Source organism: Lagenorhynchus albirostris, chromosome 8 (genome assembly GCF_949774975.1).
Source record: "Lagenorhynchus albirostris chromosome 8, mLagAlb1.1, whole genome shotgun sequence".
Taxonomy (NCBI): Eukaryota; Metazoa; Chordata; class Mammalia; order Artiodactyla; family Delphinidae; genus Lagenorhynchus; species Lagenorhynchus albirostris.
In genome coordinates, this window is record NC_083102.1 from 60531558 (window position 1) to 60603646 (window position 72089).

At 38.1% G+C, this 72089-nt stretch overlaps 1 protein-coding gene across 4 annotated transcripts; it reads left to right on the forward strand.

Annotated features, from left to right (window-relative positions):
* The first annotated feature begins 19527 nt into the window (after positions 1–19527).
* Positions 19528–55510, forward strand: C1GALT1 (core 1 synthase, glycoprotein-N-acetylgalactosamine 3-beta-galactosyltransferase 1). 4 transcript variants are annotated; one of them, XM_060156115.1, is made up of 5 exons: positions 19528–19790; positions 20011–20267; positions 44581–44817; positions 48257–48924; positions 54679–55510. In XM_060156115.1, the coding sequence occupies exons 3-5, from the start codon at positions 44598–44600 to the stop codon at positions 54895–54897; spliced, it is 1107 nt and encodes a 368-aa protein (XP_060012098.1). In that variant the 5' UTR covers positions 19528–19790; positions 20011–20267; positions 44581–44597; the 3' UTR covers positions 54898–55510. The 4 variants fall into 4 exon arrangements, with proteins under 4 accessions (XP_060012098.1, XP_060012097.1, XP_060012096.1 ...); XM_060156114.1 differs by having other exon boundaries at positions 19528–19710; XM_060156116.1 differs by having other exon boundaries at positions 19765–19782.
* Positions 55511–72089: the final 16579 nt, after the last annotated feature.

Here is a 72089-nt window from a genome sequence, read left to right on the forward strand (position 1 = left end):
AACAGATGGTGGGCTGGAGTCTGCTAACTCCTGGTTTGGAGAAAATATCATGATTATTATCACAAGTAATTTACACCATACTCAGTGAGTGTGTGGGGGTGTGTATGGGTATGCCTTCCTCTCTAGTGTAAAAACACTCGTTTTGGTGCGGCTATATTAAAAACTAGTCAGATGTTCTATGATGGTATTCACCACTTTTTTAGACCCCTAGAAGTGACACTAACAGTAATACAGCTAACACTTACAAAAGGATTAATAGATGCCAATGTCTGTACTACAGTGATGTTTATGCATTATTTCATGATGTTCTCACAACAACCCTATGAGTTAGGTACTATTATCTTTTCACATTTTATGAGAAAACTGAGGCTTAGAGAGGTGAAATAACTTTCTTAAATAACTCGGTGGCTAGTGACAGAGCTAGGAATTGAATCCAAGCAGTCTATCAGAAACTTACTGCTATTAGTAAAATTTTAAGTTAATTTTATGAACTATCTGAGACTAATCCATTTGTATTAGTTCAATAACTAGATACACAATACACATTAATATTCAAACTAAATATCTTTGGCCCCTATTTCTCTATCACAAAATCAAGAAAGTTTTTATTTCCTCCCCAAGGGGTTTACTTAGGATTGGGGATATATTTGACATAACAAAATCTGAAAATCCGCTCTGTCAGCAGAAGCTTTCCTAGATGTGATCTTACTTGCTTTTGCATCATATATGCAACACCTGGGTCTGCCCTCTGCTACGTAGTGCCTCCGGTTACCATGTCTCTTAGGCATTGCTATGAATGCGGCCCCCTAGCTCTGTTGGACCATGGCAATACCATATGGAGATACCAAAACTGGATGTGGCTCTGGGGAAGAGAGAGGCCTGATCTATAAGGCCAAACATATTTACCTCCAGTTTACTTACTCATGGCTACTTTCTCCTCAGCACACAGCAGTTCTCTCCCACTCTCATTTCCTCTTTTTCCCCACCCAATGAAAACCTCATCTGATGACACTGCCTTCAGGTTTCAAGAGGTACCAAGGAGCTGTAACTAATCAGCTTGGCAAGTTTAAGATTTATATCAACCAAATATAAAGGGAGAATAAATTAGGGACAGACAAAAGTTACACTATGATGTTAAATGATGTGAAATCATGCAACGCTCAAGAAAATAAAAGGTAAAGATGATGAGATTGTAAGTGAATTTTTCCCTAATTTTTCTATGATAAATAAATTGTTGTTGTAAATTTTTGAAGTTGATGAAAAAATGTTGTGGCCCAGTTTTCAGTAAACATTTTACTATGGGATACAGAAAACAGGACTAGTTTATTTTGGGGAAAAAAATGAATAATGCTATTTAAAGGTTACACTTTGTCAATGAATGAGTTTTTACTTTATTTATTTATTTGGCTGTACCCGGTCTTAGTTGCATCACAAGGGATCTTTTAGTTGTAGCATGTGGGATTTTTTAGTTGCAGCGTGTGAACTCTTAGTGCGGCATGTGGGATCTAGATCCCTGACCAGGGATAGAACCCAGGCCCCCTACATTGGGAGCGCAGTCTTAGCCACTGGACCACCAGGGAAGTCCTCGTGCATGAGTTTTTAAAGAGAACTTCACTAAGCATCAGAAAACTCTAGATCTATTTCCTGGCTCATCCATGGTCCATTTGTGCGTCTTGGGCAAATCTTTGACACAGTTTATTCATCTTGATCTAAAAAAATTTTCTCAGAACTAAGATTCTTTGACTTCATATTCCTAGCTCTCTGGTAACTAGTAATACGGATGACCCTTTCCTTTTCCCTACCAGGTATATCCTGAAATACGTAAGTTTATTCTTTAACCCATGTATCCATATATCTATCCATTTGTTAAAGTAACATTTATTGGCAAGTTATTATGTGCCTGACACTTAGCTGAAGCATCTCCTATGATCTGTTGGTTGTCTGAAGATTGTTTTCTAGGTAGATTTCTCAAGGAGCAACATTCCATGAGTTCGTGCATGTTCACAACTGCTTTGTTTTTCTGTAACTTTTATACTTAAAAGCAAGTTTGGGTATGTATAAAAATCAGTTTGATATTTTCTTTCCTTGGTTATCTTAAATATGTTTCCCTACTATCCTATGCTGTGGATCAATCTGATGAATATATGATTTTATTTTTCCTTTATAAGTGACTTGCTCTTTGTGCCTGAACATCCAGAGTTTTTTCTTTGTTGTCCAGTCTTACCAGAGTATGTATTGGTGTTGACAATTCTGGGTTCATTTTCCAATGGACCATGGATGGTGTGCTCTTTCAATATAGATGTTTGATTTTTGTTAATTTTAAGAAAATCTTGCATTATGTATTTTTGTATTTGTTTTGTTCTATTGCTTTTATTTTCCTCCTCCAACATAAATTGTACTTATGTTGGATCTTCTTTTCCTGTCTTCTGTATTCTTTTTCTTTCGAATCCTTTTTTTTTTTCCTTTTTTCTTTCTCCTCCTTTGTCAACTTTAATTCCCAAATTCTGTTTCTGACAATGGTGGACTAGGTTGTTTCAGAACAATGTGAAGGTATTTGAAGAATCCTCACTCAGGAAGTGAGGATTTATGGGGATTTTATCCAGAAAATAAGGGAATCCCAGAGCCTGGTATGTGTCATTGCTTTCAGCCTTGAGATATTTGCCTATATGAGAACAGTAGCTGAAAAGATGAGAATTTGAGCAAAACTTCTGATAGTTTCAAAGGACTGGAGGAAAATTGGAGTTCTTAGCCATGCAGGGAAGAGGAGATGTATAAATCTCAAATGGGACCAAAAAGGGACACACTTTATGAGTAAGGAAGGGTAAACTGGAAACAGACCAGCCCTTACAGTGACTTAAGCTCAGTTTTGAATCATATCCATCCCCAACTGATGTTTAGCCTTCTAAATTCTGAGTTTCCTAATTCTAATACACGCCATTCTTTATAGTTTTTTTAAATTACTGTCTTTTTATTTTATTTATTTATTTATTCATTTTTGGCCACATTGGGTCTTCATTGCTGCACACACAGGCTTTCTCTAGTTGCGGCGAGCGGGGGCTACTCTTCGTTGTGGTGCACGGGCTTCTCATTGTGCTGGCTTCTCTTGCTGTGGAGCACAGGCTCTAGGTGCGCGGGCTTCAGTAGTTGTGGCGTGTGGGCTCAGTAACCGTGGCTCACAGGCTCTAGAGCTTACGCTCAGTAGTTCTGGCGCATGGGCTTAGATGCTCCGCGGCATGTGGGATCTTCCTGGACCAGGGCTCAAACCCATGTCCCCTGCAATGGCAGGCGGATTCTTAATCACTGTGCCACCAGGGAGGTCCTGTTCTTTTATAGTTTTTATTGTTTTCTTAATTTCTTTTAGATAATTCTGTTATATTATTTATTTTTTATCTGCTTTTTGATTGTATATTGTCTGGAATGCATTATTTAGTCCATTTTTTAAAATATAATAGTATGTTTGGTTTTTGACAATATTCTTTTCTGTTGTTCACATATAAACAATTTGAGTGTACTGTGCTTTTAGAAAGTGGTTCCCTTGTAGGGGGATTGAGGGGCACCATGGTACCTTTCTTATCTTTACTGCTTAGGAGCTCTCTCCTCTATTGTTATCACAAAGATAGATGATAGACAGACAGACAGACAGATACACAAATATATATTTAAATAACCACTCTGTGTAGTTATACCCATTTTCTGAGCTCTGCCTTCTCTGGAGTCCTACCTCTCCCCAAAGAGTTTGATCCTTTTCTCTCTTTGCCCTCAGAGTTCCTGTCCTGATCAATCTGAATTCTTTTCACAGTAGCATTTTCCTTAGGAAAGGAGTTTTTATTAGATATTTCTCAGTTCTTTGAGCACTTAAGTCACTGCAGTATCTTCTGATCTCTCCATAGTCCCTTAGTGTGTAGCTGTGTACCTTTTATTTCACTCACCCATAACCGGAGTCTGGAACCTTCTCCTTTTCACTGTTATTCTCACAATATTCACTTGCTGAAAATCCCATTCAAGGAGGGACTTTCTCTTTTTTAGGATTTGTTGGCAGTTGTTGTACTGCAATGTTCATAGAACCATTAAAACTTCTTCTTTCTCCTCCACTAGCTCTGCATAGCTGCTAAACCTAGGCATGTCCTGTATGGGTCCTATATCATCTGTGGTTTGGGTAAGGCAGCACCCACTGGTGTTCTGAGGTTCATGGGGGTGTTTTGGTTGGTCTTCTGGAGGATGTTGTGAGTAGAATTTTTCTTTTGCTATTCTAGTTATTTACTATGTCTTTAGGAAAAGATTGGAAAAATTCAAAACTATACATCATGATCTCGCCCTGACCTGAAGTCAAGATGGGCTTACTTATTTTTATTTTTATTTTATTAATTTATTTTATTTTTGGCTCTGTTGGGTCTTTGGTGCTGCACGCAGGCTTTCTCTAGTTGTGGCGAGCGGGGGCTACTCTTCGTTGCAGTGCATGGGCTTCTCATTGCGGTGGCTTCTCTTGTTGTAGAGCATGGGCTCTAGGCATGTGGGCTTCAGTTGTTGCAGCAAGTGGGCTCAGTAGTTGCGGCATGTGGGCTCTAGGGCGCACAGGCTTCAGTAGTTGTGGCACATAGGCTCAGTAATTGTGGCACACAGGCTTAGTTGCTCCACAGCATATGGGATCTTCCCGGACCAGAAAGATCTTCCCATGTCCTCTGCACTGGCAGGCAGATTCTTAACCAATGCGCCACCAGGGAAGTCCCACGGATGGGCTTATTTTTAAATCAAGGAAACAGTCACTGATTCTCCATTACTCTGTTGTCTTGACTGGCTTCTAAGATTATAGTTACTTCTGATGTATTTTCTGTTCAACTTAGTTGAGTGTTTATTAGCTTTCCTAAACATTCTTTTAAAGTATAATCAGCCTCTATCTAAGAGGTGCCCACATTCTGATATTACTTTCATTTTCCTCACCAACTCTCTTCAAATTATGGTTTCCTTCATTAGCTAGCCTCAGAGTATGTACATATATGTTCTGAACAATTTCTTCAATCAATGAGATTCTTTTTCCTTTAAAATTAGACTTCATTTGAGAACTTCCTTATGCTAAAATTGCTGTATTTTCCTCCTAGGCATGTTTCAAATTGTTCTTTACATTTCAGGAGCCTCAGTTAGGATGCTTCCTTTAATATTCAAAGGACTCACTAAATTGAAAATGGTTTCCTCAACTTAATATTGCATTACCTTTGCAGTACACTCCTTCCAAATAAAAATTGGCATATTCAAGCCTGTTACCCTCACACTGCTGGAAACATATTTCTCTGATGAACAGAGGAAAATTACTACATTTCTCTGCAATTTTGTAGACTCCCCTCTACTCTTCAGAACTTATTAGAATGCCCCGTTCCTTTTCTCTAAAGAAATGAAATTAAATGGGGGGTGGCAGTGGGGAGAGTGGTCTCTAGTCTCCAGGAATCTACTACAGGGCTCTGTACTTGACCCTGTTCAGTTTAATTCAATCAACATTCAGCTTTCCATGAATACCTCCTATGTGCTAAGTTTTGTGTTAAGCAGAAAAGATAAATAAGAAATCATCCTCCAAGGGGGCACTGGAGTTAGATGTGGGTTAGAATCCTCAGCTATCGTTCACTAGCAGGTGACCTGAATTAGTTATTTGATCTCACTGAGCTCAATTTCCCTACCTGATGAGTCCTACATGATACAGCTGTTGTGAAAATTTAACATATATAAGCTTTATATATTATATAAGCACATATGTTGTATACATATATAATACATATGTACATAGTTGTATATTTGTAGACATGTAATATATGTAAACATATAATTTTTACAACAGCTGTATCATGTAGGAAATTGGTATGTATATAGTAGGCAGTACTCAATAAATGTTTCTTCCTTTTGGATAATGTTATAATATACTTGTAATTTGAAAACATTTCTTCCCCTTTTACCTCTGCAACCACAAAAAAATGGCTGTTATATACAGCCTATTGATTTTCTTAATGAAGTGAATTAAAATGGATTATGTTTTAAGATACCACTCCTATCTCAAATTGTGTGATATTTGTAAATGTATTGAGACAACAGTAGGGTTCTTGATATGAGGTCATAAACTCCTAAGGGGTTCAGGGAGTTTTTGCACCTTCTGAAATTGCATGCAAATTGGGTATATTTGTGACTTATGCATTTTTGGAGGGAGGCAATTCATTGCTATCACCAGATTTTTAATGGGACTGAGAAACAAACAAAAGTCAAGAATTGTGAGGGTATTATAAAATCACAGCTGGAATTCAAAATAGATTATATACTTTTGGAAGTCACACACTGTCTACACAATTTCCTTTTTTATAATGCTTAGCACAGAGCCAGAAAGAGTTAAGAATGTAAATGTTTTTTTAAAAAATGATAGTAATAGTGACATTCCTTTCTCTACTAGGATTGGCACGTATAAAAATAAGGACTAGAAAATCAAAAGAGCCAGGCCAAATACAGAGATCAGTGAAAGACCAGAAAACAAAGAAAAAGGAGAGGAGAAAAACAAAATTCCCACCCGCCCCCCCAACCAAACAGAGGAAGAGGAAGAGACGGAGGAGGAAAGAAATAGATTGGAAGAGAAATAGAAATGCAAAGGAGAAGAGGGAGAGAGAAAGAAAAGGAAGTGGTCTGTTCATTGGACTATGGTAGTTTGTTCCTTCCCCTCTAGCCCCCCTCCCCAATAATCTCTTCAAGACAAATGCTCCTTAGAGAAAAAGAAGTTTTACAGACTGAATGAAGGTGCATGAACTTTTAATCTTAGCTTAATTTGATCATGATGCCTTTGGCAAGTCACTGTTTTACCACCTGAATTTTATTTATCTGCAACATCTAGACCGTTAATGTTAGTAAACCAGAAGTCCCCTATCTCTGTGTGAGGTGCATTTCAAAAACTCATTTTAAGGTGATCCAACTTGAAGTATGGATGCATTTTCCTAAAGAAACAATGTTGAAACAGTATCACAACAGTTCATATAAACATACTTAACATATAATGGCAGAAAAGGGAAGAGGCCTTTCAGTCAGCTGGGAGCTTGGTAAGCTGGAGCACAGTCTCTTTTCTCATTTCCTTTCTCATACTCTAGGGAGCTTTGTACTCACTCATGTTAATAAATTGGGGGATGTGTCTGTACTTCAAAGATAAAAACCAACCACACAATAAATGGCCATTTGCACATGAGAAGCAAAACTAGTTAACTTTCCTCATCTTTATTCTATCCTTCAACTCTTTCCTGCCCCACATGGGCATGCTTCTTGCCCCTAGAACCTCTCCACATTTTATACAGAGTACAAATTCTGGTCTCCTCACAGAACTAGAGTTCTGGTTCTTCTGAACTCTAGAAGTTTCTTTCTATTCTGTTTTTGTATACCATCTTCAATTTCCATCTAGATCTTTCAGGTTTCAACTATAAAGTGTTATCTTCCTACTTACCAGCCTCCACTTTCCATCCTTAACCCCTACCCCTGTCTTTTCCCCCTTGACCAAAGTCTAATGTACATGGGAATAAGGAATGAGATCTTGACTGATAATGCTCTTACAGTTGCTTAAACTCTATTTAAATTGCTTATATATTATGGCTCATTATTTTTCTTTCCATACTAATTGCTTCTTCTGATCAGCTGTGTTTGTATATAGAGGCAGTTCTGCCCAAACAGAAGGAAAGAATTCTGCTTTCCCTCTGTCATCTGCTAACATTGTTCTCAGGGACTGGTTTCTCTGATACAATCCCTGTAGATACTACACATTTTTGGACATGTCCTTGCTTTAGGTTTTGTCATAGGCTGGGTTCCCCAGAGAACAAATTCTGAAACAGAGATCAGAATACATACAGCTTATTAGGGAGTACTTTTGATATCAATGCCTGCGAAAGGGAAGAGAAAGAAGCAAGACTGGACGGAAGGAGAAACTGAACTATGATGTAGTCTTAACAAAGGCTTTAGTCAACCCCATGGGGAACTCTGATGGTGGAACGGCCCTAGAGAATATTACAGGTTGAGGTTGGGAGGCTGGTTTTTATACCCCTGTGCTAATTAGTCACTGGTTGTGGGTGCCCTGAAAGAAGGTGTGGTCTTGAGTTGAGGCAGGTAGCTGCACCTGAGCCAATTCCCTGAGAGGGTTGGCAGCTGAGGGTTGTCTGTTGGCAGCACTCCCGATAACTAGGGGAATAATTCTTTTAGTCCTGAAGGGAGATCAGAGCAATGCATCACTACATCCACCTCAGGTTTGCTCCCTTTGATCACATGCACAGTATTGTTTTTATCATTTAATATGTCTGGAGTGAGTCATCATAAAATGCCCCAGAAATGCCCCCACTTGGTGAAGATTAACCTTGCCTGTCAACTTTATTGGGCACTTAGGTATTTCCTATAGACCTGAGACCCTCACTAGAAGGACCAAATGGTGTTTGGGAAGTTGGAACTTAGAGTCAGGCTGGTGTTTTTCTGTGAGCAGGACAAGAAATCACAGTAGTCAGTGAGAGAAGATGACCAGATAACTGAAAGACTGAAGCCAGGTTAGGAAGGAGTGAAGATCCGGTTGTGCCCACTCATCTGTATAAGAGGATGGTGATCCTTGCCCAAGCAGATCTGGGACTAAATAAAGCTCTTTTACAGGCTGGATTTAGCCAAAAGGCTGTAGCTTGTAGATACTTCATTTAAAAGATTAGCATTAAAAACATGCGTCAGGAATCTTGTTGGTTTCATTTGCATTCAGCAGGACAAGATTTCTATCTGTGTGACCTTGGGCAAGATTCTAAAACTCTCTATGTGTCAATATCTTCATCTATTAGATGAATGTAATAATAGTAACTGTCCTATACGGTTAGGAGTAGGTGATAGTCCAAGTTCAACACTGAGTAGATTGGCACTTATCAGGTTCAGTAAGCAATTTTTGGAATTGTTATTGTTGTTATATTTATTTCCAAATTGAGTTAATTGAGTATTTTCTGTCAAGCCACTCTTAGCCTAAATTTTGGAGGCAGAAGAATAAGAAAATATTTCGAGTTGTTAAAATTTTAAAACAATAATCAAGGAAAAAGTTGTACGAAGTTTCCTTGTACTATTTTTGCAACTTTTCTGTAAAGTCTGAAATTATGTCAAAATAAAAATTTAAAACAAAAAGCTTTCTGACTTATTTTGCTGGGATTACTTGGGATGGGAGCAGGCATCTGGGAAACTTGACTATTTTTACGCTGCTTAGTTTTATGTAATTAGACCCCTTTAATATATCCCTTAATTTTTGTGAAAATATCACTATTTCAGTCATGTTTTGGGGAAAAGAAAGAGTCTGTGTCCGTATTTGGGTCAGAGAGAAAAGGGGAACATCATATTCATGGGGTACAGATGAAATGCAAACAGGGGAAATTAAAGTGAGAAATCTTCAAGAATTAGGTGAAAATACCAGAAGAAAGAGCCAGATAGGCATGTACTGCTATATTTTTTTCCTTATTCCCTTCCTGGAGATTTTTCTTTCTTGGGGAAAAATGAATGATATTTATAAGCACCTACTGTGTGCCAGGCACAGTACTAAGTGCTTTCACATATTATTTGATTTACTCATAGCAATCCTGTGGCAAAAAAAACACATTATTGCCATTTTACAGTGAGAAAAACTGAGCAGCAGAGAGAATAATTAGGTTTCCCAAGACCACATGGTAAGTGAGGGAGCCGAAGAGAGAGTGCTGCATCGTTTACAGTCAGATTGGGTTAAAGGTCCATCAGCAAGTGAATGGATACACAAATTGTGGTATATTCTTATAATGGAATACTACTCAGCAATAAAAAGAAATGAACTATTGATATATGCAATATGGCTTCATTTCAAAGTAATTATGCTGAGTGAAAAAAGCCAGATAAAAAAGAGCACACATTGTACGACTCCGTTTATGTAACTCTAGAAAATGCAAACTAATCCATAGTAACAGAAAGTAGAATAGTGGTTGCTTGGAGATGGGATGGGGTGGGGAGTGACAGGAGAAAACTTTTGGGGGCAATAGATATGTTCACTATCTCGACTGTGGTGATGGTTTCGTGGGTGTATACATCTGTCAACATACCATATTATACACACACCTTATGTATATATAGTTATTTCATGTCACTTATTCCTCAATAAAGCAGTTTTTAAAAACTGGGTTGGAATCCTTGTTATACTACTTACAAGTGCTTAATCTCTAAGATTAGTTTCTTTATCAGTTAATAAGGTTGATAACACCTACTTCAGAGAGTTGGTATGAAGATTAAAATAAATCAGTTAGTTAACTGTTTAGTACAGTGCCTAATATAATAGCAAGTAAGTAGCACACATTATGTGACAAGTCCTAGACTCTGAGTTCTTCCTTCTTAGAGCTTTCTCTACTTTAGTTAGTAATCTTAGTCATTGTTATTTTTATTTATAGCTATAATTCAAACACATCAATCTTACTTCAAAGTCCAAGATATTTCCACTAAATCACACTAAACCATGACAAATTTTATGACCTGAGTTAAGGACTGTCATCACCCAATGGGAGTCTTCTGCATAAAAAGCTGCTTTGTTGTAAAGCCAAGTTTGTCCAAGTTGTGGCTATTGTAGTCTTCAGCTCCAGAATTTCTCTTTAGTTCCTTTTTATAATTCTCTTTATTGATATTCTAATTTTGTTCATACATCCTTTTCCTCATTTCATTTAGTTCTTTGTCCATGTTTTCCATTAGTTCTTTGAGCATATTTAACACAGTTGTTTTAAAATCTCTGTCTAGTAATTCCAATGTCTGGACTTCCTCAGAGATGGTTTCTACCAATTTATTTCATTCCTTGGAAAGAGCCATACTTTCTTGTTTCTTTGTATGCCTTGTGATTTTTTTGATGAAAACTATTTAGTTTCTATTGTAGCATGGTACCTGGAAGTCAAATTCTCTCCCTCTCACAGGGCTTGCTACTTTTTGGTTGTTGAAGGCTGTAGCAGTCAGTTTGTTCAATGTTGTTCCCAAACTACTACTGCAAAGACTGCATTCTTTGTCAATGTGGTCATTAGTCTCTGTTCCTTAGCTTGTGTTCAGCTGGTGTTTTGATAGAAATTTCTTTGAAACCTAGGAACCTACAAGTCTTGGCAAATTGGCTCTGATCTTCAACTTGCCAGGCTTGCACTGTGCCAAGAGATCAGCCTAAGGAAAAGCTTAGGGTCTTCTCAGGTGTTTTCTGAGCATGTGTCTTACCCTGGGTATGTACACGGCTTTCTAAATCCCCGCATACACATAGCTGCTTTTAAATGTCCTAATTTCCCAAAGAAACTCTCCCCAGTTTTTGCCTTAGACAGTCTACTGTATGTTTCAACCATAATCTCTGCCCCAAGTGTCTGAGGATTGTTAATTTGGCTTGAAGTATTTTCAAGCTCTTTCTCCTGAGTTCTGAATTAGGGGAGACAGAGTGGAACACCTAGCATCCGTCCTTTAGGTTGTCCCCATACTAGTCTGCTTGGGCGCTGTAACAAAATACCACAGCCTGGATAGCTTAGATAACAGAAATTCTCTCTCACAGTTCTGGAGGCTAGAAATTCAAAAATCAAGGTACCTGCCAATTTAGTTTGCCTTCTCACTGTGTCCTCACGTGATGGAGAGAAATAGAGAGAGCGAGTTCTGGTGTCTCTTCTTACAGGGCACTAAATCTATTGAACGAGAGTCTCACCCTTATTGCCTCATTTAACCTTTATCACCTCCTCACAGGCCCCACAGTCACAGTGAGGATTAGTGCTTCAACATACGAATTTTGGGGAACACAATTCAGTACACAGCACCCCCCAACAGATTAGAACAGATTTTACAACAATGTGTGAGCAGGGTCAGCTTTGCTCCCTCCAGAACGGAAGCAGTCCCACAGTGGAAACATGGGCTGTTGCCGTTCTAAGATAGCTGCCTTTTTATGACTGCAACAGCTTTATGACCACTGCTGCTTTAAGACTGTTGCCACTTTAAGACTACTGACATTTTATAAGACTGTCCCCATGCAGGGGTAGAGGTAGTGGAAGGGCAAGTAAATCACTACAAAATCTTCCTACTTTTTTTTTCACAGCTATTTTGAATTTAATGGGCAGAATGCTTCATAAAATAAAGATAGCAGAAAATCAATTTGATTGGGAAATAGCTGGGCTGATAAACTTTGCCACATAATGTACGTTACAGATATCAAAGTTTTTTTCTATTACTTATTAATAAACCAAATTATAAAGTTTTAGGGAATTCCCTGGAGGTCCAGTGGTTAGGACTCTGTGCTGTCACTGCCGAGGGCACAGGTTCAATCCCTGGTTGGGGAACTGGTCACCTCTCTGGAGGCAGCCACTCTTACCAATTTCTTATGTGGCCTTCCAAAGATGAAATCGCACACCTCAGATTGGGACTCTGAACCCAATCACACCTCAGATGGGACTCGAACCCAGTTGCACTCCAGATTGGACTTGAACCCACAATCTCCCAGCTGAAACCACACACCTGGTCTCAGGACTCAATGCAACTCGGGTTCTTTAAGTCTCAGCACAGGAGGAATTCAGCGAGAGGCAAAGGGATAAGTAAGAAGTAGATTTATTAATATAGGACACTTGTGAAGGATATAAGCAGGCAGGCAAGAAGGCTCTGCACTGAGAACAGGCAGGAAACCAGATTTCTTTAGGGAGATACACATGCCACAGAGTGTGGGTCATCTCAGAAGGCGAGAGGCCCTGGGAGAAACAAACTCTACAGAGTGCGGTCGATCTCAAAAGGCGAGAGCAGCCCTTCCTACTATTTTGAAGTGCCTTGATTCAGCGCTCATTTGGTTGCTGTAAACTTTCAATTGTTTTCCAGAGTTCTCAAAAATTGATTCTGACTGTTTCTGCTTGTTTTTCCATGTTTCTGTGGGAGAACAAGAGTGGGAAGCTTCCTACTCTGCCATTTTGCTCTTTTTATTCAAAAGACTGAAGCGTTTGCGTTTTTCGTAAGTTTTATGTTACTCCTCAGACCAAAGCTTTCAAAATGCTTTTTACTTCTTATAAATGAAAAAAACTATTTAGATCGCTCTTAAATGAAGTGATGAAATGTACTCTAAAGAATGCAAAAATTATCCACTCTAACTAACTTAACAATAAAAAGTGTAACTTAATATAAGAATACAGTGGAGGGATTCATGGAACTCAAGAGCAGTCGGGCCATTTGCGGGACGAGTGTCATGAAAAGTCTGTGAGAAGCTAAAAAATGATGACACTCTCCCCTTTCTTTCTCTGTTTCTGTGAGATCACCAAAGCTCAGGGTCGTTTCTCTTCTCAGATAGTCTGCTTCATTTTTCTCTCTCCCTGTACAATGGGTTCCCCTTATCTTGGGTTCACATGTTTGGGTTACAAGCCCCTGTTTGGGTTACAGTTTCAGTGTTCAATAGAGAGAAACTAAGACCTCTCTTCCAATTCTAAATTCTCAGAGGAGAGAATCTGATTGATTCAGATTCCTTCAAGGATCAAACTCTATCCAATCAAGAAGGGAGAAGGGTCCTAGCATATACACATGGCTGTAAGGACCAAATCTCTAGATGGGAACTGGAGGAAAAAGGAAGAGGAAGAGGGTGCTTCTCAATGGATGATGGACAGAAACTCAACAAAATATCTACCCCAATCCATTCTTAGATTTAAAAACATTTAAATACAACTTAAAAGAAAGAAGAAAACAATTGTGCCACGTTATGCAGCTAAAACTTGTAAGTCAGTTCTTTACAATCACAGAGGTAACAAACACATTTATAAATAATTTACTGTTTACGGATTTTAAAGCATCACCTACTCCATTTACAACAAATGTTTTCTGCTTTTGTTGAGCCACCAGGGAATATAATTAAGGAATATTCTGAGTCTTATTCCAGGAAACTAGAGGAACACAGGGTAACCCCAGGGAGCCCAACCTCCTAAGTTGAGTATTTCTCTGGTTCCTCAGTGCTCACAAGGCAGTCTCTGCTTTCAAGCTAACATGTTGTGAGTCATGCTGAGTCTTCTTCCCTTGAGATTAAAAGTATTTCCCAGACTTTCCTTTTTTCTTTATCTCCCCCTCTGCTCCGTTCTCCACCTTTATCCCCTTCATGTGTCAGTCAATCCAGAAAGTAACACTAGCCTTTCCAACTGTCTCAGAATCTTGGTTGATTTTGTGAAGATGTGCAAGGAATAAAAACTGTCTGGAAAATGCTCTCTTAGGTTCCACAGAATGAAAATACTGTAACCTGGCAGGAATTTTCAATATGAGATGAGAAGCTCCGTTGAAAAGCACACTATCTCCAGAAAAGAAAGCTCTGTCTCTTTTTTTCTACGTTTCTTCTTCCTATTCAAGTGAATAACGGTGGGAGGTAGCCAGGGTCAACTAAAACCACAAATAATCTGATATCTAGAGGAGTCAGTAGTTTCAACTGATTTAGAGTCACACCTGAATAGCAGAAAACAAGAAAGGAAATACAACAAAACTAGAAGTTTCGATAATTCATCCGCTACATTATCAAGACTTGAATCTTACACTGAAGCTCTGTCTTACTCATCCTCATATGTTTACCTCTGGAGTTAGTCACACTGCCAAATTGTGCATTGTCTCTAATTGCATATTCTTTACCTCTGATGTTCCATTATATAAAGCCTTCCCTTTCGTGCCCAAGTCTTCCTCTCTGAAAGAGAAAGACATGTATTCTACCATTTATTTTCTTGCTCTTGGGTGTAATTTTGCTCTAGAATAAATGCTTACATTCAGACCAAATTATTGGTTAAATGTATGTTTATTACTAAGTATGTTTAACTACCACTGTTACCATAAAGAGGGGCACACACCCAACCATCCATAAAGAGGGGCACACACCCAACCATCCATAAAGAGGGGCACACACCCAACCATCCATAAAGAGGGGCACACACCCAACCATAATTACAAATTATGAAAAGAGCAAGAGAAAGTCTCTGAAAAGAGACTGGAGCCAGTCATAATTATGTATTCTTTTTAAAGTGCAATCGTATTTCAACAGGCTAATAAAATGAGCTCTGACATATAATAACTTACCATCCTTCCATACTCTTAAATCCTAACTGCTTACTGTGAATGATGCTAATATTTTACAAAGGTACACAGTAAAATCAGTTATTAGTTATCACTTCTTGAAAGAAAAATCAATGTTATATACACCTAAAATATTTAATACTCAATTGCTTAAAAATAAAAAAGGACAGGGCTTCCCTGGTGGCACAGTGGTTAAGAATCCACCTGCCAATGCAGGGGACACAGGTTCGAGCCCTGGTCTGGGAAGATCCCACATGCCGTGGAGCAACTAAGCCCATGCACCACAACTACTGAGCCTGCGCTCTAGAACCCGCAAGCCACAACTACTGAGCCCACATGCCACAACTACTGAAGCCCACGCGCCTAGAGCCCGTGCTCCGCAACAAGAGAAGCCATTGCAATGAGAAGCCCACGCACCACAAGGAAGAGTAGCCCCTGCTCATCGCAACTAGAGAAATCCCGCACGCAGCAATGAAGACCCAACGCAACCAAAAATAAATTAACTAATTAAAAAAAAAAGTAGGATAGACATTACAAACCTAATGTAATTAAAAGAATGATACTGTCACATATAATCACATTGACTACCTTTTGAGGCCAGTCAGGATTATTTCCCCCAATTTATGTATAGTGAAATTGAGATTTAGAAGGCTTAGGTGACTTGTTACTCAGCTAATCACTGATAAAACTGGGAGCAGTATTCATGTCTCAAGGGTTCCATTGCTTTGTTCACTATATGTTTCTTCCAGGATTGTCAATGTTCAGATCTCAGTAAGATTCACAACTGATCTCCCTATGAACATGTCAGAAAAACCTTACGTAACACAGGTGTCAGGGATCAAAACTAATACCAGCATTGTATGTTACCCTTTAAGTGAAAAAGATATATTGATTCAACTGTTTACTCATTCAAGCAACAAATAATACCTACAAATGTGTCAGGCATTGTTCTAGGTAGGCTCTGTTAGACCCAGCTATAGTCATTACCTTTGCTGCACAACAAATTATCCCAAAACATAGTGGCTTGAAACAACAAACATTTATTATTGTACAGTTTCTGAGGGCCTGGAATTTGGGAGTGGCTTAGTTGAGTGGTTCTGGCTCACAAACTCTCTTTGGGTGCAATAAAGATACTGACAAGGGATGCAGTCATCTGAAGGCTTGACTAGGGCTGGAGGATCTGCTTCCAAATTCACTCACATGGCTGTTTCCAGGAGTCCTCAGTTCCTAACTGGCTGAAGCCTTAATTATTCATAACATGGGTCACTCTATAAGTTGCTGAGTGTCCTTATGACATAACTACCTTTCCCCAGCGAGCAATCCCAGAGAGAGAGCAAGAAGAAAGCTGGCATATGTTTTATAGTCTCCTCTAAGAAGCCACACTACAGCATTTCTATATTCTCTTCATGAGAACAAGTCACTAAGTACAGTACAAACATTAGGTGAGGGGAATTAAGCTTCACTTTTGAAAGAAGTATGAAAGAACCTGTGAACATATTTGAAAACTACTAAACCAGTAAATATAATTTAATTTATAGAATTTAATCTAATTATTACAAAAAGATTTGTTAAGCTAATCGTAATATTTGGGTATTTAAAGGAAAACTAAGCTTATTAGAGAGTGTTTTTTTGCCGTTGCTTGTTTCCATTTTGTGCCCCCATTTTCATCTTACCCTGTCTATTAAAAGATTCTACATGTAGTGCTAAATAAATAATGACTTTTCCTATCTTTTTATGTCAATTAGGACTTTCATTCAGTGCTTATAACGGAAAACCCAAACAACAAGACCTTAAAGAGGAGGAATTTATTTTCCCTCACATAACAACAAATCCAGAAGTGGGCAGTCCAGAGCTGGGTAAGCTTACCCTCCAAAGCAATCATGAACCCAGGCCCCTCTGGCTTCCTATGCTATTATCTTGTTCTTGCGGTTGAAATAAGGCTGCTCCACCTCTAGCATCATGTCACCGTTCCAGGTAAGATAAAGGACAGGTATAGGTCCAATGGCTAACAGGAAATTTCTTCCATAAAACTTTGAGCCTCTCCTAGCAATATCTACTTTCATTTTGCTGACAGGTCACATGGCTAAACCATGGCTTATTAGAGACTGAGGAAGTAAATATTTTTAACTGGACACACTGTCACCCTGAAAAAAATTAGAGTTCTGCTAGTAAGAAAGAAAGGGTTTAATCAACTATCAGTGTCTATCACCCTGCTCCAAGGAGCCTTGACACACATTATTCTGCTCCAAGGAGCTTTGACATACATTACTGAAACGCCACACCAGACAGACAAACATACTGTCCAAGGTTTATCTGTGTTTCAAATGGGAGAATCTGGTCATTTTAAGTCTCACATATAAATTATATTCAAAGTAATCACACTTTCTTCTTTCTAGTTGATGATGAAGAAAAATTGGCTGACATGAATGTCATTTCCAGGAATTTCTTCAAGGTGACAGCTGCACAGTTGTGCAAAGGTACATGCATTAAGAAGCTCATCACAGAGCTGTTTAAAATAGTAAACATTTGGAAAAAACCAGAAATGAATCTATAGAATACTGGTTAGATAAATGATAGTGCATCCACTTAATGGACATTATGCAACTTTTAAAATGCTGTTATTCATGATATATTGTTCAGTGAGAAAAGAACTGTGTACATAATGAAATCCAGTTTATCATACATTGTATTTATATATCTTTATGTATTTTTTATTCTTAGAGATGTCTGGAGGAGTATAACATGAACTTTTAAAAATGGTTACCTCTGAATTATGGGATTTGGAAAATTTTTTTTTATTTGAATAAGTATGTACTGTTTTCATGAAAATAACAGCTATTTTCAAAAATACCCAGAAGGGTAGGAGGGGCTGATTTGATCTGGTGTTGTTCGTATCAACATACCTTCTTGCCACTAAGAAAATTATCTTAGACATGCTGTATCTGAGCTTATCCTTGGAAGGATTTATCTTTGCTCATTGGAAAAATATTATTCCTTGTTCATTATAAATATTAATAAAATTAAAATAAGAATCCTGAGGTATTTTGTTTCATTTTGCTTTCTAGTTGGAACACTTTGACCTCTGAAGGGTCTCTTTTCCCTGTTTCACAGTGGCTGTGGAAGGAAAGGGGGTGAGGCTGGGAAAGAAAGAAAATGATGGAGGTAAGGATCCAAGACAGAAGTCTGGAGGTATGGGCCCAGGAAACAGCACTAACCTGGACATCAGATACTTGCACTTCTCTTCCAGAACGGGTTTCTCAGTTTATCTTTCTGACCTCAGCTTTCTCATCTGAAAAAATGAGAGGTTTGGATAAGAATCTAGATGTTTTAAAACTCTTTTGTTAGGTTCTTTCGGATTTATTAATCGCATATACTGCTAAACTACACTAAAGCTGAATGTAAACAAATTAAAGGGGGGTGGACAACAACAATACCTTACTAACGTTATTATTTCTCCCGGACATGTTAAGTAACTTGCCAAGGTTACACAGCTGATAGGTGGAGGAAACCAAGATTCCAGCCCAGAGGCCAAGGCACTAAAGAACTGCTGAGGAGGGCATTTAAAGGAAGCAGGGTAGCTTTCTCACCCTCAGGCTAGGCCTTGTAAACGACTGTTAACACCAATAAAGTCAAGACCTTACCCCACCTCCTGACTGCTGTGGGGTTGCCTCAATCGCTCCAGGACTCCTCGCTCTAATCCAAAAACAATTTTCTGATACAAAGTCCCTTTGCCAACTAAAGCGGGGGGGGGGGGGGGTGAGGTTTTGCAAGGACCCGAAGAAGCTCTTCTGGCCATTGCCTGACAGCAGTGAAGTAATGACAGAACCAAAGACCACGTGTGCCTTTAGGAGGCTTTGTGGTATCACTAATTGGGTTTTCAGCCCCTGCGGGTTCACATACCTGGTTATGCAACAACAGTTCGCGTACCTATCTTGCCGTATTTCCTTTCATTAAGGCCAGAGAGATACTGAGTAAAGAGAGTCGGGAGGGGGGCATAACAGGGGTAAAAAGAACTGTTTAAAAGCAGGCTAGAGGCCATAAGACTCCTGCAGGGTAAGAGCCTGTCCCTCAGACAAAGGTCTCTCAGGTATCCGCAGTCTCGGTCCCTGATGTCTCACTGCTTTTAACTCCTCTCAAGGCCCGCAAGCTAACGCAAAACCCTAGAGCAAGATCAGGAAGCCGGAGGCTGCCAGCGAGGAGCCGCAAGAGAGCTGCGACTATCGCTCAGAGAAGACCCGACTTCCCAGACCCCTTCGCACAAGGGCGGGGCGTGCTCTCGACTGCCAATCCCCGCGCCCACACGTCGTCGTAGCCCCGCCCCACCCTGCCCCCTCTCGCTCCTCCCTTCCCTGGGGCTGGTGCGGCGGCGGCGACGTCAGCGCTAGGAGAGCCCTGGGTGGCGGCTGCGCTGTCCGCGGGCCGCGGCCTGGACGCGCTGCGGGGAGGGGCGGAGCGAACGGGCGGGAGCGCGCGCTGGGCCCGCCTCGGCTGCTGCCGCCGCCGCAGCAGCAACCGCTGCTGGGGAATGATCTGGGCGGCAGCGGGCGGCCCGGGCTAGCAGCCACGAGCCACTTCTGCGGCTGCCGAGAAGAGCGAGGGTCGCCGGGCTCGTGTCGTCCCCCTCTCTGCCCCCCCGGAGGGGCGAGAGGGAGCCGAGGCTGATGTCAGGTACGCCGGCGGAGGCGCCCTCAGACTGTGGGTCCAATGTCTCGGTTCCCCTCGCCCTCCCCCTCTCGGAGCGTGAGTGTGTGAGCGGGGGAGCGTGGAGGGTGGAACCCCACCCCCGGCGCCGCCAAACAGGTGTCTCGGAGTCGTCGCCGGGGCTGGGGACGTGCGGGTTCCTGAGGGAGGCGCGGGGCACTTCCTGCTCCCGGCATCTCTGCGAACTGCCATTGGGGCCGCCTGCCCACCGGGCCGCTATTTTGTTGACATGTAGCCTTCTCTGGGTCGTGGGTCCTTCCCTTTTAGCCTCTCGTGCCCCTCGCCTCCTCGCGCGTCGCCTGCCGTCGGGTCGCGACGGTGAGACACGGGCTGCGCTCCGGACCGCGCGGCTTGAGCACTTAGCGGTCGTGCCCCGCTGGGCCCTCTCCCTGCGGACCTGCGGGCGCTCAGGTGTGGACATCTTCCAGGAGAGCAGCCGGGCTGCCGCGCCGCCCCGGCGCCCAGCGAGCGGGCGCCTTCCGCAAGTGCCGGGGGACTTCCTCAGGGCTCTCTTGGACCAGCAGGTTTGTCTGTGGCCGATTTGTTCTTTTAAATTTCCCTGCCTCTAGTGAGGCAGGTGTGTTTTGGCACTAGCTGCGTGGAGGACGAGGAAAGGAGTTTTTTCCTTCCCTCCTCCCTCCCCCACCAAGTGTGATGGGATTCGTAGGTGCTGACAAATTGGCTTTACAGCTCTGAATTTGGATGTATTGTATACGCAAAAAAATGAACGAAATTTAAGGGTGGGGATTTATTCTTGCCCAGCTCTTACCCTCTCCCTTTATTATTATTGTCAAATGACAAAACATCACAAGCTTTGGAAAAGTTGACTAGATTTATAATCTAGTTCTCTCAATTCCTTATAGTTATTGTGGTATATCCTTTTAAAGCATTTCAGGTTGCAAATTATTATCCTAACCATGAATTGGTTTCCTTATGATTTTAAAAGTTAATTATAAAGTTAGAACTTTAATGCAATAGAGTAAATAGGCCAATGTGTAACGAACAGAAATATGTTCATTTACCAAAAACTGGGCAGTGATAGCTCTGCCTGGGTGCCAGGAAAAGGTGTCATGCATAATTTCAAGTTGTTTAATTCTGGTGTTGGTTTAGACAGTGGGAATCTGAGGTTTTAGGAGGTAAAACTAACTTTTTGCAACTTTCCACACTTTTATCAGATAAATGTCACTTGATGCTGTGTGTTCTAAGTATTGTGTATAGTAATCATACTTATTTTATTTTCTGCCAGCTGTAGTGTATACTAATGTACAGTTTAATTGAGTGTAAAGTTTCAAGTTACCAAACAGTTAACTCTTTTTACCATATGTTAAGTAAAACAGTGATTTAGTAAGGAAAGTATGACTCACTTAAAATTCTTCACAGGAAAAGAGCATGGTATTTTAGTACTAGTGGAGAACGATTAGATGTCTCTATTATATTTGCTTGGAGTTTGTGTTTTTCTGATCTTTTTAGTTAGGGTTCAGCATTTTAAAAATATTTTGTGGTTACTACCCATTTAAAGATAGGTATTTTTCTTAAATATGGTTTTTTGGGGGTATAGATTATACTAGTCTATATTTCTGAGTAAATTCAGTATCCAGAAATTATTAGAATTTTATCACAAAGTCATTTAGGAGTACATATCAATTAATGATCACCTAGTCATAGAAATAGAAAAGTGTGTCATTTAGGTATATGCTATATACTATTTGTATATTGACTTGTGCTCACTAAGATAAAAATTGCATTATACAGCTTACTTTATAAACCATGGTAATTTAAAGTAGAGTTTCTGTGTGAAGAAATCATTGATTAGAATTCTTGTGACAGTGCACCTGTAAACAAACAGTAAATGGAAAATGGACAACTTGATGCTGAAATTTCATTCAGATTCACTTAAAACTTTAAGCTCCCAGTACAACCATGTTACTTTTAGAAGATTTATTGAGATTTGAGTAAAGAGGCTAGTGTACAAACCACAGCAAGGTGGAAAGAATATGGCAAAATTCTTTTACCCAGACCTAAGTGGGATTAAGGTCATTCTTTTAGAATAAGGGGGAAAAAATGGCGAATTGTTCCATAAAAGAGAAGTTAGCATTTTATCTTGAAGTCTAAATGTGTATCGAATGTGTATTTAAAATTTCACTTTATAACTAATTCAGATGTCCTATGGGAAAATACATGCCAAAATCTATAATATGTGAAAATAAGAAGTGTCCCTTGAAGAAAAAAATATAAAGAAGCTGTTGTATGTGAAATAGGGTAGCCCATAGGAAGGTAGGAGAAACCAAAAAGAAAATCTGAGTACATTATCTAGAACCTGTAATGTGAGCTGCCTTGCACATTGAAGGGACACATGGAGGGCAGAGAGAGGCGGTATTAAATTGGGGAGATTCTGAACAGGAAGTCTGATTAGTTCACAATGAAAGCTATATATTAAAACAAATTGGTGCAAGTTGGATAATAGGGAGACTTGAAATTATACAGCTTGGTGTAGTCATTTGCATTTTTGGTCATTGTGTTAGTTTCCTAGGGCTGCTATAACAAAATACAGCAAACTGAGTGATTTAAAACAACGGAAATTTATTGTTTCACAGTTTTGGAGGTTGGAAGTCTGAAACCAAGATGTTGACAGGGCCATGCTCTACCTTCTAGGGAAGAATCTGTTCCGTGCCTCTTAGCTTCATGTGTCACTGGCGTTCCTTGGTTTAAAGTTATATCACACCAGTCTCTGCCTCTGTTGTCACATGGCATTCTCCCTGTGTGTCTCTGTCTTAGTATGGTGTTCTCCCCTTTTTGTAAGCACTTCAGTCATATTGAATTAGGGGCCACCCTGCTGACCTAATCTTAATTTGATTACCTCTCCAAATGCCTTATTTCCAAATACGATCACATCCATAGCTCCTGGGATTAGGACTTCAACCCCAGTCTTTTTGGGAGACACAGTTTAACTCATTACAGTCATGTAATTTATCTTTTACAGTATTCAGTAAAATTTTAGCACCATATAGCAGACCAAATCAGAGGGTGCCTTGGGAACAGAGTAAATTCATCTACCTATCTCACTGCTTACCATGTGCCAGGTCATAGAGGTAAAGCAGTGAATAGGTGAACAAAAATCTCTGTTCTCATGGAGCTTACATTCTAAAACATTGGTTCTCAAAATGTGGTCCCTGGAACCTCAGCATCATCTGGTAACTTGTCAGGAATGCAAATTTTCAGGCTCTATTCCCCAGACTTCTTGATTCGGAAACTCTTTTAACAAGCCTTTCAGGTGATTCTGATGTAGACTCAGGTTTGAGAACCGCTGATCAAGATGGAGAAAAGAGACAATAGACAAGATGAGTAAGTAAAATATGTAATATATTAGATGTTAATAGGTGCTGTGAGTAGGAATAGGGTGGCCAGGGAAGACCCCCTGAGAAGTAAAGACCTGAAGGAGTTGGGGAGTGAGCCATGTGAGTATCTGGGTGAGGTGTGTTCCCAACAGAGAACAGCAAGTGTAAGGACCCTCATGTGTTTGAAGAACAGCAAAGAGTCCAAAGTTAGAACACAGCAAGGGAACAGATAGTAATAGGTTCAGTTTTTGAAATTGCTATTTGTTCCTTTTTGACCTACAAAAACCAAATACTAGAAGGAGAGTTCAGCAAGAGAGGAGTGTGGAGGGTAGGATTGCATACTGTGTAGGGTTCATCTTAAGGTTTTGGTTATGTCTCTGAGTGACATTGGGAAGACACTGGAGGGTTTTGAGCAAATGAGTGACATGATCTGATTTAACTTTTAAAAGGACTGGTAAAAATGGATTGAAGAAGCCAAAGATGAAGAAAGGGAAAAGTTGATTAGGAGGCTGTTGCAGTAGTTGGGAGAGAAAAAGTGGGAGAGTAAGAGGAAGGGGGAAAGGTGGCTTGGATTAGGGTGGTAGCAGTGGAAAGGTTAGAAGAGGTACAAAATTTAAAACACACAGGATTGTAGTGAAAAGTAAGCTTTTTTCTTCCTTCTCTAGTTACTTCAGTCACCCAGTTGCGAATGTAAGGATACACTAGTATATAATCTACGTATATTTTATGCATTCATTTGGCAGTGTCTGAAGACATTTTGGGTCACAACTAGGGGGAGTGTTACTGGCATCTAGTGAGTAGAGGCCAGGGATGCTGCTAAACATCTCACAGTGAACAGGACAGCCTCCAAACAGAGAATTATCCAGCTCATGATGTCATTTATGCCATGGTTAAGAAACACTGGCTTAATGGGATTTACAGAGGTTGGGGTATGGACGGTGGAGGGAAGGGGATGTTGTATAGACAGAAAAGCAGTAAGAGTAGAGCAACTCATTGCATTGAGATATTTATTGAACTGTAAATAGTTCATAATTGCTGAAGCATAAATTATAAGGGAGGGAGAGACAGAGGGGGGCATACTGTACCTGTAAGGTAATGTAATTCTTTGAAAACAAAGTTATAGGGCTTCCCTGGTGGCACAGTGGTTGAGAGTCCGCCTGCTGATGCAGGGGACATGGGTTCGTGCCCCGGTCCGGGAGGATCCCACATGCTGCGGAGCGGCTGGGCCCGTGAGCCATGGCCGCTGAGCCTGTGCGTCCAGCGCCTGTGCTCCGCAGAGGGAGAGGCCGCAGCAGTGAGAGGCCCGCGTACCACAAAAAAAAAAAAAAAGTTATAAAACAGGAAAACTAACACATTATTAATTCTGTGTTAAATATCACTCACCTTATGCCTATGTAAGGATAGGCTAGTATCATATGTATTTTATGTATTCATGACATACCTTTTTATTAATTTTTTCAATATTTCTAACGTACATGGTTCATCTACGAGTTTTTTTCAAATTGTCACAAATCTCAAAAAAGTTTTCCAGTATATTTATTGAAAAATACCTGCATATAAGTGAACCTGGGCAGTTCAAACCCATGTTGTTCAAGGGTCAACTGTAGTTACCTTTGGTGAGAACCTGGGGTAGAGATGGGCATGAAAACATACTCTGTGTGTGTGTGTGTGTGTGTGTGTGTGTGTGTGTGTGTGTGTGTGTGTATGCATACATATACATATATATGTATGTGTGTGTGTGTGTGTGTGTGTGTGTGTATATATATATGTATACATATTTAACCTACGCTTTCAGTTAGGGTTTGTTTGTTCCTTACATTTGTCATTTAAAAAGTAGCCACTACACCTTACTAACAAAAAGTCATAACCTGCCAAATGTGCAAAGATTTTCCTTATTAGTTCATATAGATCATTGTTTTTAACATCTACAGCATATTCTATGCTATGGATGTACCATATATTTTTTTTAACTTGTTCCTCATTAACAAACATCTGTGGCAATGGCTGCCATGAACATCTTTGCACAGTTCTGTGTTTGTGTCCATAAGAGAAATTTCTGATCATGAAATGATGGGTCAAGGCATACTTGAAAAATTAAAGATGTTGCCAAACTGCCCTTCCAAAAGACAGTAAATATGTACATTCTGAGAAACAACGGATGAGCGCCAGTTTTCTCTCATATCTAAGTCAGTACTGGCTGTTACTGATCTTAACGTTTTTTGCCACTGTGATACATTAAAAATAGTATCTCTGGGCTTCCCTGGTGGCGCAGTGGTTAAGAATCCGCCTGCCAATGCAGAGAACAAGGGTTCGAGCCCTGGTCTGGGAGGATCCCACATGCCGCGGAGCAACTAAGCCCGTGTGCCACAGCTGCTGAGCCTGCGCTCTGGAGCCCGCGAGTCACAGCTACGGAGCCCGCGTGCCACAACTACTGAAGCCCGCACACCTAGAGCCCGTGCTCCACAACAGGAGAAGCCACTGCAATGAGAACCTGCGCACCACAAGGAAGAGTAGCCCCCACTCGCTGCAACCAGAGAAAGCCCGCATACAGCAACGAAGACCCAACGCAGCCAAAAATAAAAAAAATAATAAATTAAAAATAAAATTAAAAAAAAAATAGTATCTCTGCATTTGAGGTTTACATTTCTGTAATATGAGTGAAATGTGAACATTCCTGACCATTTTTTTTCTTTTCCTTCAAATCCTTTTATTTTCTTTAACTGTTTTTATATTAAGTTGGCCTTTTCTCTTTTTCTTTATGATACTTTTTGTTATTTTTCGCTGTACAGATTTTTTTTAACATTTTATACAGAAACATACCTTTGAACCAGCAATTTCACTGCCAGAAATTTATTCAATGCATAACCTCATACAGTTTTACTATAGTTATACCTTTTGAGTTTTGAAAAGATCTCAGTTCATGATGTAAAGATGTTTTCTTCTAGTTTTTTTTTAATTTCATTTTTTAAAAATATTGAAATCTTAGAAACATTTGGAATTTTAAAGAGAAAGGTAGGGATCCAGATGGTTGCTTTTTATCTTTTTCCCAGAAGTTTATTTCAATATCATTTCTTGAATAAGCCATTTTTTCCTTGATTTGAAATGCTATGTGTATTATGTATTAAATTTCCATATGTACTTTTTTTTTTTTTAACAGACTATTTCGATCTGATGAAGACCACCAGGGATATACATCTTTAGGCTAACAAAGTTAAGTTAATTAACTTGCTGCTGTGAGGGAGATCACACACCAGAGGAACTGCCAGAGGGGACAGGGTTATTATAGGATTCTGGAGAAGGGTGGAGTTTAGACAGAATTTAAATGAAACAATATTTGATAGGTTTAAAGTACAGCAAGACTGTGAATCGGGTTAATTAACATCAGGCCTGGGCTGAGAAGTAGACTTAAGTGTCCTGTTCCCTTGAAGACTACAAAGTTAAGATAAATGTGGAATGTTGTGTCTGGGAAACACTTATCTGAAGCTCTGGGTTGGAAATTGAAGCTGTTTCTGATTAGCGATTCATCGTACATGTCAGAGTGGGGTGTTCCAGTCTCACTGATACACTTTCAAATAATTCTAACAGTCTGGTTGTAGAGAAAAAAAAAAAAGTTTCTCAGCAATATATCTTTAGTATGAATTAATAAAAGTGTTTAAAAAATTTTTTTCCGATTCACAGGTACACTGACATCCCTGTTCAGCCTGAATATCAAATTGTTTTAATTACTATAGCACGTTTTACTCACATATTTATTTTTCCAAACAACATTTACCATAATTTTTACCACATTATTTAATTTTTAAAAATTGTATATCTTAAGTAGGTCTGCCTAGGCTTAGTCCACCCCTACACCCCTTTCAGGAATTTCCCAGGTATACGCTCATATTTATTTTTTCAAACTTTTTAGTTACATTTTACCAAGTTACTTAACTTTTAAGTATCTTATATTTTAGTTGGGATGACATTTTATATAGATAGATAGATAGATATAGATTAATTTGGAGCAAATCTACATCTTTATCATTGATTTTTTTCCAATTTTTATATTATAAAATACACAAAATATACCATCTTAACGATTTTTAAGTGTACAGTTCAGTGGTATTAAGTACGTTTATATTGTGCAGTCATGACCACCATCTTCCTCCAGAATTCTTCTCATCTTGTAAAGCTGAAACTCTACACCCATTAAATAGTAACTCCCTATTCCCCTCTCCCCCTAGTCCCAGGAAATCATAAATCACTTTATGACTTTAGCTAAATATCTCATATAAGTGAAATTACAGTAAGTCCCCTACATACGAACCATCAAGTTTCGAACTTTCAAAGATGCAAACGTGTTTGCACGTCCAATCACATAATGTTTGTTCACGTGTCTGGCGTACATTGTTACATGCATGCATCCTCTACAAGTGGTTGTACTTTTGTGTACTTTACAGTACTGTATAGAGTACCATAGTACAGTATCTTTATTTCAAGCCCAGGATGTCCAGAAGCAAGAGTAAAAGCAGTGGTGATGTAGCTGGTACTGCTAAGAAGCACCAAGCAATAATGACGGAACTTGCTGTGCAACACAAGGTGCTTACTAATGAAGACCTGATGGAATTGGAGGCCCAGAGAAAGGATGACGAGAGACAAGGGGAAGAAGTAACTGAAGAACCGAAGAGACTCACGATGCAGGAAATGGCAAGGGGATTTTCTTTATTTGAGGAGGCACGGTTAGTTTTTGAGGCACAGGACCCGAACGTAGAACGGTACACGAAGGTTGCAGCAGCTGTTCAGAATGCAGTCCAGTGCTACCGTGTCATACATGACAAGAAAAAAAGAACCACTACCCAGACATCACTGGATCCGTTTTATCAAGAGGGTAGACAGAATTGAATCCAGCAAGGAGCCAGAACCCGGGCCATCAGCGTCAGGCGTGAGTGAAATTGCAGCTTGCCCTCCATCTCCTGTTGCTGACGATCCTTCAGCTCTACTATCTCCCACCTCCTCTCCCTCCTCCAGTCAGTAACTCTTCTTGCTTGTTCACTCGATGCCAGCCCCTGTATGCCAGCTGTTGTACTGTACTACTGTACTTTTCAAGGTACTATACCAGAAGATTAAAAATGTTTATTTTGTGTGTGTGTTTGTTTTTTATGTATTATTTGTGTGAAAAGTATTATAAACCTATTACAGTACAGTACTATATAACCAATTGTGTTACCTAGGCTAACTTTGTTGAACTCACAAACAAATCGGACTTACGAACGAGCTCTCGGAACAGAACTCGTTCATATGTAGGGGACTTACTGTATATAGTATTTGTGTTTTTGTGACTGGCTTTTTTCACTTAGCATAATGTGCTCAAGGTTCATCCATGTTGTCGCATATGTTAAATTTTTCTTACTTTTAAAGGCTGAATAATATTCCATCTTGTATATAACACATTTTGCATATTCATCAATTGTTGATGAACACTTGGGTTGCTTCCACATTTTAGCTGTTGTGAGCAATGTTCCTATACAGATGGGTGTACAGATATCTCTTTGAGACCCTGCTTTCAATTCTTTTGGGCATCTACCCAGAAGTGGAATTGCTGGATCATGTGGTAATTCTATTTTTAATTTTTTTGTGGAACTGCCATGCTGTTTTCCACCGTTGCTGTACTATTTTACATTCCCACTAGAAGTGCACAAGTGTTTCCATTTCTCCACATCCTCACCAACACTTGTTTTCTGGGGGGTTTTTTTGTTTGTTTTGTTTTTGCGGTACGCGGGCCTCTCACTGCTGTGGCTTCTCCTGTTGCAGAGCACAGGCTCTGGACACGCAGGCTCAGCGGCCATGGCTCACGGGCCCAGCCACTCCGCGGCATGTGGGATCTTCCTGGACCAGGGCACAAACCCGTGTACCCTGCATCGGCAGGCGGACTCTCAACCACTGCGCCACCAGGGAAGCCCCTTCTGGGGTTTTTTGATAGTAGCTATCCTTAATGGATGTGAGGTGGTATCTCATTGTGGTTTTGGTTAGCATTTTCCTAATGATAAGTGATGTTGAGCATTTTTTTCATACTCAACATGTTCGTGCCTATTGGCCATGTGTATATCTTCTTTGGAGAAGTGTCTGTTCAAGTCCTTTGCCCATTTTTGGGTTGGGTTTGTGTTGTTATTGTTAAGTTTTAGGAGTTCTGTATATATTCTGGATATTAATCCCCTACTAGATGCATGGTTTGCAAATATGTTCTCCCATTCTGTGGGTTGCCTTTTTACTCTGTTGATAATGTCTTTTAATGTACAGGTTTTTAAAGTTTTATAAAGCCAAGTTTGAGTATCTTTTCTTTTGTTGCATGTGCTTTTGGTGTCATATCCAAGAAATCATTGCCAACTCCATGTTGGGAAGCTTTTGTTTTATGTTTACTTCTAAGAGTTTTATACATTTAGGTTTTAGCTTAGGTCTTTGATCCATTTTGAGTTAATTTTTGTATATGGTGTTAGGTAAGGGTCCAGCTTCATTCTTGAGCATGTGGATATCCAGTTTTCTCATTACCTTTTGTTAAAAAGACTGTCCTTTGTCCATTGAATGGGCTTGACCCCCTTGTCAAAAATTTTTTGACCACGCATGCGAAGATTTATTTCTGTGCACTCTGTTCTATTCCATTGAGCTATATGTCAGTCTTTGTGCCAGTGTCACCCTGTTTTGATCACTGTAGCTTTTATAGTAAGTTTTGAAATTAGGAAGTGTGAGTCCTCCAGTTTTACTCTTCTTTTCTAAAATTGTTTTGGCTCCTTGAGGTACCTTGAAATCCCATATGAATTTTATGATGGATATTTCTATTTCTTCAAAAAAAAAAGTCATTGGATTTTGATACAAATTGCATTGAATTCGTAGATCACTTTAAGTAGTGTTGACATCTTAACAATATTAAATCTTCCAGTCCATGAACATGGGATGTCATTCTGTTTGTGTCTTCTCTAATTTCTACTGAGGATGCAAGACATATTAATGTTCTCATTGAAAAGTAACAAAAAGGTATTCTCACTTTTGATCTTCTGAATCGGAAATTGTGGGAATAGTTTTAAAAATAGAGTTATAGTTTGAGACTTAATACAACTTGGTTTTGCGGTGTTACATAATTTTTGGGAGGTTTATTTGTTTCTAATCCTTACATACTTTTTCAGGATTCATAAAATTCCAAGGTCCTTTCTAGTACTGAGGTTGTGTAACTGTAATGCTAATAAAATACTTCAGGGTCATTAGGTGAAGGCTGTGTGTTAATATTTTCTATTTCTGTAGTTTTAATAAATTACTAATAGAAAATATTTTTAGTCTTTCTCTGAATTAATATGTACTTCTGTTATAATTTGTATGAGTTGAATACACATCAAAGGAAATAGTACATATAGTTCATGTTATATATCTAGTTTATGACTGGGTTATATAAGTGTATAAATGTGTCAAATGATGGGACCATATGATTTTTTATTCAGTAAATTAGGCAGTATAGATAAAGATACCTATTTGGAAAAAATAATTTCATCTGTGCTCCCCACATACATACACTTAAAACAAAACATTTGAATGCATTTTACAAGCCAGGCAATGTGTTAGTTGCTGGAGAGAGAGAGATAAAAGAGTTATAGCTGTTGTTCTTGAGGAACTTATAGTCTAGGGGGAAATAGATATGTACATACTTACTATGATGAAGTGTGATAAGTACATAGTAGGAGATGTGAATGAAGGAACAAGAAAATATTTGATGGGAAAGCAGTTAATTTGATCATGGGTGATGGGGAAGACTGATTATGAAAAGTACTGAAACTAAGGTAACCATGAAAGATAATTATGCATTTATCCAGTAGACATAACTGAGGAGGGCACTCCAAGCAGAAAGAATAGAATGGCCAAAGTCATCCATATGAAAGGCCATGGCAGATTTGGAGAATGGCTCAGTATAGGCTTTATGGATAGGGAGTATCAAGAGTGTAGGAAGGTAAACTAGAGCTAGATCTTGTTTACCAAGTAAGCAGTATGGACTTGATCCTGTGGCATTGGAAAGTATTTCCTTTAAACAAGACTGCTATGTGAAGCCTTTATTAAGTTGGGAAACAGAGGTAAGAGAGTTGAGCCCAAGGGAGAATGATCAAGGAATGGAGGGAGAAAAGTGTTTACAGAGTGTAAAAGAGATGTGGAAATATAATCAAGTTTGGGGACTTGGGGCATGAATAAGGAGATGCTTTGCACTCTTATTTCAAGCCAGCTGATACTTACTGTACCAATGTCTTATGAAAAGCATCATGGTCAAGAGCTCAGAGGTAGGAAACTATTTTTTGTCTTCTGGGAGTTTATATTCTGTAAACAGGAGAAAATATACCAGTGACCATATCCTTAGTTCCTAGGACAGTATTTGACACATTGAAAGGTGCTCAGTCAGTATCACCTTCCAAAGATTTCGTAAAACCTCACAGTCAAGTTAAAATCAAGTTGCGTAAATCTCAAACTGTAATTCTGTTTGTTTTTTTAAAATATTCCCACCATGGGGCTTCCCTGGTGGCGCAGTGGTTGTGAGTCCGCCTGCCGATGCAGGGAACACGGGTTCATGCCCTGGTCCGGGAAGATCCCACATGCCGCGGAGCGGCTGGGCCCGTGAGCCATGGCCGCTGAGCCTGTGCGTCCGTAGCCTGTGCTCCGCAACGGGAGAGGCCACAGCAGGGAGAGGCCCGCGTAGGGCAAAAAGAAGAATACGATGGCACGACTTTTATCTTTCAGGATATTAGTGATAGTTTTGAGGGTTTTTCTTTAAGTTTTCATCTCATTACATGGTCTCTTTAAAGTTACATTAAATTTGACTATGTTGATCTTTTTCTTTCATATTAGAGGCTTTCTTTAAAATATCTGGTGATTCTTACCTGGCTATTTATATTTTAGAGTAGATATTAAAAAACAATTGAAATCTCTGTACATGTTTTTAGGGCTTATTACCAGTAGTCCTCAGTAAGTCCTCCTTATTACAGTAGTCCTGTATGATGGTTGAACTGGAATGATTCATTGCTTAACCTTTTTTGGGGACTTCATAATGCAAAACAAACCAATTGGTTTTTAACTTTACCTGTGCAACAATCACTGTAACAGATGATGCTAATACTCTGTCCATAGGCCTTTATCTCCTTCCTCTTCACAGGCTTTGTTGTAGGGCTGCCCTCAAACTGCCAGATCCTGTTTTGCCCATGTACAGGCTCTGGAATTGTCTGGGGAATTTGTTTCCTACGGATAGCCCTTAACCAGTGATTGACTGTGTGGGTACAACTCTGAGGTGTGGCCTACACTGCCTCTAGAACTACCTTGAGGGATTAAGCTAAAATTACCCTCCATGGACTTTGCTTGGTATCTTACCCTTTCTTGACTTCTATCCTTCCCTGTCCTACTTCCCTACAAGTTTTTCCCAGAAATACTTTCTAATAAATCACTTTTGCACAAATGCGTCATCTCAGAGTTTGCTTCCTGGGGACCCAACTTAAGATAACTACTAATGTTTGGGCTGCATTTCCTGTAATAATGTATTATTTGGGGGTAAGATTGGACTGAGGTTTTCTATTTTATTTTTGGTCTCTCCTTGTCAGATATCAGTATCCAACCTTTTACATAAAAGAAGAATTGGTTAAGTTCTGCTACTTAATTTTCCAGAATGATTTATGTAGTATAATAATTATGTTTTTTGAAAGACTGAAGTATTTTATCCAGGGAAAACCTGGACCTTTTTGAAGTCTGGCTGTTTGACAACATTCTTTATTTCTTCTCTGGTTTTTTGGTTCATTTAGGTTTTATATCTTGAGTCAGCTTTGATTATTTGTTTTTTTAGAGAAATGTGGTTTTCATTTAGGTTTTCATGTTTAATAGTTATTATATAAAATGCTCTCTTTTTTTTCATTTCATCTGTGAATTTGGATATAGTTTGAATCCTGATTTGCACGAACCAAATGTGAAAAGACATTTGTGAGCTAATTGAGGCAATTTGATTATAGAAGACAGTTGGGAAAATTTGATTACATACTTGAGTTGGATAAGTCCAAAGAATTATTGTTAATTTTGTTAGGCATTGATCATTTTGTTAGGCATTTGATAAGGGCATTTTGGCTTGTAAAAAAATGTCCATATTTTTGAAGAGGTGTACAGACGTACATAGAGGTGAGATGACTTGGTGTCTGGGATTTGCATTAAAATACTATCATCAATTGAAGAAATAATAAAGTAATGTAGCAAATTTTAAAGTTATAATTCAGTCGTGTGATGGATATATGGGGGTTTATTGTTATACTTTTGTGTGTATTTGAAGTTTTTTTTTTTTAATTTTATTTAATTTATTTTTTTATACAGCAGGTTCTTCTTATTAGTCATCAGTTTTATACACATCAGTGTATACATGTCAATCCCAATCGCCAATTCAGCACACCACCATCCCCACCCCCCCACGGCTTTCCCCCTTGGTGTCCATACGTTTGTTCTCTACATCTATGTCTCAACTTCTGCCCTGCAAACCGGTTCATCTGTACCATTTTTCTAGGTTCCACATACATGCATTAATATACGATATTTATTTTTCTCTTTTCTGACTTACTTCACTCTGTATGACAGTCTCTAGATCCGTCCATGTCTCAACAAATGACTCAATTTCGTTCCTTTTTATGGCTGAGTAATAGTCCATTGTATATATGTACCACAACTTCTTTATCCATTCATCTGTCCGTGGGCTTTTAGGTTGCTTCCATGACCTGGCTATTGTAAATAGTGCTGCAGTGAATTAAATTAAATTAAAGCTTAAATTAAGCTTAAAAAAACCCTCTGAGTTACCCCTCTAATGAAATTAGAGTACATACTTGTTAGCACATTCTCTCCTACCCCTCCCCACTCCATTTTTATTCACATGATATGCCCTTTCTGCCTACGTGTCTTACAGTTAAATTACTATTATCACTTTATCTCATGTAGCTTTTCTTTCTAGGATAATAATATTTCTGCTTTGTTTCATCATTACCACTCCACAGTGTTATATTGGAAAGGATTACAACCTTCTATTAATGCTAACCCTTTCATTGTGTGATTTCTTCATTTGTGAATTTGGGTTTTTGTTTTTGTTTTAATTTGGATTTTACTCTCAGCTGGTAACTCTCATTACCTTTAAGTAGGTAATGTATCAAGGGTATGTGCGTACTGAGTCCTTTGCATATTTGAGAATGTCTTCCTGTTACATGGATTCTTGAATGACAGCTTGCTGAATCTTTAAGTCTATGGGAATGTTGTCCCCCTCAAAAACTTGGGTTTTTGCAGCATTTCTTTTGACATATAATAACACAGAGGAGAAAGCTGCCTAATAATTTTTCCCTTGTAGTTCTGCCTAATTTTTCCCTTTGACTTGCTTATTTTTCCCTGGATACTTATAGAAGTTTTTTTTTAAGTGAAGTTCAGGATCTCTTTTTTTTTTCTTTTTTAATTTAACTTTTAAAATTTAATTTTATTTATTTTTTATACAGCAGGTTCTATTTTATACATATTAGTGTATATATGTCAATCCCAGTCTCCTAATTCATCCCAACAACAACAACAACCTCCCCCCACCCCAAGTTCAGGATCTCTTAACCAAGGTTTTTCTTGATTATATGTGAGACCTTTAAATATTTTGATGCATGGCCTCCATTTCAGTGCATTTTCTTTTATATCTTTGACTTTTTTTTTTCTATTTCATTTGTTCTATTCTCTTTTGAGAAATAAGTTATTACTGTGTTGGCTCTCCATTGCCCATCTTTCATAGCTATCATTTCCTGCATAATTGCTCTAATCCCTTCAGTTTCTAAAAGACTACAAAATAGTCCTATGTAGTTTAAGATTTTCTTTCCTATGGAGTAAGTATTCAGGTCTGTGCTTTTCCCTTGTCTTTTGCATCCTATGTTTAATTTTGTTTCCCACTACAAGGTTTTTATGTAGGTTCCATGTATTTCTGCTTGTTCATTTTGTTTTGTTTTGTTTTGTTTTTTTGCGGTACGCTGTGGCCTCTCCCGCTGCGGAGCACAGGCTCCGGACGCGCAGGCCAAGCGGCCATGGCTCACGGGCCCAGCTGTTCCGCAGCACATGGGATCCTCCTGGACTGGGGCACGAACCCGCGCCCCCTGCATCAGCAGGCGGACCCTCAACCACTGCACCACCAGGGAAGCCCACTGCTTGTTCATTTTTTAATAGAATCAATCCTAGGTAACCTTGTTTAAAAATCGTGTAGTTGAAAATCTCTTTTATTACCTAGATAGATAGATAATTGTTTTATGCACCATTTGGATCTTCCCTTTAAATTTTGAGCTAGAGATCTATGCTGCTGCTGGCTGACAGTTTCTGTCTAGTCAGTTAGCTACCTGAGAGAGGTAAATTGGGGAGCTGGGACCTTGGACAGCTGCAAGTAGGAACTTTGATTTTTTAATGATTTTTTATTTTAAGACTCTAGGCAGTAGGGGGGCTTCACCAGGTTGGAGGCATATCATTAAAATTGGTTTGGCTGTTTTCCCATTTTGTCAGGGTGAATAGTTTACCTTGATAACAAGCTGGGTCAGAACATATTTTTCTCTGCGTAGTTACCTTTGATCTGTAGTGGCTGGACATCCTTTTACATTCCCATCAGCAATATATAGTGATCTAGTTTTTCCACATCACCAGCATTTGGTGGTATCACTGTTTTTTATTTTAGCCATCCTTATGGGTAAGTAGAGATATCTCATTACGGTTTTAATTTGCATTTTTCCTAATGGTAGATGAAGTTGAACATTTTCTCATGTGCTTGTCATCTGTACATCCTCTTCAGTGAAATATCTGTTCATGTCTTTTGCCTATTTTCTAATTGGATTGTTTATTTTTTTCTGTTTAGTTTTGGGAGTTTTTAATATATTCTAAATAATAGTTCTTTGTTAGGTATGTGGTTTACAGATATTTTCTTCCAGTTTGTAGCTTGTCTTTTCATTCTCTCAGTAGGGTCTTTCACAGAGCAAAAGTTTTTAATTTTGATGAAGTCCAGTTTATCAATTTTACCCTTTTATGAATTGTGCTTTTGGAGTCAGGTCTAAGAACTCTTTGCCTACCTCTCAATCTTGAAGATTTTTCTCCTTCCTTTTTCCTAAAAATTTTATAGTTGCATGTTTTACATTTAAGTCGGTGATCCATTTTGATTTAACTTTTATATAAGATGTGAGACTCGGGTCAGGGTTTATTTTTTTGCTTAGGGATGTCCAGCACCATTTATTGAAAAGTTTATCTTTCCTCCACTCAGTTGCTTTTGTACCTTTGTCAGAAATCAGTGGAGCTATTTAAGTGTTCTGTTTCTGGTTCTCTAGTCTACTCCGTTGATCCATGAGTCTCTCCCTCCACCAGTACTATAGAATCTTGATTTCAGTAGCTGTATGATGTATTGAATTCAGGTTGACTGATTCCTCCTACTTTATATCCAATTGTGAGGATCAGAGAAAACATATAAAAGTTTCAAACATAATGCCTCACATGCAGTGTATTTGTAAGCATTTATAAGTTGTATCACTATATAACATTCATCCCAATTTTATAAGGAAAGTCTTTGGGGAAAAAAGTTTTTGAACATCATTTTAATGCGATTTGAAGAGAGAAATATATTTTGAATATGTAAATATAACAAATATGATAATCCAGAACAGATTACAAATTCTAGACTGACAACCCTGGCAGGATATGGTATAAAGTACTAAAATTTAAAAAACAAACAAAAAACACTGAAAGCCTAGGACTTTATTGTGAATTCCACTGACTTTCTGAAAGCCTAAAAAACTGGAGGAAGGATTTGCTCGTGTAATAAAGGGCATGAAAGTCTTGGTGAGAGGATGTTAGTGACCAGTGAGTGACTGAAAACCAACCGTAAGAGAAGAGGAGCATTTATCTATATACAAGGATAAAAGATCAGTCTACCCTCAAAGTCTCTGGCACCAGTGTGGGAAGACGCTGAGTAATTTTTAGAGTTTTAAGAAGAAGAGAGATTGTACTAGGTCGAGTTGTGCTTCAGGTATAAAGGCAGTAGTAAACATTCTCCAGCCTGCAAGAATTTAGAATATAGCACCAATGAGCACCATTACAAAAATTACTTGCTGAAATCCAGCCAACAAAAACACGACATTAATAAAGAACTCACATTTAGAGCAGCTGTGATAAAAGAACTATTAATGAGCATAGAGTCCAATTTAAAATATATTCAAGATCAAGCAGTCATGGGAATTAGTGTAATTTACAGAACATAAACTATGTAAATTTTACAGAATAAAAGTTCACAAAAATTGATTGTTGTGGGAGTATGTATATATATGCTGATTTACACATTCTCAAAGCAAGAAATCAATAGGTACTGTCTAAATTTGAAATATGTAATAAAAAAATAAGGCCTCTGATTGCTTTATGTTTTTCATAATCCTTATCTTTAGAGGGATTGTTTAGAGGAGGGGGTTCACATTCTAAATGTTTATTAGCTGATGTTCAAAGTTAATTTAGATTCACTTAATTTTCCTTTTTCTATAAATTCAAATAAATCTAATTTACTATGTTAAATCTTTAAAGTAGCATGACTAATATAATCCCAATTCTGTAAAATGATAGCACAATGGTTAAGAATCTGAATTCTTGATTCAGATTGCTGGTGTGACCTTGGGAAGCTTACTAAGCCCTCTGAGTCTGAGTTCATCTGTAAAGTGGGATAATAGTCCCTAGTTTATGGGTTACAAGTAATCCATGCTCTTATTAGTACAGGGCCCAAATGTTAGGTATAATTACCCTCCCTTCTATCTCTGTTATTCATAAAGATGTTATTCATATTTGTAATGATACTCACCAGATGTTAATGACAGTTGTTTCTGAGTGATGGGATTTGGGGTGGTTTCTTTCTTCTTCACATAGTTCTGTATTTCCTTGATTTTTTTTTTTAACCAATGAATAGCACAAAGCTGTTCCTTAAAAATTAAAATATAAATTTTAGTTGTCCCAGCACTTTTGCATCTGAAATCTGTAGTTTTAAAATCTCTTCAAATGATTCTGATTATGCATCAGGTTTGGAAGACAGGTGGCATTGATAACTTCCCTGCATTCAATTCTAATTAATATATATTGAAGCCCTTGTAATGTGTGGTGTTGTTAAGCAATGTCTTCTTCCAGTCTGGTCTACTTTAGACTCTTGTGTTAAGAATCTGAAGAGGTGGGGGTGATGATTTTTGCCAAAAATCTGAGTGGGGCATTCCACTCACATGAGGTAGCTCTTTTATGCCAGGAACAAGAAAGAAAAATGGAGCTATACAGAAATTTAGTCATAAGGCAGGAGCCCTTGAAATTGGAAGGAGATGGGGTAAAAGCAACAGGGATAAGCCAGCACATGCTGACTGAGAATTCTCTGGACCGGAAGGGGTAAGAGTATGACAGGCATCGAACAGCATCACAAAATATTTTAAAGTTAACAGATTATGTAAAATCAAGAAGTCAGTTTTCCCTCCACTTACCCCAGAACAGGTGTCTTTCTAAAAAAGTGCTACCTCAGCTAAGAAAACCCTATCCATCTACAAATAATAAAACCTCCATGCTGCAGAGGTAGGCTTGTTCTGAAGCTCAGTATCTTCTTGGAAAAAGGCTGGGTAGCAGGTTAGTATTCATGGTTACTGGAGCTTGATCAGCACTTCCTTCACTTCAGATATTCACTGTGGTGATGGAAATAAAAATTTTCTCAGGCCCTACAGTCCTTACTTCCTGTTCTCAGTCACAGTGCTTTCTGTCTGAGTGGTACTGAACGCCACTGTGACTATTGCTTTCCAGTACCAGGAGTGGTAGACTCTGCAGCCATGGAAATTTCAGATGGATTTGTGCCCTTCTGAGACTGTAACGTGATTATATCTGGTGTTAAGGTAAGGAAAGTCACGGCCAGTACAAAAAGAATAAAAGATCAAAACTAGTGTGTTAGAAGGCAGAGTGTCAGTGGGAGAATTACAAGACGTGGGGGATTGCTTGCATTGTGGCTCCTAGTTGACTTCTCAGTTTCTTAAGTGCCTGCTAATGTTGCCTTAATAGCTTTCCTTAGGGTTTACGGCTTCAATCTTACTCTGCCAGTCTTTCTTTAATTACCATAAGAAATTTGGTGTTGTGATGCCTTTCACTTACTTCTCTCAGCTTCATGTTTTCAATTCATGATTCTTTGAAATCACTGACCTCAGTTGTATCAAGTCTTAATAATGTACACTCCAGTTAAAGGGAGAGCTCACATAATAGCAAAAAGATAGTTAAATAGTTCTCTTTGGCTTTTTTTTTTTTTTGCGGTACGCAGGCCTCTCACTGTTGTGGCCTCTCCCGTTGCGGAGCACAGGCTCCGGATGTGCAGGCTCAGCGGCCATGGCTCACGGGCCCAGCCACTCCACGGCATGTGGGATCTTCCCGGACCGGGGCATGAACCCGTGTCCCCTGCATCGGCAGGCGGACTCTCAACCACTGCACCACCAGGGAAGCCCCTCTTTGGCTTTTTGAATGTAATCTCAGACCAAGATTTTGGCTAGAGCAAGGTCTAATGAACTGGGCTTCAAATAATCTGGAGAATGTTAGAATTTCAGAAGAAGCACTTAAAGCAGGAAGGATATTTTTCTGGGATTGTAGATTACACCTTTTGAATTATAAGGATTTTGTTAAAGGGCAGTTTGAATGGGGAAAAGAAGACAGTGGGCGGGAGAATTTGAGGACACTGCCCCTCAGGGAAAACAGCAGAAAGACTTGGTAAACTTGTTTCTGCTTTTCCTCTGGGAAATTGAATGGGGGAGTTGAGCAGGACATATATACTCTTTGCCCATGAAGGCCTACCTTTCTAAACTTGAAGTGATAGTAAAGATAGAGCAAAAGAAGTAAACAAGTGCCTGCTGGTTTCATATTGGTAATTGGCATCTCTGGTGTTGAGCAGCTTTGCTCTCCACTTCCCCTTAGGGTCATTCTTCTCAAACTGGAATTGCTATTCCGGAGAGAGGGCCTGAGATACAAGATACAGGATAAGCATGGTATATAGTTCCATGGCATGCCAAATTTACTTACAGATTTTGGAATAAATATTTTTATGTCAAATATACATATATTAAATGTGTATTAAATGGGACAAAATAAAAGGTCATATGAAAGTATTTTTATATAAAGCTTTTATTAAAGTAAATGTTAATACAGAAAAGTGTGTAAATCATAAATGCAGAGTTTAATGAATGCCATGAAAACAACAAACCAGGTAACCACTACTCATTTGTTTTGTCTGATTTTAACATACTTTCTTTTTATAAGGGTTTGGATGACGTATCTCTTTCCATCCTTTTACTCTTAACTTTCTGAATATATTTGATGTATGTCTCTTGTAAGCAGCGTATACTTGGGTTTATTTTTTCTCTAGTCTGGCTGGTAATCTGTATCTTTGAAATCAAATTTTTAGTCTTTTTATAGTTAATGCTATTGCGGATAAATTTGTATTTAGTTAATCATATAACTTTGTTTCCTGTTTGTCCCATGTATTTTTTTATCCATTTCTCCCTTTTTTCTGCCTTGAAAATACTTGTATTATTTTATCATTTAATTTTTTCTATTAGAGTTTTACTTATATATATTTACCTTTTTAATGATTACAGCAGCGATTATAGTATACATTCCTAGTGTCTTTTTTTAATTTAATTTATTTATTTAATTTATTTTATTTTTGGCTGCGTTGGGTCTTTGCTGCTGCGCATGGGCTTTCTCTAGTTGCGGCGAGCGGGAGCTACTCTTCGTTGCGATGCGCAGGTTTCTCATTGCAGTGGCTTCTCTTGTTGTGGAGCACGGGCTCTAGGTGCACAGGTCAGTAGTTGTGGCTCACGGGCTCTCGAGCGTAGGCTCAGTAGTTGTGGCACACGGGCTTAGTTGCTCCATGGCATGTGGGATCTTCCCAGACCAGGGCTCGAACCTGTGTCCCCTGCATTGGCAGGAGGATTCTTAACCACTGTGCCACCAGGGAAGCCCTCCTAGTGTCTTAAAGTCTGATATTAGTATTTTTACACAAAAAAATGATTTTAGAACACTTAAACTCTTTGTATCCTTCTCATACTTTTTGTGCCAGTTTTGTCATTTATTTTAATGATAATAGTAATAATACCTTGTGGGAACTTTTTAATGTTTTATGTAGCCTGTGTTCATTTGTATTTATTCATATACATAAGCTTTTTATAGCTCACCCTTCCTTTTTACATCTCTGAATTTTCATGGAATTCTTTTCCTTCTGCCTGAAGAATTTGTTTTAGTATTTTTTTAATTAATTTATTTATTTGTTTATTTATGACTGCATTGGGTCTTCGTTGCTGTGCACGGGCTTTCTCTAGTTGCGGCGAGCAGGGGCTACTCTTCGTTGCAGTGTGTGCGCGGGCTTCTCATTGCAGTGGCTTCTCTTGTTGTGGAGCATGGGCTCTAGGTGCGCAGGTTTCAGTAGTTCTGGCACACAGGCTCAGTAGTTGTGGCTCGCAGGCTCTAGAGCACAGGCTCAGTAGTTGTGGCACACAGGCTTAAGTTGCTCCGCGGCATGTGGGATCTTCCCAGACCAGGGCTCAAATCCGTGTCCCCTGCATTGGCAGGCGGATTCTTAACCACTGCAGCACCAGAGAAGTCCCTCCTTTTAGTATTTCTTTTAGAGTAGACCTGCTTATTATGAATTCATTCAGATTTTGTTTTTTGAAAAATCTTTTTCAGATTTATTTTTGAATGCAATTTTTGCTGGATATAGAATGCTTTCTTTGTCTTTGGTTTTTGGCAGTTTCACTGTAGTGTTTCTTGGTATCATTTTCTTTTGTTTTTTTTTTTAGTTTTTAAATTTTTTTGTTTCATAGAGCCTCCTGAATCTGATAGTTGGTAGTCTTTTGTCAGTTTTGGAAAATGTTCAGTCATTATTTCTTCACATACTGGTTCTCCTCAATCATATGTCTCTTTTTCTTCAAAGATTCCAGTTAACACATATGTTAGACCTTTTCACTCCATTCCTTATGTTTCTTTCGCTCAATTTTTAATTTACCATCCTTATGTCTTTTTGTACTTCAGTCTGTGTAATTTCTTCTGACCTGGCTTTCAGTTTATTAATTTTCCTCTTCACCTATGTCTATTCTATACCTTATACCTTTTTTTTTTTTTTTCACCGTACGCGGGCCTCTCACCGTTGTGGCCTCTCCTGTTGCGGAGCACAGGCTCCAGACGCGCAGGCTCAGCGGCCATGGCTCATGGGCCCAGCTGCTCCGCGGCATGTGGGATCCTACCCAATCGGGGCACGAACCTGTGTCCCCCACATCGGCAGGCGGACTCTCAACCACTGTGCCACCAGGGAAGCCCTATACCTTATATCTTAATCTTGTCATTGAACTTACTGACTAAAGTTATTAGTAGGAAAATCTCTTATCTAAGTCTCCTGTGGGTCAGTTTCTATTTTCTACTATTTTCTCTGTTTTCAGTCAGACTTTTAATTTTGATACCTGATTATTTTTTATTGTGTTGGACATTATCACTACCAAAAAATTATAATAATAATTTGAGGTTCTCCATAATTTTATATTTATCCAGGAAACTTTATTTTTGCAGTTAGGCTAGGGGTAGATCACCCTAATCAGTCAGTGGTTAAGATGATTCCAACTTGGGCTTCAGTCCTTGTGAAGGTTGGTCTAATTTCTACTCCTTCCTTATTCCTAGATTGTAGCCTTTGAGGGTCCAGATAAAAGCCTGGCTGTTTTCCAAGACCTCTTCTCCGAGACAGTTGCTGTACTCTGTTTTTTTTCTTAGCTTCTATGCGTCAGCTCCTGTTTTCTCTGTCAGAATCAGTAGCTGTCTTGAGGAATGAAGCTGTGCCAAATGTCCAGCCCACCTTTCCTGATTTCTTTCTTTTTCCAGAGCTTGTCCCCCCTCCCCTCAATTCTCACTGCCTTGATATCTTACCAGTGTCTCCAAACATATATATTTTTACATTTTGTTCAGTTTTTCTGGTTGTACTCAGCTGGATGGTTGGTTTTAAAGAACCTAGCCATTCTGGAAATATAACCACATGAAGTTGTTTTGTTGTTCCAGTGATGATCATTGGTTTGTTTATTTGTTTTTACAAAATACTTCAAAGCAGTTTTTATTTTGACGGTCATATCTCCCAAACCCCTACCTTTATTATACATGTCCATTGTCCTGTGCTGTTAGTGGTGATTGGGTAAAGAGTTTGAGAAATGCAATGGAAAGAGCACTGACTTTTTAAGCAGACAGACTTGGGTTCAAATTGTGACTTTTATTGATTTTTGTCAACCTGTGCAAGTTATCTGTTAATTTTTATAAATTTCTGTTTTCTTATCTGCAAAATGGTCATAGTGAGAATGAAAAATGAAATTAAAATTTTTTTCAAGCGAGATAAAGTATGGACTGCATCTGGCATGTGGTAGATGCTTAGCAAACGTTTAAAAAATTATCTTGGGGAGTTGGAAACTGTAGAATTAGGACTATTCTCATAAGAATTTCATAGGAATTTATAAGTTCACCATGTAGTAATTATTAGCAAACCCTTAAGAAGGGCCTGTTTCGTTGTCAGGCAGTTCAACAGGCATTTGTCGAGCAGCCACTGTCCCAGGCATCCTACTTAATCCTAGTGATATATAGATGCTGTTCGGGGTCTTGCAGTCCAGTGGGATAACAATGAAAGATGGTGAGCAGGTGGCAGCTGCATTCACCACTGCAGTGAAGCCTGGGTATTAGGGCGAGGAGTTGGCAAACTTTTCTTTTAAAGGGCTAGATGAGGCTTTGCGGGACATACTGCCATTGTTGCAGGTACTCAACTCTGCTGTTGTAGTGCAAAAGCAGCCATAGTCAACACTGGGTGTATTCAAGTAAAACTTCACTTACAAAAACAGGTGGCAGATAGGTTTGGCCCTGCGGATCCCGAAACAGTGCTGACTCTAGCCTTCTACAAGCTAAGAATTCTTCTTACATCTTTAAAAGATTGTTTTAATAAAAAGCAAGAAAAAGAATATACAAGACACTATTTGTGGTCCACAAAGCCTGATGTATTTTATTTCTAATTCTTTACAGAAAATGTTTGCTGACCCCTGATGAGAGTAGGTAATGATTACTACCAAAAGAGAAAAAGGGTAAATATAAGTATTTTGATAGCAAAGAAAGAAAAAGAACGTGGCAAGCAGGCTTGGGTCCATGCAGGATCCTGGCTAGAAGAACAGGAAATTCCGTGTGTAAATACTGACATATTTGCCCGTGCCCCACCCCAGCAGTGATCCTCCTAGTTGCTACTCGTTTATTTTATTGAATTGTCCATACTGTGTGTTTTTGCAGGAAATAGAGGGACAAAAGTTAAATACTCTTAGATATGTTCTCCTGTATGAAAGGAATTAACTTCCCAGTATAGCTAAAAGTTATCAGTCCTTACTCTTGGTATTTATATTGCTTTATAATTTATAACATCCTGCTAATTTTTTTCTTACAGAAATACATTTTCGGGAAATGGCCTCTAAATCTTGGCTGAATTTTTTAACCTTCCTTTGTGGATCAGCAATCGGATTTGTTTTATGTTCTCAGCTACTTAGTATTTTGTTGGGAGAACAGAGGGACCTCCAGCCTAATATTCTTCATAATGATCCTCATGCTAGGCATTCATATGATAATGAACAGAATCATCTAGAAGGACAGATGAACTTTGATGCAGATGCTAGCCAACATAAAGGTATGGCTTACTTTATTAAGGAGTAAAGATAAACCATATTTTTCAATCTGTTTAAGTGTTGAGAGAATTGGAAAAAGTTATTTATATGAAATTTATTATATCACTATATCTTTTGATGAAAATGAGCTTAATTCTAGATATTAAATGACAGTTCTTGGTTTGCCTAAGGAGAAGGAAATTGCTAAAACCCAGATTTATTTAGGGTGTAAGATATTAACTTTGAATTTATTTTTAAATAGAAATAGTTCAGAAATCATAATTTGGGGAAAGGCAAGACTTTCAAGGTAGATTTGTTTCTAAAAATTTTAATTTTGTTATCATGGTTCATATCTGTGTCTTTGGTTTTTGCTATCATCTTGTTTTAATCTTGGTTTTTGCTTAGTCTTGTTTTCCTAGAAAAGCTCAAGAGGTATATATAAATCTCAATTTATATTTTATCAGTAGCTAACGTAACTAATCTTTTCTTGTTTTGAGAGGCATAAAAAATTAGGGAAGTAGAAAACGAGGAATGTGTTATATATAATGACTTCATTTTCTCCTGGTCTTCTACCTCCATCCAAATGTTCTGAATTATGTCCTCTATGTGCCCCTTAAATGTTGGTTTTCTCCAAGTTTCTGTCCTTTGGCTCTTTCTTTGCCTGTGTGATGTCATCAATCCCCATAATTTTAGTTTCCATCTGTTCCTTGCTGGCTTTACCTTAGCCCAGTTCCAGACACTACGAGAAGACGTTCAGAATTCAAAGATCTCTGCAAATTGTGATTTATTTGACAGAAAACAGTATAGCAGCTTGGAAAACCATTGGAATTCTGGAATGCAGAGGGTCCCCCATTAAGGGTTTTTTCTCTTATCTTTTTGGCAGTAAATTGCTTCTTTCCTATCTCTCAAGCTGAGGTTGAGGGCGAGGTATCACATCCTTGTTGAGTTTTATGAACTAGCAAATACATGCATACTATTACAAAGTGTGTCGTGTGTGTGAATGTTTATATGACAGTGATTCAGCTCTGAGCAGCCGTGTTCTTATCACAGAGCAGTTTAATCATTGTGCACTTGATCTGTATCATTGCTCTAGGTCTTCAGTTGATCAGTTGGGGCCAGGCTTCTCTACTCCTGGTAGGCTGTGCTAGATCGGCCTCACTGCAGGCACATATATTAGGATCTACTTGTCCTACTTGATGGTCCACAGAATGTGGGGTATGCTAGAGGTCTGTTTCTCTCAGACTTAACATGTGTAAATCACACTCCTTTTCCTTTATAATCCTAAAATTCGTTCTTCCTCCTATTTTTATATAGCTCATTACTTTCTGCCTAAGCCAGCCACAAACTATGAAGTCGTGGTAGGTGCTTTCCTTTGCTTACCAACCAATCCTGTTTCTCATAAATTCTAACAGTCTGCTTCTTTACCATTTTTTAGGTTACTTCTCTCAATCTGTAGCACGCTTGCCCTAGTTCAGGCCGTATATCCATGTACCTGCTCTCAAGCAAACTTCACCATGCCTTTTGTCCTTTCTTCTGGTGAGCTTCATTTAGAGACCTAATTTTTGCATCATCTCTTATTTTTCCTGATATTGCTTTATATCCCCTTCTTCTCTATTCTAGCCAACTTCCCATTCCACTGTTCTATAGTGTTTATAAGGCATTGCTTTATTTTACCCTCAGCACATTGAAACCTTCATACATACCTCTATTATAGCATTTCTAGTGTATGGCAAGTATTGGTTTGCATGCCAAGCTCCCATGCTAGAATGAATTCTTCTGAAGACACATGAATAAGGCATGTGTCTTATTCATCTTTTTATCTCCTGTACCAGTACATGCCTACTACAGAGTAATGAATGAATTAATAATTGAAAGAATGAGAAAGACTATCTACCAGATTCCAGCAGTAGGGAGAAGGATGTCTTGTTCTAAGTGAAACATATTGGGGATTGCTGCTTCCACCACTTTCGCCACCATCCAGGATTTGGTATATCTGTACAGCTAAGAGATTGGGCTCCTCATGTATATGAAATGTGAATGCTCTCTGACTGAAAAGAGGGTAATTTTCTCTGTTTTTGGATTGTGAATTCTTGAAATTCAGAGGGACGTGAGAATACTTTCATGCCCTGCCCAATCTTTCCTTCTACTCCCTCTCCATCAGTTAACTAGAAATTTTTGCCTCCAGTTGTTAATTTTTCGCAGGGCTGAGCTTTTGTAACTCACTGGTTGACCTTAACTTTAAGGATGTTTCCTCAGAATTCTGCCTAGAGCATTGCTACACAAAGTGAGGTTTTGCAGACTCATGCTGGTCCACAACTAAATAAGTATTAAAATCAGGATTAAATAGAAACCTTTATGGTAATTTGACAATAATTTTGAATAAATCTAGAAATAAAAACTTTGGGCTTGTATTTTATATTTCTTTTTTCTTTTTTTTTTCTTTCTTTTTTTTTTTTTTTTTTTTGTGGTACGCGGGCCTCTCACTGTTATGGCCTCTCCCGCTGTGCTCCGGACGCGCAGGCTCAGCTGCCACGGCTCACGGGCCCAGCCGCTCCGCGGCATGTGGGATCTTCCCGGACCGGGGCACGAACCCGTGTCCCCTGCATCGGCAGGCGGACTCTCAACCACTGCGCCACCAGGGAAGCCCCTATATTTATTTTTTAAATTTTATTTTATTAGTAATTCATTTTTAGCATATTTACAGAAGTATAGGTCTCTAACTATTGGAAATAAAAATTGATCCTTCACCAAGCACTGATCTGGAATATCATAGTTGGATCCTTCCTCTAGAGCAGTGTTACTCAAAAGGTAGCCTTGGCCTGACAGCCTGTGAATTGTTTGTTACCTGTCTGCATCCTAATAAGGATCTTGCACCAGGATGTAACTCAGTTAAGCTCGCTGCTGAGTTAAGTGGACGTTTTGATAGGTTGTAAAACTTCCTTGATGAAAGAAGTAACATGTTGCTTTATATTCTGGCATAAGCTCCCTATTTCTTTGCCGACCAGCGCTTTGAAAAACACTGCTCTAGACAATCTTGGAAATACTACCTCTACCTGTTCTTCTGTTTCTCACTGTTAGATTTGCATTTTGGAATGAGGTATGTTACTGTAAGAAGTAATCTCTGTTTTGCATTAACTCCTCTTCTTCGAACTGGGGTAGTCATGAAAACATTTTTAAAACCACCTCAGGGTACTTGTAGAAATTCTTAACACTAGACTCTTGTGGACTCCAAAATGAACTGCTGCTTCATTAGTTTGTCTTTACTGCCCTTCAGAAGCTTATTCACAGCAGTGAGAAATTCCTGTCAGTGTTCTGTTTCTTTCAGCTAAATCACTAATGGTAAAGAGGTATATGGGGATGGGGGGGGATCTTTGAAATTGTTTAAGAAAATGTCTTCTTTGGTATAATTTATTTGGATTTTACAACTATGTGAATTAACTTTAAACAATTTCTGTTTAATAGATGAGAACACTGACATCGCTGAAAACCTCTATCAGAAGGTTAAAATTCTTTGCTGGGTAATGACAGGGCCTCAAAATCTAGAGAAAAAGGCAAAACACGTCAAAGCTACATGGGCCCAGCGTTGTAATAAAGTGTTATTTATGAGTTCAGAAGAAAATAAAGACTTCCCTGCTGTGGGATTAAAAACCAGAGAAGGCAGAGACCAACTATACTGGAAAACAATTAAAGCTTTTCAGTATGTTCATGATCATTATTTAGAAGATGCTGATTGGTTTATGAAAGCAGATGATGATACATATGTTATATTAGATAACTTGAGATGGCTTCTCTCAAAATACAACCCTGAAGAACCCATTTACTTCGGGAGAAGATTTAAGCCCTATGTAAAGCAGGGCTACATGAGTGGAGGAGCAGGATATGTACTGAGCAAAGAAGCCTTGAAGAGATTTGTTGATGCATTTAAAACAGACAAATGTACGCATAGTTCCTCCATCGAAGATTTAGCACTGGGGAGATGCATGGAAATTATAAATGTAGAAGCAGGAGATTCCAGAGATACCACTGGAAAAGAAACTTTTCATCCCTTTGTACCAGAACACCATTTAATTAAGGGTTATCTGCCTAGAACCTTTTGGTACTGGAATTATAACTATTATCCTCCTGTAGAGGTAAGTTTAGAAATTTTATTACTGTATAAATACTTAGACTGACTTTTGTTTACTTAAAAAAAACTAATAATGTGTATGTTTCTTTAGTATCAATAACTAAGAATCTACCTTAGTCTTTTTATATCGAATGGCAGTGTAACAGAGTAGATGAGAACAAAGGTGTCGGCAGTGGTAATTCAACAAATATTCATACTACTGTATGCCAGGCACTAAGAATATAGCAGTAAATATGGCCAAGTTCCAGTTCTTATGAACCTTACATTCTGGATGAAGAGACATGCAATAAACAGGCAAGACAAGTCAAGTTATAATATGATTTTAGGTAGTGGCAAGTGCCCTGAAGAACAGTAAACCCAGGTAAGAGGATGGAGAGTGACCCAGAGTGGAATGGGGTACTGTAGTTTAGGCAATTAAGGAAGACTTCTCTAAAGGGTAACTTTTGAACAGAAACCTGAATGAGGTTAGAAAGCAGGCTACGGGAAGATCTGGGTAAAGAGCCTTCACGTCTTTAGGAACAACGCATGAAAAGACTTTGAGGTTCAGAAAGGCCTACGTTCAAATCCTGCTGTCCCACCTAATAGCTGAATGACCTTGGATGGACAGAATTTGCCTAACTCCTGAGCCTAAGTTTCCTCATTTGTAAGATGGATCTGATGTACCTGTCTCATTCAGTGGTAGTTACGGTGTAGGACCGTGTTGTCTATCACACAGTGAGCACCTAATAAGTCCTAGATCTCACTTGACACCTTAGCTTACATTCCTGAGTCAGAATTTTATCTAAAATACATTATTTCACTAAATATTTCAGATGTATAGCTAAATATTTGAGAAGGATATACTATTTTGTACCCAACAACCAGCTTTACCAAATATTAATCTTTTGTCACATTTGCTTCAGATTTTTTTTTAAAAGAAAAAGATATAGAACTAAGTGAGGCCTATGTACCCTCCTCAGTCCAGTTCTCTTACCTCCTTCCTCAGAGTTAACCACTATCATGAGTTTAGTACTTATAATAACCATGCGTGTTTTTATATTTTTCCTACATGTTTATGAATGTATAAATAATATATAGGATATTGTTTTGCAGGTCTTTAAGTGGAATTATACCTCATGTATACTTGAACATATGCCTTTTTCACACATTGAAATTTGTCAACATTAATGTATGTATCTGCTTCATTAATTTAGACTGCTGTGTCATAATCTAATATATGAATATACTGTAACTTACCCATTCTTCAGCCGATGTATATTTAGTAGGCTGTTGCTGGTTTTTCACTATATGAGCATTGCAGCAGTGAATGACTGGAGACCGGGAGTCATGAAACCTAGCTTTTAGACTCAGTTCTCTTGTTGATTAATATGTCTCAAGGCAAGTCGCTAGTGCTCTTCGCCTTCTTTCCTCTGGCCCTAAGGTACAAATAATACACTTTGTGCTACCTTTCTCTTCTTCATGAGCCAGTGTTTTCAGATCATCAGCTAGAACAGTGGTTCTCAACCGGGGGCTTTTTTGCTTCCCAGAGGACATTTGGCAAAATCTGGAGACCTTTTTGCTTGTTAACTTAGCAGTTGCTACTGGCACCTAATGGATAGAAACCCACGAGACTGTAAACCCACTAGGTGCTAAACATTCCACAATGCACAGGACAGCCCTCACAACAAAGATTATCCAGCCCAAAATGTCAACAGCACTGTGTTTTCAAAACCTTGACCGAGAATATCTGACCCAAGCTTTAAGCTATCAGCTTTAAAAAGGAAAACTTGAAGCAAATCACTACCGTTTCAGCTCTCAACCACCAGTGTGTTCTTGTTACTTCACAGAAATGATAGCTAATCCTTACGGCAATCCTGCATTTAAGAGGGGACAAAACTGGGGCTCAGGAAAATCAAGTAACTGGTCTATCCTGCTAAGTAGCCTAGGCAGTATTGCAAATCCACTCTGGTTCTAAAAGCTTGTGTTATTTCCATCATGAGCACCCCTCTCTGATTAATGGGGTATGTGCCCCCGAAAGGAGGGTAGGGGATATGTTAGAATAAATATTCTTTTGTTGGGATAAATTCCACTTGAATAAACATTTTAAAACACAGTTTTATGTAATGAGGTTGTTTGAAACTGTATGCTAGCATCTTATTACTATTAGAGATGCAAGAATTTCCTAAACTATAAAACAGATGTATTCCCAAGTGTGCTTTTGATAGTCTATTTTTGTTTTGGTTTTAGTGAGGTACTACTTTGGATGCTTCTTTAGTGTAAACTCTTCTTAAACCATTCCAAGATTACTTGACCTCTTCCCTTCTTAATTCTGCACCCCTTCCCATACAAAAATATACCCAAACTCAAAAACATTACAAATGCATAATAACAAATACACCTAATGCATGTAAGATTTTACTGAGAGTATCTGATATTGAGTACGCATAACAGTAACAGTAACGGGACATCATAATTGTCATTATTTTGTAACTAGCAAAATGTCCTACTTTCTCTTTAAGAGTACTGCCCACAGTTCCCACCTACATATAGGGTATACCCAACAATATACTTTATATTAACAAAATAAATATTTCTATAGTACATATTTTATTTAAATTGTGCTGGCTTTTTAAATGGATGGAAAATTTTATGTTCCTTCTATAATAATTTGTGAGTTGTATTGAAGACTGTAAAATGGGCTTGGAAGTTCCAAAATTGACCCAACCTTCTGATATTGTCTCTTCTCTCTCAGGAGGTTCTATATAAACCCAAAGTGAAATCAGACTTCTATTATTACTCATCATTTAATAAATCGTCTTCTCTCTAAGGGATTTAACTGTTTTCAAAGCCATCCTGAGTCTCATACGTACACTCCTTCTCTCTAGTAATCACTAAAAATACAGTGTAGAAAATTTTTTTCTAGAGGTTAGGGTGTGAGATATTCTAGATGATCAAAGAGTTATGTTCTTAAGCTGGTTGTTCAGAACTTTGCATGCAGTTCCCTTCTCATACCACTTTCTCACTTCCCTAGAAGTAAGTCTATGCCTAGGAATAAAGTCTGTTCCCTAGGAATAAAGTCTATTCTCTAGGACTACATACAGTCTATTCCCTAGCAGTAGATTTTTCACCAGAAAATTTGCAATCAGTCTTAATACAGTGGATTTAAAATAAGTGGATTTTAAAATATTTAAAAAACCCTCTACGTGTGAAATTGCCTTTTCATAGGTCAGAAATGATCAAATATGGTTTATTATATTAATTCTTCAGTTTTATTTGCATTAACTGTAATCCATTTGAAACTTACTGATATATGGTTGATGTAGAGAGCTCTTGATTTTTCCAAATTGTTAATTGATTATTCCAGTACCATTTATTAACTGAGTCTTGCTTTCATTACTGATTTAAAAATACCTCCTTTATTATCATCCACTATAGCATTACTTATAGTAGGATCTGTATGTGAGATTTCAGTTCTGTTCTATTTGGTTTTGGCTCAGTACCATATTGTTTTGAACCTTGTAGCTTCACAAAAATTTTAAGTTATTAAGAGTGTGTCTTCCTCTCCTTTACTTCTCCCTCTCTTTTAAATTGTTTCGGCAACTCTCATGTCTTTGTTCTTGCGTATAAACTTATTAATTTAGGAACAGTGGACATCTTTGCCCAGGATTTTTTAAGTTCCTTTTAGGTCCCTTAGTAAAGTTTTATACTTTTCTTCAGGTAAATCTTTATTTCTTAAGTATCTCCCTAGGTTTTTAGTATTTTTGTTACTCTTCTACTTGGGCTCTTTTCTTAAAACTTTTTAACTAGTATATACATGAAAGCTGTTTTTTTTTTTTAAAAAAAAGCATCTTTAAAATCTGGCTCTGTTCCTGGATTTTTTATTTCTGATGATTTTTCACTCTACTCTCGAGTTTTTGGGGTATCCATAATCATATGCAAAGGACTAGGTATTTTGTTTCTAATAATATTAGCTGTTTTTTTATAACCTTTTATTGCTTATAAAGCTTAATAAAAACAGTATCCTGGCCATCCAGTCACAAAACAGCGCAATAGAGCATAACATAATTAATGCAGTAAATCTTATCAAAAATATTATTGCAATATTTCAGAGTTATATAAAATTGCTTCCAGAAAGGATCAGTAATTTAATATTAACCGCTCTTGTCCTAGTCTTTAGTTTACTATGCACTGGCCACTATAGTATCCACTAACCATATATGACTACTGAGTGTTTGAAGTATGGCTATCAAAATTTAGATATGCTCAGGTATAAAAGTCATACTTGATTTCAAGGACTTAGCACAAATAAAAAGAATGATTTCATCAGTAATTTAAAAAATATTGATCACCTATTGAATATTAAGAAAATAATATAGATTTATTCAGTTAAAATATATTCAAATTAATTTCACCTATTTTTACTTTTTAAGTATGGCTATTGCATTGTGTGGCTCACATATATCTACTGGACAGAGCTGGTTTGATAATCACAAGTTGACTTATCTGTTTACTTTTCATATTTGTTCCTATTATTAAATTCCCTAAAGTTGTAAAAAGTAGGCACCAGATAATTTTCCAGCATTTACTTAGTGGTCCAGGAAACCCACATATCCAGTGTTTGTTTCAAAGGAAATGTCAGAGAAAATACAGTGGACAATTTCTTGATTTTTTACTGCATTGTAAGCTACATACTTCCAAACATGAATTATTAAATGTTCAATTTAATAGGTCAATATGAATCTTCTCTGGGAACTTGCCAGACTGTTTTTCTCCCTGGGCCCCTGCAAAGACGTTAGAGACTTAAGTTTTCTTGGAGTCATCTGAGTGAAACAGTCTCCAGATACCAATTCTGACCCCCAGATGACCTTGTGACTATTTAAGTCTGGGACCAGTTTTTAAAATTTGTTTTATTTTCTTGCGTTTTCATTCCTCTTTGTATGTTTGTTGTATTTTTGTTATTTTGTTTTTGTCTTGTTTTATTTAAATCTGCTCTCATGCCAACTCTATTAGAAATCTATGAGAATTAGATAACTGAACAAAGGTTTTACTTTGACCTACTTACTGAGGGCCACCTGAACTTGATTATTCTGTCAGTAATAGCTAACATTTATTGAGCATTTACTATAGGTAAAGCATGGTACCAAGTGTGTGACACGTTGTCTCCTTTAAGTAAGCATCTTTTGAACATAGGGAAATTGAAGCTTATAGAGATTAAGTAACTTGCCCAAGATTATATACTAGTAGGCAAAATTTAGACGCAAACCCAGGTGTGACTCAGCACTTCCTCTCTTAAATACTATACTGTTTGGGTTGATTTGTCGATGAAGTATTAGGTTGCAGACACATACTGGGCAAGGCTTTGTAGTCATTGAATGTTCCAAAGGTGTCTTTCTGAGGCTGAGCCAAGCAAAACTTCATAGTGAGAAAGTTATGAAGAGAAAGCAAAACTTGGAGAAATAGAACATTATCCTTTGTATAGCTGACCCTTTTATTTGAAGAGGTCTCAAGCGTTTTCTTTTTTTGCTAATCCATAGGGCATGAGAGAATATTGTTTCAGTTAGATATACTTCAGTAACTTCATGTTTGATTTTAAATCATTGGGAACTCTGAAAACTCTTGGTTTCTTTCACAGGTCTAATAAATTTTGTGCCTCTGCTTTACTTTGCCAGCCTTAATGCTTGGATTTTGTTAAAATTAGTGTTTCCTTTATCAGTATTTGAATATTGTATGTTAACAATGTGCTATTTATTAATAATGCCTGTTTCCATTACTTTTTTAGGGTCCTGGTTGCTGTTCTGATCTTGCAGTTTCTTTTCACTATGTTGATCCTACAACTATGTATGAGTTAGAATACCTCGTTTATCATCTTCGTCCGTATGGTTATTTATACAGATATCAACCTGCCTTACCTGAGAAGATGCTAAAGGAAATAAGTCAAACATACAAAAACGAAGATACAAAAGTAAATCAGGAGCCCTTGAAAGAAAAACATAAATGAACAGAGGTAAAATGTCTAGCATTGCACTGAAGAAGAACTTCTCCATTTCTGATATAGAACACTGGAATCCCAGTGAGGAATTCTTTCTAAGTGAACATCCCATATTAGAAATTTTTCATATGAATGACTGTAAACTGAAGCTTTAAGTGAGCTGTGAAGTCTGTTGAAATGTGTTTTGATACAGTAATATATATACATATATGAAAAACTTGTGTTTTTAAAATAGTGGCCAGGCAGAGGAACAAGAAGAGATTTTGTTGCCTGTTCCTGACCACATGTATTATTTTCACTGAGAAAATTAAACAGTTAAATTTGCTAAAACTACACTGCATCATTGTTAGTAACCCACACACGATGCTACACAGATCTGCCTTAAAGAAAATTTAGAAGGAAATATTGTTGCTCAGTGTTGCTTGTAAACTCAAAACATGAGTTTATATTTGCAGTATGATATAAATGAACCAACCCCCCCCCACACACACACACATCCAACTTTTGTCTAATGAAAATTTTGCTGTGACTATTTATAATTGGCAGTATTTCTTCCAGAGTAAGGTAGAATAAGAATGGCACTTGACCTAAAGTGCATTAATAAAACCACATTTTGAAATTATCATGGGCCTTGACTGTATTATATACTTGGTTCTAATTAATAGTTAATCTTTTACTGAGTCCCCGTTGTCTCTTTCCTAAACATGTTTAACCATTCTTGAATGCCATTCTCAACTATCAATATTTATTTACTGAAAGTGTTAATAGCATTCTGTAAACATGCATTTTTAAATACTTTATTCCCAAATTTGCCCCTTGTTAATTATGGGTAACTAATAAATAGTAAATGTAGTGCTATTTGGGGATGCTTTTCTTATATTAGTGCCACTCTCAGGAATCACTAAGTAACATTTTTAGATGATTATTTAAAACTGTCCAACTACATAATTATAGTTCCTTTCATTCTCATCCTGCTGAGAGATGAGAACTTGTTTGTGCCTTTCATAACTTGTTTAAAGCAGAGTTTTGAGATTCATTTTCAGGCTCTGAGGTAGCTGTTAGTTACACTGGCAAAATAATTTGTGAGATTTTGACCAGAGTTAATTAAAAACATTAAAAAATGCAGAGTGCTTAAACAAATTGAAATATGTCAGATATTAAAAGACCAAATACTTAGTTTACGAATAACAGCCTGAATTTTGATGCTGACTTATTTGGGATGATTGTTTTGCCAGTGGACAGTTGTAAGAGAACTCAGTCTTGATGACATCAAAAACACATTCATAAATGTTTTGTTCTAATTTTAGGTACCCTCTATTCAAAGAATTTCTGGAAGGAAAGAAAATTTAAAATTTTTGTTGTCTTTAGCAATATCATCTGAGTGTATCCTAACAGAATACTTCACAGACTTTCCGTAAGATTATCTTAAACGTTACAAATAATTTACATTTCTCTTATGTTTTATCATTATGCTAATTTTATGTGGCTGTCATGCCACTGATTCTGCTGCTTAGCTAAATAGTTTATTGTGCCAAAACATGTCAAAACCATGACCTCTTTCAGCTGTATATTTGAGAGGATGTTCATCTTAGTAGCTAATTATGGATTACTCTGTCAACATAGTGAAAACTTATACCAGTTTTTACCAATTGAATTGTTTTTTGTTATTTTCAAGGTGATATCATCTGCCAGAATTTCAAGGTGTTCATTCTATTCTTTGAACAACTCTTTACCTTGGTATGGATAGGAATTTATTTGCAGTCCGTACATGCTACTTTTCTGTACTAGAAGTATAAATGGTTTACCATAAACATCCAAAAACCTTAAAATTGATTCATAGGAAATCAACATTGTGATGAATCCTGGGGTCTGAAGTCAGACTGCCTGGGTTTAAATTCTTGCTCCATCACTAGTTTTGTAGCCTTGAGCAATTAATCTCTCTGTGCCTCAATTCCCTCATCTGTAAACTAGGGACAATAATACTACCTACCTCACAGGATTTATATGAGGATTAAATGAGTGAAAATGTGTATGGCTTTTAAAAACACTGTTTGGCCCAGAGTATGGAGTGCTAAGTATAAAGTTTTCTTATTATTCTTTACCTTGGAGTGTAAATATTTGTTTTAAATGAATGAGAAATCTGCTTTAATCAAATCAGGTAATAAAGGAAATAACTCATACATTTCTTACAATAAGTAATAGCTAGTTTTTATTTGATGCCTACTGTATGGCAGGTAACGTGCTTAGATACTCTGTGTTAATCCTCACAAATTGGGGGTTATTCCCATATTATAGATGAGAAAACTGAGGCTCAGAAAACTAAAGTCATTTTCCACTGTCAGAAAGCTACTAAGTAACAGAGCTAGGATTTATACTGGAAGCCTGTGTATTCTTTGCCCCATGTTAGCCTTGAGGTTAATCATTAGCATTATTTCCATTTTTACTTAATGGCATGTGACATCTGATGCATTGGCCAGCAGTAGTCAAATTAACCAGCCAAATTATCATAGTGCTTCTTAAATTGTTATTGTTATTATACTCTTGCCTGGGAGCTTGTTAAAACGGAGATTTCAAGACCCCAATTCCAGAAATTTTGATTCTATCATGGGACCCAGGAGTATGCATTCTTACCAGATACCCTGGGGCACTGGTTCTCCACCAGTGTGTGGTCCCAACCAGCAGTATCAGCATCACCTGGAAACTTGTTGGTAATGCATCCTCTCCTGGGTCTCACCGCAGGCCTACTGAATCAGGAACTCTAGGGGTAGAGGCTAGCAGTTATGTTTAAACAAGCCCTCCAGGTGAGTCTTATTCAGCATTCCCCTAAAACCTGGTGATTCTGATGGCAATCATCCTTGGATACTTGCCCCATAAGTAAGGTTATCTTTCAAAAATTTAGATAAAGCATGTTTTAAATGAGTGTAGTTCAGCATCACACTATATTAAATGTAAAAGACTAAAGATAATTTAAAGGGTCAGTGGATCATTCATTTTGGCAAAATTTTTCAGCTTCTTCAGAGTTACTAATATCAGGGCCCACAGTAAAATATGAAGTTTAGTAATTTCATATTGGGGCAGAAAAGTTTCAGTAAATACTAGTAAGTATATGTTAATTCATTAAAAGCGTACTTAAATGAATGTCATAAAAAATGTCCACAGTTGTTAGTAAAAACATTTTAAATGGAGGTAGCAAAGTACTATTTTATAATGTGCCGAATGTTTTTCTGCCAATTCATACTATCAAAATTTCATCACTTTTCAAGAATCAGTTGACTGTCCTATAGGACCTAATAAAGAAAAAAACTCTCCAAGTATTTGATAGAGCACATAAAACCAGATTTCATGATGATAATGACTTACTGTCTTTTGAATTAAGATTTTTGTCATCTGAGTAAATGATTTTAGTATGGTCTCAAAACAGGCTTTTGCTATCTTACGTTCTCCAATATATACTTGTATTTTCAAGTGGGAAGTTCATAGATGATACAAAGCAGATTTTTATCCCAGAGTTCAATTATTTGTTTTCAAATAAACTTCAGAGGAGTTTTTGTTACTGTAAGAAGGTTCAAAAATAAATCACTGACCAATTTTTTTTTTAAGTATGGTAATTGGATTTGAGCATTAAATTTACTAACTGGTTATTTTCATAATTGTTTGAGTATTAATTTTTCACTTCCTTGAGCCGTTATACTGTATTATTACCAGATTGAGTCTTGAAAAAATCCTTCATTTGATTGATTACATCAAGTCTACCCTTTTATTCATTTAAATTTTCATTTCTTTAGAATATTCTCTGACAATTTCTGCTTCTTTGTATTTATTGCCCTTTATTTCCTTGATAACTAATTTCCATTTTCTAACTACTCTTAATTCTGCCTTCGCAAGTTTAATTTGGCTGTTATTAGTGATTAGAGTTTATATGTATCACTTACATTATTTTATACCTATTAATGTTAGGTTTCCCTATGAGGTTGGAAGTAAAAATTTGTCTAAGAATAATGCCTGCTGGCTCTCAGGATACTTGACCTACTTAAAAGTCTACAATGTTAAACTAATGCTAGATATACAATTAAATGAAGTAAAATTATTTGGATTGTATTACTTCCCAAATTCCCCTTTTCACAAACAAAAAAACCTCATTTGCCTCATCTCTCTACTTATTTATAGTAAGCCTGACAGAAGCATACTTAAGAAATCTAGGGGACAACCTGTGGTTTATTTTGTGCTAAATGTAACCTCTGTTGATTTTTAAAAGATGGCTTATGTTTATATATTGGAGTTGAAATAGAGATTTAATTCAAACTAGAATCAGAAATTTTATAAATTCTCTTTAGAGAAACCAACTCTGAAACTAGTTTCAGAGTTGAATAATGCTCTATTTCAATTCCTTTACCTCTCTAGTTTTTAGTTTATATGTGTTAAGTTTAAATAACTTTGCAGGGCCCTGCAAATTAATAATCCATATGAAGTATATTATTAGAGGGAAACTAATCTTACTGCTAAGCAGTGTGTTATATTACCCAGTGAACGTTTGTGTTTTGGAATTTAAAAATTATGTAAGGTAATAGTATCATGAATGATTTAAAAATGTCTGGTGACTTGCTTATTTTAAGTGATCACCAATAAGTCAGAAAAATGTATTTTTAAATATGTTTTTTAAAGTGCCTTTTGAACATTTTTAAACAATGGATTTAAACAACTGCATAAAATAAATTACCATGTTTAAAGCTGTTTTATCTGATTATTTTTAACTGATGTAAAAGTTGTGGGAGAAACATTGTCTTTAATGGGTAGTTTTGGGGTTGTTTACCAAAAATATTAAACTATTTTCCCATCAAAATTATTCAATTTAAATAGGCTTAAATAATTTTTACTGCAACATATATTATTTTTCTTTAAAGCAACAAAATATTCCACCTCTGATTTTGAATAATGTGCCTCAAAAAACAGAAACACCTACGCTGTAGGCCAGGTAAGTGTGTGTCTATGTATATATGTGTATAGGTATACGTATGTGTTATCGAAAGAGGAAAAGATTGCTTTTCTATTTCTTGGTATATTTTGATCTGTCATGTACGCTGAGAAATTAATTTATTCAACTAATTATTTATTTAAATAATTGTGCCCAGCATCTACTAGAAATACAGTGGAGAAGAAAATATACAGGATTTCTGTTCTCCTAGAGCCTTAATTCTACAGCTAGACAATAAACAAATTAATAGATGAAGGAACAAGATATTTCAGAGAATGGTGGTAGGAAAATAAGAGTGATATGGTAGAGCAATTTTCTGGGTGGGGTGTCAGGGAAGACCTCTGAGGTAATATTTGAGCTGACCTGAATGACAAACATTTTATATGCTTCAAAAGGCATTTATTTATGTCTATGAAGTTCTTTGCTCCTACTATGTAAAAAAATAGTAATAATAATGTTTCCCACCTTTGTGTAATCATGCTTTGGGAATATGTGAAGGCTCATTGAAATGTGATCTATAGGCCAAAATCTTTGTGGTTTTAGGCATATTTCGTACAAAGCTCAGGTCTATTGATATTAGATTGGCCTGGGACTTCTGGATATGAATAAAAATTGACCTACCTCTTCCTAAGCAAATTATTACAGATGTTCATAAGGCCCCTGGGGCTAGCCTGTCTGCCTCAATTTTCAGTAACTGCTACCCAGTATGCTACTTACTAGTGCCCAAGCACATATATGTATGTACCAACATATATATATATACATGCAGTGCTATTTGGATTAAGCAGCTTTAGAAAAGCTAAGGAGATAAATGCTACTTCATGTTGCTTTAGTATCAGAGTTGTACAGTTTAACATATCCAGAAAGTCCCATGTTTTCCAGTCAGTAGTGTTTAGTTGTACTGCTAGTTAATGTCAGAGAAGAGATGTATTTACCTAAATATATACAGGTTTATTACCTATTTTAAGTTTTCCGAAGGTATAATCCTGGAAAGGATACATGATTATTGTTGAATTTATTTTCTTGCTAAAGGAAAGGGCTCTACCCCAAACATATTTTATATCAGATCTAATAATGCTGACGATATAGATTGTGCAAATAGAAATTCCTTTACTGTTTAATTAAGACTGAATGAACATTTAACAACTGGAGTTAAGCCACACTGACATTCTCCAGATACGTCTGTATTAACAAACCATGAAAGTGAACTTTGTTTTGCCATAAGTTTGATTTTTTTGCTAATTAATGTTTAGTTATTTTGCCTATAAGTTTAACTACCATAGTTCTTAAAACTATCGTTGTGTTGCATCATTTCTTCTGCCAAAAGAACCACCCATTATTTCTGCTAGTGTTTCTTATATTCTGTTTTAGATATTTATTTTTTCCAGGACTGAAAATTTGTCCAGGGCATTTACACTTTTTTTCTCCTATATATTGCCTCTGTATAGTGCAGCTGAATACACCTGTTTACTTTGCATTCATGAAATACACATTGTTTTTATTTATTTTTTATGAGATTCAGTCCTAGGATTTTAGCTATTTCAATTTTCGAATGAATGTGTAGTTGAAAGATTAACAGTAGTTCCTCATTTGTAGAACTGCTAGATAATGTGTCTACGTAGAATTAGAGTGCAGTGTCTTAGTCTTAACAACTAATCGTTTTGATTTTTGTCAGCTTCAAATCTTTTTTTATAGAACTTTAAACTGAATTGTCTTTCCTCCTATTCCTGTTAACACTGGAATCATTCTCCTGGTAGCATTTCAGTTGAATTTCACTTTCCATTATTTTTGTTGTTAGATTGTAGAGAAATGGTAATAAAATCTAGAAAGGAGTTTGAGAGAGAAGTAATGGTTCAACATTTTCTTTAGTTTTATGCAAGGCTGTCTTCCTTGTATCTGTACTGTTCAGTGGGGTATATATGTGCATGTGTGTGAGAGACAGGATAGAAAGGTATGATTATTTTAATAGTTGGATTTTTTCTTTAAAATGTTGAAACTTGCTTTTTCATGCTGTTTAGATTTACATAATAATTTTATTTGATGAGGTGAAAGTATATGCTTAGAAAAATTAGGCATGGAAATGATTGATTGTTTATAAAAATTTTTACAAACCTACTTGCCTGGTTGAATTTTCCCTCTCTTCTTGCCTGTGAACTTCTGGCTCTTTGAACCTTCCCCTATTCTTTTCTTCTCTCATTCCATGTCTTTGCTTTTTTCCTCTTCTTCCCACTGGCAGCAATTCTTTTGTTTTTTTAGACTTTTTATTGCCCCCATTTTCTATCAGCAGGTGTGTTTTAAAGACTTTTTTTAAAAAATCACATACCTTTTGTAAATTTCAGTTCCCTCTCACCAGCTGAAGAAACTTTCTTAGAATTGACAGAAAGGAGAAGGAAAATTTCCTAGAATTAATAGAAAGGACTCATCAAAATCCTAGAATTTTCTCTTTTCTGTGGAAATGTTTTCTTCTAGAGCCTGCCCCCCAAAAATATGGGTGCATTTTTTTAAATACTTGAAAACCAGTGAGAATATACCTTATTATTTTTAACCCCAAATTGATAGCATCTTGTCTGGCAAAAGTGGTTCGTGAGGTTTTGAGTGGTGCTCATTGTGGCAGAGGTAGATCTTAGGAACAGAATCGCAAGTATTTTTCTACTTTATTTGAAACAGTGAGGCAGAGGATTCTCTTCTGGTTGGCTGTTGCCTGCTTCTTTGGGCACTGTCGTCTTGGGCTGTGACTTCCTCCTACCATTGTGTTTGGCCCTGAAGAAGGAACTTGTCCTCTCCCTTATTACCACAGCAAAGCAGAGACCAGACATTCCTGAATGTTCCAGAATAACAGAAGAAAAAGTCCAGAGGATAATTTATGAGAGCTGCCCAGATCCAGTGGGACCCTCTTGCCCCTCACCAAGCTGTCTTTTCCTTGCCACCTGTTTCCAAGGCACCAGAGGTAGCTGAACCACCCCCATTAGAACATTCCAGATACTACCACATCTTTAAGAGTGTCAGCCAAATTGACAGCTACCCTGTAAAAAATGAGGAAGCTCTCCCTTCACCCCAGTCTAAAGCTCTCACGCTTCACTTCCTGCTGGAGAACTGACCCCTCCGCTGGGAAACTGACAGTGGAAACATTCACTTTCTTCAGAGGAAATGCCATCTTCACCCAGAGGAGTTTGGTCTGGATTTGTGGCCCCAATATGGAAATACCCAGTAATCTGACTTCAGTGTATTTCATGAAGCCTGTATTGTTCTTAAATAAATCACATTTGGAACAGCAACCGCCAAACCCAGGTGAAGGCTACACCAGGCTGAATTCTGTTCCTGTTTTCATAACAGTTTCCTGTTAATGGAAACTGCATTAACGGTTTCCAACATGTCTTAGGATCCTATTTCAGCTGGGCTCACTTCACGGTAATACTAATGAGCTTTGAAACTTAACAGAAGTTACTTTATAACTTCATTTATATCATGTTCCTTTTTTAAATTTTTATTTTTTTTAATTTATTTATTTTATTTATTTTTGGCCATGTCAGGTCTTAGTTGTGGCACGTGGGCTCTTCGTTGTGGTGCACGGGCTTCTCTGTAGTTGTGGTGGTGGGTTTTCTCTCTAATTGTGGCTTGCAGGCTCTGGGGCACGTGGGCTCTGTAGTTGTGGCTCACGGGTTCCAGAGAACCTGGGCTCTGTAGTTTGCGGCACGCGGGCTCTAGTTGAGGCTCACGAGCTCAGTAGTTGTGGCACGTGGGCTTAATTGCCCCACGGCATGTGGGATCTTAGTTCCCTGACCAGGGATCGAACCCACTTCCCCTCCATTGTAAGGCGGATTCTTTACCACTGGACCACCAGGGAAGTCCCCCATGTTCCTTTTTAAAATTAGCCACTTTCAAATATTCATCCTCAAGTGGAAGCAGAAAAAAAGAGTTGGGAAATAATAAGTGAATCACCTGTGTCTTCTTAGTGTTCCTAAATGAGACATGTGCCCTGCTATTTTCTACAATCCTTAAGTAATAATGATATTTGGTGTTATTTTCCACCTGAAACTCTCATAATTTTACCAAGTTAGACCTTCTTTTCATGTTTTATTGTCCTTACACTCTCTTAGGCTACTAAATCCTCAAACAGATTTACTAAATGGAAAACTGGTGTTCAGAGGTCAAGTGAAGCAGAACTTAGTGGTGAAATTTAACCTGAGTCTGAAGTTTAAAAACACAACAAGATCCAGTCTTCTTCATAATATACTGACTTAGGAGGGTGGAAAAAATGAAAAACTGCTTGGTGCTCATAAATTTTAAGATCACAAATGACCTCATTTAGGGCTAATGATTACCTCATAATAATGTAAATTAGTGCTTTACTATAGAATCTTTGTATTAAGTAGTAATTGAGCCTTTTACTAATTAGTACTCCTAAACTTACAGAATATTTTCTAAATTTACTCTTTAATAACTTTAGATCACTGCATAGATTATTTCAAACTCACTTATCAGAATCTCCTTTAAAGGGTTGTCTTTTTAACTTTTTGCATCTAAAACTTTTGATGTAGAATTACCCAAACTTCTTGCCATTACCGAAATTCAGATAAGTGAAGCAAGGGAAATAGAAGGTGTTAAAATGTGAGGCAGTGACTTAACCCAAAAGCATGGTTACTATCATCAGTGAGATTATTTTTTTTATGAAATTAAAGAAAGTAGATTGGTTTACTTGGACACTTTCTCCAGACTCCACTTTATGTGATAGGATGGTAGGATGGTTTTCTCTCTAAAAGGTGCTGTACTTTTTACTGCTAAGAATTAAAAGTTAACGTCACCCCACGGCATATCATGTTAAAATTAGGAGCTGTCATGGTTACTTCTTCTTTCTCCTCTCCACAGGTAATTCTTCCCAAGCTATTGGTTCAATCCAAGCTATTCTGTACACACAAGGTCAACAAACATTTGATTTATTTTCTTGGCATTAATATAAGTCAAAATCACACCCAGGAGACTAGGGTGTGGTAATACAGACATCAAATCTCCTAATACCCTAATTCTAAGCCCATCAGTCCACATCCTTTTTCATGTGAGAAAGAATGACAGAAACAATCTGACAATTAACAGTCCGGCTTCTAGAGCCAAGACACACTAAAATGTAAGAAAAACTGGCATAACAGGGTGACCTGCATTAGGGCTAGAGGAGTGGTCAGTGGTAAATCCAGCCCAAACCCCTTGGACTGTGACCACAGCACACAGATACATTATAATTATAAAGTTTAAGTAATGAAGTCGCAGTCTGAGATCCTTTTAGTTGAACAAATATTTATGGATGACCTACTCTCTGCAAACATCTGTGGGAAATAAAAAGATGAATGAGATATAATTCTTGCTCTCGCTGAATCCACAATGTCATCTTTCTAATTTTCAACTAAATATGTAATTCAGTTTTCCCCAATACTCTGTTTTTATTCTTACATCTCTTCATGTAAGATTGTCTCCTAGAAGTCATTTAATATAATGCTCGTACAATTCCAACTAGTAATTTTATTTTTTGCTCTCAATTCATCTCCCCACTCTAAGATCAAGACCCGGGTGGTGAATGGATGAGTTGGTGAATAATTTCAATCTACTCTGCTCTCAAGCTGAAATCACATCAGGCATGTGGCTTTAACATACAAAATCAAAATATGTTCACAATGTCTGTACCACTGAATTTTTCACCTTTTCACTGTTAGCTTTCAGAACCGTTTTTGGCAGATGAAATTGAGACTTTAAAAAGAAAAATTGAAGCTCATGATGCAATTTTAAAATTTAATAAATTTATTTTCCAGTCGTGTTTTAAACTGCTAGGTCATTTTCCCATTCTTCCTTGAATTAAACGCAACACACACGTGTGCCTGTACACACGTACACACGCAGACACATCCACTTTGGAGACCTCTGGTGAACAATCTATCGTCAGGGTTAATGGGACTTGTTAGGATCTGTTGCTGGCCTTGGAGGAGCATGCAGGAAGGTGGATGGGAAGTGCCCTTGGGATTCATACCTACGGAGGTCAAGGGAATAGGTCTGTGCAGAGGGAAGTGTTGAAATGTAAAGCAGACCTAACAAAGGCCTGAGCCAGCCCCTCAGGGAAACTCTGAAACTGGGATGGCCTTTCAGTCTTGTCCTACTTGGGGCAAGACTGTCTGACCGTTATGCACCAATACAGGTACCCCCCACTTTTCAAAAGTTGCTTTCCTCCACTTTACTTTTAGGAAACACCTATATTAGTACCTGTTTTTGCTAACACAAAGAAATCCAAAGAGGATTTTCACTTTTACGAAAAAGGTGAAAAGTGAAAATAGCATTCCGCATTGGTTTTGCAGCGATGGAGCCATTATAGTGGCAGCACACACCCTGAACAGAGCAGGGAGAGTGGAACCGCCAAGCTCCTTCCCCAGGGAACGTCACTCAGCATCAAGCCACCAGAATTTTGAACTGTGTCGGTGAGCATCTGTGCTCTATTTCAGTTTATTTTGTACATCTGTTAGCAAGATGTGTCCTAAGATAATTGCCTCTTTGCTTTATGCCATTTCAGCTTATGAAAGCTTTTGTAGGAGCGCTCTGCTTTCAGATAGCTGGGACACCTGTATTTAGCAGGTCACTGGATAAGGACTGCCCAGGGAGAAAGGCATGATCTTGGACAAGGTAGCTCTCTTCAGCTGAGGGTAATTCTTGGAACTTGGCTGAGAGCCATCAGCTGCCAGCACTCCCAGCAGCTGGGGAATAAGTGCCTCAAACATGAAGGGGAGACCGGACCACACTCCACAGTGTCCACTACAGAATCAAGGTAAAAATCTGGCCATGAAAGCTCACCTATGGCTTCTGTCTTCAGGCCTTTATTTTTTTTGTTTTGTTTTCTTTTGGCTTTTCGAGAGTATCTAGACTTTCCCTCTTTCTCTTTGTGCTTTGATTTTTCAATACTGGAAAAGTTTCTCAATTGAAAGATTAAAAGAAAAGCTAAAACAGTACTTGTCTGACAACTCCTTAAGTTACTCTGGACAACTACCAGTTATGCTTTGCTCCAAAGAATACGTTTCTGGACCAATTTGGGCTTCCGAGAAAAGTCAAAATGAGTTTAGGAGGCAGGAACGTTGGGGGCTGCCTGTGCCGTGTGATTAGAATTGTCGTGGAGATCTCCCAGGGCCATTGGCTCTGACATCGTCTTCATTCGTAACTACCTCTGAACCCCAGTGGTGCTACCTGTCAGTGTCACTCACCTTGCCCTTGGAGTGAACTGTCTCCTTTTGTTTATCACTTTGTGTCTGATTGGAGTTCCCAGGCTTGACTGCCTGATACCTCTGATACCTCGAAGTCAGGCCAGCCTACTGTCCTCCATGTCCATGACATTTACTTGGGAATTGCATGAACACTTACCTGGAGATTGCTAAATACCAGGTGATAACACAATTGAAGAATGGATAAGAGCCAATGGGGTGAAGGGGTGCTAAGCAGGAAAGTGGATGAGCAGCTATAGTAGGCAGAATTTCTAAAATAGTCTCCTTTCCCCAAAGATACCCCATCCTAATCCCCAGAACCTGTGAATATGATGAAATATCACTTCCATGACTCTGTTGTGATAAAGCATAGTTTACTTTCTTAACATAAGGAGATTATCCTGCATTATCCACATGGGTCCAGTGTAATCACATGAGCCTTTAGAAATGGAGAGCTTTCTCCAACCAGAGCAGAAAAGGAAGTCAGAAAGAGCTGAAGCATGGATGAACTTGACACCCCGTTGCTGCTTTGAAGGTAAAGGGGACCACGTGCAAAGAAATTTGCACGTCCTCTAGCCACAGAGAGAACCCCAGCTGACATCCAGCAAGAAAATGGGGCCTCAGGGGACTCCGTGCATGGAGGCCACCCTAGTCTGCCTGGACATCTGACCTACAGAACTATGAGATTGCAGATTGGTGTTGTTTTAAGCTGCTAAATTTGTGGTAGTTTGTTACTGCAACAATAGAGAGCTAGTACAGTAGCCAAAATCAACAAGTTTACTCCTCACTGTTTTGAAAAGCACTGTTTCTTTGGAGAAAACTAGAATCTGCCTCTAAAACCAGTCTGTCAGAAGGGGAGGGTAGACTGAGATCAAAACTTATTTTGCATCATTGAGCTGCAAATTTATGTACCTTTTACTCCGAACACCTATCCTATGTGACAAATGCTGTTAGTATCCTAATATCATCTCCATAGGCTGCTAACTGGTGTTCACAGAAACTAAGTTATTGGTCCAATGAGTTCTCAATCCAAGTGCTCACCAGAATCACCTAGTGAGCTTTTAAAATATCCTGATGCTCAGGCCTGAATCATTGCGATCCAGGCCTCTGGCACTTTTTTTTTCTAACTTAGTTCTAATCACAGGGCTTATTTGTTAATTTACTGCTTATTTTTCTTCCTGTTTTACCGAGATGTAATTGATGTACAGAACTGTATACATTTAAGGTATACAGTATAATAATTTGACTTACGTACATCATGAAATGATGACCACGATAAGTTTAGTGAACATCTATCATCTCATATAGATACAACATTAAAGAAATAGAAAAAAAATGTTTTCCTTGTGTGAAAACTCTTAGGATTTACTCTCATTTATAACATACAGCGTTGTTACCTTTATCATGTTGTACATTACATCCCCAGTACCTATTTATCTTATAACTGGAGGTTTGTACCTTTTGACTGTCTTCCTCCAAATCCCTCTCCCCCATACCTGCTACCTGATCTCTTTTTCTATGAGTTCATATGTTTTTGAACTGTTATTGACCTACAACACTCTCTTAGTTCCTGGTACACAACATAGTGATTCAGTATTTCTCTATATTTCAAAATGATCACCAGGATAAGTCTAGTTACCATTTGTCACCATGCAAATATACTACATAATTATTGACTCTGTTCCCTACACTATACATTTCATACCCTTGACTCATTTTTTTTTTGTAACTGAAAGTTTGTTAACCTCTTAATCTCCCTCACCTATTTCTCTCGTCTCCCCCACTTCCTCCTTCTCTGGCAACCACCTGTTCATTCTCTATATCTATGACTCTCTTCCTATTTAGTTGGGTTTGTCTGTTTTATTTCTTCAGATTCCACAGATAAGTGAAATCATACAGTATTTGTCTTTCTCTGCCTGACGTATTTCACTTGGCATAATGCGATCTAGGTCTATCCATGTTGTCACAAACAGCAAGATTTCTTTTTTTTTTTTTTTTTTTGGCTGAGTAGTATTCCGTTGTGCATATATATACCTCACCTTCTTTATCCATTCATCTATTGATGGGCACTTAGGTTACTTCCATACTTTGGCTATTGTAAATAATTCTGTAGTGAACATAGGGGTGCACCTCTGGCACTTTCTTTTTTTTTTTTTTTTTTTTGCGGTACGCGGGCCTCTCACTGTTGTGGCCTCTCCCGTTGCGGAGCACAGGCTCCGGACGCGCAGGCTCAGCGGCCATGGCTCACGGGCCCAGCCGCTCTGCGGCATGTGGGATCTTCCCAGACCGGGGCACAAACCCGTGTCCCCTGCATTGGCAGGCGGACTCTCGGCCACTGCGCCACCAGGGAAGCCTGAAAAACATTTTCTAATATGGGAAGATAAAACAATGCCAAGTCTCTAGTTTGGAGCTCTAGGTTTGCTCTTTATCCTTGTTCTAAGCTTTTCCCTGGTCTCTTTGATTGTGTTCCGAGGGGCTTTCTTGTGCATTGTAGGATGTTTAGGAGTGTTCCTGACTTCTGTCCACTAAATATCAGTGGCATCTTCTCCCTCCATTTTTTTTTTTTTTTTGCGGTATGTGGGCCTCTCTCTGTTGTGGCCTCTCCCATTGCAGAGCACAGGCTCCGGACATGCAGGCTCAGCGGCCATGGCTCACGGGCCCAGCCGCTCCGCGGCATGTGGGATCTTCCCGGACCGGGGCACAAACCCGCGTCCCCTGCATCGGCAGGCGGACTCTCAACCACTGCGCCACCAGGGAAGCCCTCTGGCACTTTCTTAAGTTCCTTGGATGATTCTGATATAACCAGATGATGTTTGACAACCACTGGTTTAAAATGTGGTTCATGGATGCCTGTGTCAGAATCCCCTCAGGGCCAGGGCAGACACAATGGTTGTCCCATGACAGCCATCCCCTACTTCTTCATTTACAACAGAGCCCCAGTTATGTTCAGGTAGCAATGTGCCTAGCCTTAGGGGACATTGCCACAGTCATTTCAATTTTACACTCTAGCCATGTTATCCCATTGCACTTTCTCAAATACCTTCCTGTCTCCTTGTAGCTAGAGGCAACCAGTAACACGGTTCTGGTGGAAAACATATAAGGAGACTCTGCCAGGGTGATGAGTTTCTAGGAAATTTTTTTTTTTTTCCAGAAAAACAAGGGGCACCAGGAGAGCTGTCTGGTGCCATTCTCTGAGCATGGTGGTGAGAGGATGTGTTATAGGGAACAGTGTCAGCCTCGCCATGAGTACTAACATGCTGAGAAAGTAGGATAGAAAGAAAGAGCTTGGGGCCCTAATGACCACATTGAGCTACACCAACCCTGGAACCATTATTAGGAGACTTCTTGTTATGTGAGATAATAATAAGTTCATTTGTATCTTTTTTTAAATTAGATTCCACATATGAGTTGATACCATGATATTTGTCTTTCTCTGTCTGACTTACCTCACTTAGTATGATAATCTCTAGGTCCATCTGTGTTGCTGCAAATGGTATTATTTCACTCTTCTTTATGGCTGAGTAATGTTCCATTGTATATATGTATCACATCTTCTTTATCCATTCCTCTGTCAATGGACATTTAGGTTGCTTCCATGTCCTGGCTATTGTAAATAGTGCTGCAGTGAACATTGGGGTGTATGTATCTTTTCAGATTATTGTTTTCTCCAGATATATGCCCAGGAGTGGGATTGCTGGGTCATATGGTAGCTCTATTTTTAGTTTTTTAAGGAACTGCCATACTGTTCTGCATAGTGGTTGTACCAATTTACATTCCCACCCACAGTGTAGGAGGGTTCCCTTTTCTTCACACCGTCTCCAGCATTTATTGTTAATACACTCGTTGATGATGGCCATTCTGACCGGTGTAAGGTGATACCTCACTGTAGTTTTGATTTACATTTCTCTCATAATTAGTGATATTGAGCATCTTTTCATGTGCTTTTTGGCCATCCATATGTCTTCTTTGGAGAAATGTCTGTTTAGATCTTCTGCCCATTTTTTGATTGGGTTGTTTGTTTTTTTTACATAGAGCTGCATGTGCTGTTTGTAGCTGTTTGTATATTTTGGAGATTAATCCTTGTCGATTCCTTCATTTGCAAATATTTTCTCCCATTCTGTGGGTTGTCTTTTCGTTTTGTTTATGGTTTCCTTTGCTGTGCAGAAGCCTTTAAGTTTAATTAGCTCCCATTTGTTTATTTTTGTTTTTATTTCTTTAGGAGATTAATCCAAAAATATATTGCTGCAATTTATGTCAAAGAGTGTTCTGTCTACATTTTCCTCTAAGAGTTTTATAGTGTCCAGCCTTACATCTAGGTCTTGATCCATTTCGAGTTTATTTTTGTGTATGGTGTTAGAAAATGTTCTAGTTTCACTCTTCTACCTGTAGCTGTCCAATTTTCCCAGCACCACTTATTGAAGAGACTGTTTTTTCTCCATTGTATATTCTCGCCTCCTTTGTTGTAGATTAATTGGCCATAGGTGTGTGAGTTTATTTCTGGGCTTTCTTTCCTGTTCCATTGATCTATATTTCTGTTTTTGTGCCAGTACCATACTGTTTTGATGACTGTAGCTTTGTAGTATAGTCTGAAGTCAGGGTGTCTGATTCCTCCAGCTCTGTCCAAATCACCCTTCTTTAAAACCAATCTCCAACACATCTCCCCTATGAAGATTACATGGAACAGAGAGGTAACTATTTACCCTCAACAAATAACATTCTGCCATTTTAAAGAAAAAAAAAATGCATGTTGAAACAGGGATTCTGGTCCACAACGGCTAATGATCAAGAGAAAAACTTCCCTAAATTTCCTTAAAATGTGGGTGAAATCAAACTTGGTCAAAAGGAACTGTTGTCTCCCAAATGCAAATGGTCCTAGCTGTCCCCTTCCAGGATATCACTTAAGAGAGCAAGAAGACCTCTTCCCCAATTCAGACAGATGAGATCTCAAAGATCATACTCTGATGCTACAGATCACATTCAAGAGATCCCAAACCAGTCCAGTC

Excerpts from the sequence above, each read along its gene's own strand:
- C1GALT1 (XM_060156113.1), top strand. Across the intron at positions 44,818-48,256 it reads AGATGCTAGCCAACATAAAG|ATGAGAACACTGACATCGCT; the intron begins GTATGGCTTACT and ends TCTGTTTAATAG. Across the intron at positions 48,925-54,678 it reads ACTATTATCCTCCTGTAGAG|GGTCCTGGTTGCTGTTCTGA; the intron begins GTAAGTTTAGAA and ends TTACTTTTTTAG.